The sequence below is a fragment of the Coregonus clupeaformis genome, chromosome 21, assembly GCF_020615455.1.
Source record: "Coregonus clupeaformis isolate EN_2021a chromosome 21, ASM2061545v1, whole genome shotgun sequence".
Classification (NCBI taxonomy): Eukaryota; Metazoa; Chordata; class Actinopteri; order Salmoniformes; family Salmonidae; genus Coregonus; species Coregonus clupeaformis.
In genome coordinates this window covers 20283751-20344698 of record NC_059212.1, presented here as the reverse complement: position 1 = coordinate 20344698, position 60948 = coordinate 20283751, and the positions used below count along the sequence as shown (strand labels likewise).

Genomic DNA, 60948 nt, shown 5'->3' with positions numbered 1-60948 from the left:
ATTTATGTATCTATTTACAGTATGTGTGCAAAGTCATTGTAGCATATAATTTCACTTCCCCTGTGAAAACCATGAGCATGGTCTGGCTTGGCTTTGCTGTACCGTGCCCATACAATGTAGAAAAACGCCTCTCTATCCCAAATCGTTCAACATTGAAGATTACAATAGATGGCGAAGTCAAATTACTGGTTTCCCCCATCCATCTGTGGTGAAGTTTTTCCTAAATGCTTATGACAAATCCATCTCCACAACCAGCCATAGCCTAGCCAGTTGGCTAATCTTTTGAATATGGTGTAGTTAAAAAAAACAGCAACAACAGATAACAAGGTTAGCAAGATAGCTAGCTAAGTAGCTAGGTAAGGTTAGCATGCTAGCTAGCTAGATAAGGTGTGCATGCTAGCTAGCTACACTGACAGCTGGCAGTGCCCTATTTGGGGTTTTTTCTCCACTCCACGTGAAAATCACCACGACATTCCTACACCCAATTCGAGAATATGTATTAGGAGCATACACCATTCTTCGGAGGTGGAACCTAAACGAGTATTTCCGACAGGAAATACCTCAAAATAGAGGCGGCAACTTCCTCTGGAGGGTGCCTTTAACCATTTACAGGATTGAACCATTTACAGGATATAACCATTTAAAAGCTTCCTCTTGTTACTTTTCTTTATAGGCCTGCAGTTTGTTAGTTGGGCAAATTATTATTGTGTTTTTAATGTGGTCTGTAGACCTATTTTTTTGTATTTTATGCAAAACAATTATAATTAGTTTTCACTAATAGTAATAATTTAACACAGGATATGGACAGTGTCCATCGAATATAGCAGTAACGTGTATTTTGGGTGACTGAAGCCTTGAACTTGCTTGCTTTGATGTGTGTCAGTCTTTCATGAGTCTGCCCAGTTCCACTCTTGAATTATTTACTGTATCCTGCCTGTCAGAGAGAGAACACAGCTGTGTTTGTTTGTGTGTGCTTGTGTGTGTGTACACGCATGCGTGTGTATGTATGTGTGTGTGCGCAAGTGTAGGACTATACATAGTCATTCAGGTTAGAGTGGTGACAGGGGTAACCGTAAGGGCACAGACACTATCATCATTCATTACATTGCTTATGTCATAGCTTTACCTGTATACTCATCACATGGTCTGTGGACAGGACACATGACACCTGGACGACAAGTAAGCAGCTGAGAGGTAGAGAACACAGTGGAGCACCTTGTGGAAAACACCACACAGCAAAATCAATGGTGTACATGTAACTCGGAAAGTGTTAAATGTACACTAGTTTCTGTGAACATATGAGTCCCACTGAACTGGTGTTAAAATAACACTTTTGAAACTGTTAAAGAGTTGATCTCTGTTGCAGTGTTCCCCATTCAACTCTTAAAGTGTTCAGATTAACTTGATTGTGGTGTTTGCATAGCTCTACTGTAGCGTAATACGCAACACCTACAGTGTAAAACATAACACTTGATTTAGATAAATTGGACTCACTTTGCTTAGTGTTGAAGCTGTTACACTTTCTGAGTGTAAGAAATTAGCACCTGTAGTGTTACAGTAAATCATTTTTGGGTGGTGTTAGGGAACTCCTGGTTTACAGGCCACATCAGGCCTGTAAGTCACATTATGCTGATATGCAAAGTGATGTGAAATTCCTATTGGAATTCAGCCAGCGATGACCAACAATTGGGATTTTTATTCACCCGCAACCTGCATTCAGAGTGACTGTCAGGGTTAGGAAAGTTGATAAAGGAGACTACCTAAACCATTTCAACTGGAATAACCATTTCAGGAATGGGTGCAATAAATCTAACTAACTGATTGGAATAGTTGAGAAAAATTTATGTTATTTATCTTTGTGTAGCATAAGATTAATCAATCAATCAATCAATGTACATGCAAAAACAGATATTAAAAACAATCCTAAAAAAGCTACCTGCAGTAGGGCATGCTGGGAAATATGATAATGATGGGCGTGGTTTTGATGGGAACGTTTTACTCTCCACAGTGTAACACCAACACTGGGGGTTCTTTTACACCACTGAGTTTTAATTTCACTCTTACAGAGTGAATTTAACTCCTGAATCAACACTAGAAATGTTACACTGAAAATTCAACACTGGCCAATTGGCTGTGCATGCATGACTGCACCTGCTGCAGCTGCCTTCTGATGTCTGTCTGAATTATTGAGGTCCACTGAGTTGAGTTGCAGTGGACTGATAAGTTCTGTGGTTCACTGAGGGAGAGGGAGCATTGTTGGCAACAAACCTAAAGAGAATATTATAGGTTGGGCAAACACATGGAGAGAAGAGAGACATTCCAGATCTAGCCTATGTGTCATTCCAATTGGTTGTAATAGTAAGTGATGTCATTTTATATTATGATATGATTTATATAATTTGTGATAAGATGTGATTTATAATGATAGTATATTAGGATGGCATGATATGGTGTATTTCTCTTGTTTTGCAAGCCTCACTTTTCTCTGAATCATGAATGAGCCGCGGCATTATGACAGCCCACCCATCTGTAGCCCTCCCTACACTACTACCTCCAATCGATTATACACCCACAGGAGCATGCACTCCCCAAATAGCAACTTCTATATGGAGGAGATGCCCCAGCACTTTTACAAATGGTTCTCTGCTCCTGGGCTTGTCAAAACCATGGAGGGAGCCACAGTCATCATGCGTTTCCTAATTTTTGCCTGTGTAGCCTCCATGTTGGTCTGGGACATGCACAGAGCAGGAATAGGAATGGGCTTTATAGGGGCTGGCAGTGGCTCTGGTGGATTCTACGGAAACAGCTACAGCTATTCCAGCTCCTACATGACCCGCTACTCGTCTAAGTCAGCCATGATATCCATTGAGGCCATTAACTTCCTGGTTTCTCTGGGGTTCCATGTGGGGAGTTTCTCTCGGTCGCTTGCCAGAGGTTTTACCTGACCATGTTAATCTGTGATGTGGTCCTGGCAGTGCTGCAGGGCATCATTGACATTGTATTTGGGATCGGGGTCAACCCCATGTCACAGAGCTCTCAAAGCATGCTCTATAACCCTATACTGATGATGTGCCAGAACATGAAGGGAAGCCCCGGTCTGAGTGGGAGTGTGGGAGCGGGGTTCCCCGGGGTTTTCCCCATGTACAACCAGTATCTCCAACACTACTGCTACATGGACCCTGAAGAGGTGGGTCTAAGCTAGGGCTGACACGGTAATTGTATAATTGTGCAACCGACGATTATGGATGAAGACATTAAAATATCCCACTGGGCAAAAACTGATTGAATCAACATTGTTTCCACGTCATTTCAACCCAAAAAATCTATGTGATGACATTGAATCAATGTAGAAAACTGATTGGATTTACAAAAAGTCATCAACGTAAGGGCATTAAAACGTTTTTTTACCCAACTTTGAACATAAATCCAATGACATGATTACATTTTTTGTTGATTTCACGTTGAATTCACGTTAGTTGAAAACTCAACCAAATGTAAATCAAAACTAGATGTTGAACTGACTTATGTGCCCAGTGGGATATATATATATGTTTTTTATGAACTTCATTTTCAAGTCAACAAACTTTACCTAAAAGCAGTAAAGTAAAAGTAAGTCTGGTTCACATCTAACATTCGATATAAGGAGAGATGAGAGGAGACAAAACTAGCCAGTTTTAGAAGTTTGTGTTGTGGAACATGCAGCTGATTGAAGACGGCTGGTTGAGTCCGTTTCCATGGTAACTTAATAAAACGTTGTTGCTCCTTGTTTCAGCAAGGTTTTATAGGAAACAAGTATCATAAAATACCTTCAACCAATGGCTTACAAAAACAGGGCACACTCTGTGACGGTCAGGAACGGAGGAGAGGAACAAATGTGTGACTCCGTCACAACCCTAGTCAAAGCTTTACTTCAATATACAGTACATCTTGACTTTGTAAACCTTCATAGTTTACTATTACATGCTATACAAATACTGTTGACCCCTTTTTGTGTTTTATAAAGTTAATAAATGTAAATCAGTGTGGCTAATTATTATATTGAATTTCTTTATAGATACTCTTTCATCACCTAAATAAATGAATAATCTGTAGTGATAAGAACACATCTAATCTATCCTTTGTTTCAGGCTGTGACATTGGTGCTTGGGTTCTTTGTAGTGGAGGCACTGTGTGTAGCTGCATATTATGCCTACAAAACCCACAGTAAGATAATGCGCCACGTCAAACCCAACATGATCTGGGACCGGTCACTGCTCAGGCCACCAGAGGAACATGATGTGCAGGACTGGGTAAGTGGAGAATTCAATTTATTGTGGTAAATAGGGCCTGAAATTCCCTGCAATAGTCTCTTCCTACTCATGTTGCCCAAGGAAATCCTTAATGTGGTTGGTTGGTATAACTTTACTGAGCAAAAATATAAATGCAACATTCAACAATTTCAATGATTTTACTGAGTTACAGTTCATATAATCAGTCAATTGAAATAAATAAATTAGGCCCTAACCTATAGATTTCACATGACTGGGCAGGGGCATAAGCCCACCCACTGGGGAGCCAGGCCCAGTCAATCATAATACGTTTTTCCCCACAAAAGGGCTTTATAGAGCCCCACAGTAGAGGTGTCATAATACCCATAAAAACTAGCGGCCAAACAGGGAAATGTAGGCTTACCGTGGCGTCTCATTTTTAACCATCTAAATCTCTCTTGGACATGGTGACTTTTATCGATATATTCGACTCTATTTACTCTCAGATTCAAAAATGCAAATTAGCATCAAAGTAGACATCATGCAAGACCACAAATCCCTGCAAACTCCTGCACGTCATCTCTAGCTGACACCTTTGCTAACAGGTATTGTGTCCATTTCAAACTTGCACAAGACAGTTCACAGAATTGTCTATTTAAAGAAATGCAGACAATTTATGTATTACTAAATTGAGCTAACATTAGATATTTAATCCAGAGATTTTTACCTTTGCCTCAGTTCGGAAGTCTCGTCCAGATCATGGCATTTGTAGTTCTTTATGATAGCCACATTAGCAGCTAATTAGCGTTGGTACCCTTACCCATTTTTGGGGGGTAAATACAGGTGAATATATTGATAAAAGTCCCCTTGTCCTAGAGAGATTTACACAGTTATCAAAACATCACGCCAGGGAAAGCCTACACGAAACACAGCCCTTATTTTAAGCGTTTCTAAAATACCCTATGATAAGAACGAATGGTGGAAAAACAATTGGAACCATTTCAATTTATTACATTTTGATGACGGTAGTATGATAAACTAACAAAATATACATTTTCATCAACTTTTTGACATTTGTATTTTTACTTTTACTGGACCAAAATACCCCAAAATCACAAAATGTATAAGTACATGCAAAAATGTCATTTTAGCCTGTGGTGCCTGGCCTTCATTCCTTTTAGGTCCCAACCTATCACCTGGACAGCTAAATAGATAGCAAAGGTGGATGGTCACCATTGGGGGATAACTTAAAGGTGATATCAGCTCTCAAGATAGTGGTTGGAAGAATAAACATAGCCTTGTGTTGTGATCATTGAGTGGCTGTAGTTTATGGAGAGTCACATTACCTCTTTTCACTGTCTCTCGGGTGTTTGTCTATGGCACACCTGGTTTCACTCGGATTGATCATTAACCAGCCAGCGGATAACAGGCATTTTTAGGACCCATATAAGGTCCTGGAGTCCTATTGTGGCACTGAGTTGTTTGAACAGTTATATGGCACACATTGACCATATGGAAATATTTGTTGTGCATTAAATTGAAAGAGCCATTTACAGTTTGTAAAACATGATCCCAAACAGAAAGCTGAAAACAGAGCAATGAAAACATTTTACTATTCCCTCATTCAGACATTCTATTTCTAATGGCTAACAATTCACAGAGATACTATAACCTCATAGTTGTGGATATGGTAGCAATAGCTCCTTGTGAGGAGCTGGTTTCATAAGTGACCTGGGTAACACTTCATTTTAAGGGGTCCTTATAAATATTGAAGTTAATTGTAATAACTCAAAGTTACCAAGTAGCGAATCTTGTTACCATGCTTGTTACAAATGTGCAAGTTTCCACCAATTTAGTGTTTTTTTTTCTTCTCAGCTGCATTCGATTCAGTAACAACTGTCACAAGGTTGTCATCTCTCGTGGACAGATGTGCTGGGTGTCCGAGATTACAAAGGTTGGAGTCTCAATAGACTCTAATTACCGCCAGTGAATGCACTCTTTAAAATCTCCACTCAATGTTGTTGCTAGCACTTGACTCCAAAAAGTGTACCATCTGGCTTAATTAGTTGAGTTTACAGAAACAGATCAGATATAGGTCAACCTCATATGGGTGTCGTCCCAGATTATAATTACCAAATTAACTCATAATGAATGTGTATGTTACCCATTATGACAACCTGAACCTCCTTGCCATCCAAGTGGGACAATAAACACACACCGTTTTACATTACACACAGCGTACTGTAATATGTAATATCATATTAAATGTAATATTTACCTAAGAAAATTGAATTACTATTACTATAGTAATTACTATGTAATGACTATTTAGCTAGTTAAAATTAAGTGTATCTTGAGAGGTAATTACTTGTAATTACTGTGTACTTATATATAGTACATTACCCATGCTCATTTGAAGGTTTCCGGAAGTACCATCCAAGTGGAAGGATGAACACACTAGTACAACACAGAGTACATGTAATATCTGCCTAAGTACAATGTAATTACTAGGTACACAGGATTTAGCTAGTTACAATAAAGTGTATCTTGAGGGCTACTTGTAATTATTGTGAACCTACAGTGCATTCGGAACGTATTCAGACCCCTTGACTTTTTCCACATTTTGTGACATTACAGCCTTATTCTAAAATGTAGTACATTCTTTTTTTCATCATCAATCTACACAATCTACACATAATGACAAAGCGGAAACAGGTTTTTAGACATTTTTGCAAATGTATTACAAATAAAAAACGGAAATACCTTATTTACATAAGTATTCAGACCCTTTGCTATGAGACTCGAAATTGAGTTCAGGTGCATCCTGTTTCCATTGATCATAATAATAATAATAATAATAATAATAATAATAATAATAATATGCCATTTAGCAGACGCTTTTATCCAAAGCGACTTACAGTCATGTGTGCATACATTTTTTTTTTTTTGTGTATGGGTGGTCCCGGGGATCGAACCCACTACCTATCATCCTTGAGATGTTTCTACAACTTGATTGGAGTCCACCTGTGGTAAATTAAATTGATTGGACATGATTTGGAAAGGCACCCACCTGTCTATATAAGGTCCCACAGTTGACAGTGCATGTCAGAGCAACAACCAAGCCATGAGGTCGAAGGAATTGTCTGTAGAGCTCTGAGACAGGATTGTATCGAGGCACAGATCTTGGGAAGGGTACCAAAACAACGTTACAATGTGGTTAGACTAATAATAGCCTGTTTAGCAGATGCCAGCTTGATATAGCTAGCTTTCTTGTGTGTCATCTTTTAGCTAACAGGAAATGTATTACTGTCTAATATTTCTTCAAAGGTTAAGAGGTGGGTTGTCAGATAGCTAGGCCTACTTGTTAGCAGAGATTATTAAGTTACATCTCGGCGATATGCATATCACTGAGATGTAATATACTTTCTGTTGTAGCCTGGTCCTAGGAGGTAACTTACTATAAAACGAGAGTTCAAAGCATGCAACTTCTTGGACATTTCTGCTGAAAAATCCCATAGACCATATATATTTGTTTGTGTCCTTGTACTTCCATCTCAAGTCAACAACAAATATCCATCATGTTGTTCATCTGCAGGTTCACAGAAGTCTGCAAAGCAAAGGTGGCCAGTGCAGGGACAGAAGGACAGAGCAGCATTGACTCATTCTTGACCACCACAGGTGTCCATGTGTACAGCCAGGGCCACCCCAGGCAGAATGCCATAACAGAGGCTATACTGCAAGACCTGATCATTTCCTGCAACCTGTCTATGTCCTTAGTGGACAACCCTCACTTTAGGCATTTCATATCAGTGGTAGATGACAAATATAGACCAGAAAGTAGGCCCACGTTGACCAGGCACCTGCATGACTTAACACAGAACAAAAAGGCTACAATCAAAAGTGCCCTAGAGAAGACAGAATCAATGTCTGTCACTGTAGATATATAGACTGACAGGACCATGAGGGCCTTCATGGGAGTAACGGCCCATTACATGGCCATGGAAGAGAAAAAACTCCCAGACTGGAGTCAGTTCTGTTGAGCTATGATAGATTCACAGGGTCACACACTTGGGAAAGAATCAGTGATACATTTGAAGTAATATGTGATAATTTTGGCATAAAACATAAATTAGATGATATCATATGTGATAACGCTGCAAATATGAAAAAGGCGTTCAAAGTTTGTTTCCCCAAAGCAAGTAATGATCATGATGATGATGATGATGATGTGGATAACACCAGCCTATGGGAAGAATCTTGTGAAGAGTACAATGCTGATGTTGAAGCTATCCAAACCAACTGCAGGAAACAGCGCTTACAGTGCTTTGCCCATTCATTACATATGGTGATTAGAGATGGACTAAAGGAAACAAAAATCATAAACAGTCTGATTGCTAAGGTAACTAAACTTTGCAACTTAGTATATACTACCTGTGGTCTGAACGAAGCATTTGAAGCTGAGTTCGGAGCCAATCGTAGTATCCCTGCTGCTGTGTCTACCAGATGGAATTCCATCCTCTGCCTTGTTAAAGCAGTCACCAATCTGAATCAACAAAGCCTCAATACTCTACTTGAGGCCCAAGGACACAAGGAGCTCTGCTTATCACCAAGGGAATGGAGCCAGCTATTGAAGCTATTGGACATTTTGGACTGCAGCAGTCACTCAAACGCCGATTCCAGGGGGTGTTTGTGAATGTCAAAATGGAGCACTCGGATGAACAGTCAACAGAACTTCCATTTGGTGACAATGTATACATAATGGCTACACTGCTGGACCCATCTTTCTGCCTGTTCTGGCTTGATCATGGTGTCCTTATACCACATGAAGATAAAGCTGAATTGAAGGAGAGTCTGATTGGTAGGTACAATGCATTGCAACATGCAATGTTTTCTATGTTACTTGCATTCAAATAATAATGATTTGTTTTCATGTATAATGTATACTGTTATATTCTTGATTATTTACATAATTGTAAGATTTTTTTTTGGACCTTGTTTTGGCTGAGGCACGGAAAGTCACCGTTACGGAGAGCAGTAGTGGAGAAGAAGAAGAACAACCACCTGCCAAAACCTCCAGACTGTTCTCTGGCTACCGCAACAAGATCAGCAAGATCAGCAAGATAAAATCATCTGTCAGTGCAGAGATTATTTGCTACATTCAAGTAACTTCTGATGAAAATGAAGTTGATTGCTTGGATTTTTGGAGAATCCATGCCAAATACTTTCCAAAGCTCAAGCATATTTTAGGGATAAAGGTCATTACGTTTGATATATTGGACACTTTAGTAGTGCAGTTATTGAACAGATGTCATTCAATCAATCAATCAATCAATTTTATTTTATATAGCCCTTCTTACATCAGCTAATATCTCGAAGTGCTGTACAGAAACCCAGCCTAAAACCCCAAACAGCTAGTAATGCAGGTGTAGAAGCACGGTGGCTAGGGAAAAACTCCCTAGAAAGGCAAAACCTAGGAAGAAACCTAGAGAGGAACCAGGCTATGAGGGGTGGCCAGTCCTCTTCTGGCTGTGCCGGGTGGAGATTATAACAGAACCATGCCAAGATGTTCAAAAATGTTCATAAGTGACAAGCATGGTCAAATAATAATCAGGAATAAATCTCAGTTGGCTTTTCTAGCCGATCATTTAGAGTTGAAAACAGCAGGTCTGGGACAGGTAGGGGTTTCGTAGCCGCAGGCAGAACAGTTGAAACTGGAATAGCAGCAAGGCCAGGCGGACTGGGGACAGCAAGGTGTCATCATGCCCGGTAGTCCTGACGTATGGTCCTAGGGGCTCAGGTTCTCAGAGAAAGAGAGAACGAGAGAATTAAGAGAGAGCATACTTAAATTCACACAGGACACTGGATAAGACAGGAGAAGTACTCCAGGTATAACCAACTCCAGGTATAACCAACATTTTAGTTTACATTGATACTTGTCATTTATCTTCCCTCACCTACAGATGTTCTGTTTGTGTAACAGAATGAAGTGAAATATAGACAATGGCTGCCACAAAATACCATGCACTTTAAAATGTTATGTTTGCTTTTTTTTCATATCCGGTACAGTTACTTTTATTAATGTAAACTGTCTACATTTATTTGTATTTAAATAGTGCCTGATGTGCTGTCTTTCATACCAGTGTGGACTAATGAACAAGGGAGTCTCTTCAAATAATTTACAAGGTTTATAGACCTAACCACAGCAGGCAGAAAGCCATTGCCAAAAGGGACTTGAGACTTGACTTAGACTTAGACTTGGCCCTAAAAGACTTGAGACTTGACTTAGACTTGGCCCTGAAAGGCTAAAGCAGGAAGCACCAGTGACTCGGTTAATAAGGAAGTGGTCAGATGATGCAGATGCTAAGCTCCAGGACTGTTTTGCTAGCACAGACTGGAATATGTTCCGGGATTCTTCCGATAGCATTGAGGAGTACACCACATCAGTCACTGGCTTCATCAAGTGCATCGATGCCGTCGTCCCCACAGTGACCGTATGTACATACCCCAACCAGAAGCCATGGATTACAGGCAACATCCGCACTGAGCTAAAGGGTAGAGCTGCCGCTTTCAAGGAGTGGGACTCTAACCCGGACGCTTATGAGAAATCCTTCTATACCCTCCGACGAACCATCAAACAGGCAAAGAGTCAATACAGGACTATGATTGAATCGTACTACACCGGCTCTGACGCTCATCGGATGTGGCAGGGCTTGAAAACTATTACAGACTACAAAGGGAAGCACAGCCGTGAGATGGCCAGTAACACAAGCCTACTAGACGAGCTGAATCTCTTCTATGCTCGCTTCGAGGCAAGCAACACTGAAGCATGCATGAGAGCATCAGCTGTTCCGGATGACTACGTGATCACGCTCTCCGTAGCCAATGTAAGTAAGACTTTTAAGCAGGTCAACATTCACAAGGCCGCAGGGCCAGACGGATTACCAGGACGTGTACTCCGAGCATGCGCTGACCAACTGGCAAGTGTCTTCACTGACATTTTCAACATGTCCCTGACTGAGTCTGTAATACCAACATGTTTCAAGCAGACCACCATAGTCCCTGTGCCTAAGAACACTAAGATAACCTGCCTAAATGACTACCGACCGGTAGCACTCAAGTCTATAGCCATGAAGTGCTTTGAAAGGCTGGTCATGGCTCACATCAACACCATTATCCCAGAAACCCTAGACCCACTCCAATTTGCATACCGCCCCAACAGATCCACAGATGATGCAATCTCTATTGCACTCCACACCGCCCTTTCCCTCCTGGAACACCTACGTGAGAATGCTACTCATTGACTACAGCTCAGCGTTCAACACCATAGTGCCCTCAAAGCTCAGTCCCCTCCTGTACTCCCTGTTCACCCATGACTGCATGGCCAGGCACGACTCCAACACCATCATTAAGTTTGCCGACGACACAACAGTGGTAGGCCTGATCACCAACAACGATGACACAGCCTATAGGGAGGAGGTCAAAGACCTGGCCGTGGGGTGCCAGGATAACAACCTCTCCCTCAACGTGATCAAGACAAAGGAGATGATTGTGGACTACAGAAAAAAAAAGAGGACTGAGCACGCCCCCATTCTTATCGACGGGGCTGTAGTGGAACAGGTTGAGAGCTTCAAGTTCCTTGGTGTCCACATGACCAACAAACTATCATGGTCCAAACACACCAAGACAGTCATGAAGAGGTCACGACAAAGCCTATTCCCCCTCAGGAGACTGAAAAGATTTGGCATGGGTCCTCAGATCCTCAAAAAAATATACAGCTGCACCATCGAGAGCATCCTGAATGGTTGCATCACCTTCCGGTATGGCAACTGCTCGGCCTCCGACCGTAAGGCGCTACAGAGGGTAGTGCATACGCCCAGTATATCACTGGGGCCAAGTTTCCTGCCATCCAGGACCTCTATACCAGGCGGTGTCAGAGGAAGGCCCTAAAAATTCTCAAAGACTCCAGCCACCCTAGTCATAGACTGTTCTCTCTGCTACCGCACGGCAAGCGGTACCGGAGCGCCAAGTCTAGGTCCAAAAGGCTTCTTAACAGCTTCTTCCCCCAAGCCATAAGACTCCTGAACAGCTAATCATGGCTACCCGGACTATTTGCATTGCAAATTAAAGTAGTGAAACATTACAAAAGTTATCATTTTTAGATAAAGTATACTAAATATTTTCACGTTAGCAAATAATTGATTAAAACACACTGTTTTGCAATGAAGGTCTACAGTAGCCTCAACAGCGCTCTGTAGGTTATCACCATGGGGTAGCCGGAGGTCAGCTAGTTTCCGTCCTCCTCTGGGTACATTGACTTCAATACAAAACCTAGGAAGCTCATGGTTCTCACCCCCTTTCATAGACTTGCACAGTAATTATAGGCCCTGTGTAGCTCAGTTTGTAGAGCATGGCGCTTGCAACGCCAGGGTTGTGGGTTCGATTCTCATGAAGGGCCAGTATGAAAAAAATGTATGTACTGAAATCTAGTACTGAAAGCATAAGCTACAGCTAGATAGCACTGCAGTGCATAAAATGTGGTTAGTAGTTGACTCAAAGAGAGAGAAAGACAATAGTTGAACAGTTTTGAACACATTTATTTATTTTAAGATGAAGGAGACGCAAGAGAGAGAGAGAGAGATATTTTGTTGTATTCTTTTCACTTTCAGTTTCACTTAGCTAGCGATTGCAGCTAGCTAATTTAGCCTACTCAAACACCCGGCTCAAACAGAGAGGGATGCTATGTTAGCTAGCTGGCTATGGCTATCCAACATTGGAACTCTTCCAAGTCAAGGTAAGCTTTTGGTTTTATTAATTTATTGCCACCGGTGCCCGCTGGTTTAACTGCTAAACTGCTTGCTGACTGTACACTGTACTGCATGATTGTAGGGGGTTTACTAACATGTTAGTTCTAGTAGCTATGTTGACTATGACGTTGGCTACTATGGTGACAACGATGTAGGCTGTGTGTAGCGGTTAGAGGTTATGATATGAAGGTTTGGCTTGGAAAGATTTTTTCGCCTGGTCACAGACAACTGATTTGTATTGTGCTCTGAAGTCCACAAGCTAAGGGAAAAGGTGAGAGGAGGAGATCGCGTAGATGCCTGAGGGAATTATACAACAAGCAAAAGGATCATGCTGTTTGTATGTGGTTTGAATTGATTTATTTCACTAGACAGTGCCTTTGAGGTTTTAAACATACTCCAGTTGGGAACAGTAATGGCGCGCAGCCCATCTGATCCATGCCATAGACTCCTAGTCTCACCAGACTCTGTTGTCTATCTGCTCCCAGTGATGATGTTTTAGAGAAGTAGGTCGTTGCTAGAAGTGCTTGATGTTGGGTTGTGGCATACAAGGACAACTTTGGTGTGTATTATGAATCTACTTACAGCCTTTATGAATTTATTAAAGGTTCCTATAAGGAGCCTTGACCTTCAGTTCTTATGACTGCTTATTGCAAGTCTTAGAAGGTACTGTCTATAATGCATGATACACAGGCGTTTCAAAAAAGTGTTATCAGAAAATCCTGTTGTATTTGTTCATTTTATCAGATAAATTGGGTTGATGCTCTGCCGTGCTTACTCAGAGGTTCTGGGGAACTCCAAAAATAGTTTCAACTTCACTTCTCTCTGCCCCTGGTGATGCAGAAAGACACTCTGCCTTCATCGCTCACACGACCCTTCCATCCATGCAGAAAGCAGTTCAGGGAATTTCCAATCCAGGTTTCTGTGCATCGCCTTCCACCTGAGTGACTGTGACTTCCCTTCTAAGAATAGAAGGAAAGAAAGGCTGCCAGGCAAGACACTGATCATCCCAGACACCTGGAGGAAGAGACTTTTGGCCCCTGAGTTTGATGGATGTTGGAGTTCATTTTCAGTCAGAATGTCTCACTTTGACTTGGGCTGTTTTGGGAAGTTGTGTGGGCGTGTCTGTGTGTGTGTTTTCATTGAAAAGGGCTTGTGTTGTGTGTTCAGTGTACTGTTGAACATCTATAAAAAATATAAAAAAGTTCCCTGGCATACCCTACTCTGCAGTTCTACTCTCTACTGCTCTTATGGTGTATAAGTGGTGCACAGGCTTAGACCTGAGACAAAAGACCTAATGAGAATGCTCTTGACATTCTGGTCAAGATGCATTTAAGTGTCTACTGAGACGTTCTGTTTCATAGCGTTTGTGTTGAACAACATGGCATTTTATTTTGAGGCAATACACCCTCACAAGCACAAAAACAAATATGTATGAAATATTTAAACAATTACCAATGTTATTATGTTCTTTCAGGTGGACTATGTTGCAGAGTACTACTGTAGTCCTATCAGAGAAGGCCGTCCCTGACCTCAGGACAGAGAACCGTGTTGTCTCCAATGGAGCCGGAAATGTCCGCATCTACAGTGAGGAGACCTACAATGACAATGCGTGAGTCAAAAGGCTTGATACTGTTCATACTGAACAAAAATATAAACGCAACATGTAAAGTGTTGATCCCAGAAATTTTCCAAATTTGTTTACAGTCCTGTTAGTGAGCATTTCTCCTTTGCCAAGATAATCCATCCACCTGACAGGTGTGGCATATCAAGAAGATCATTAAACAGCATGATCATGAAACAGGTGCACCTTATGCTGGGGACAATAAACGGCCACTCTAAAATGTGCAGTTTTGTCACACAACACAATGCCATAGATGTCTCAAGTTTTGAGGGAACATGGAATTGGTAGGCTAACTGCAGGAATGTCCACCAGAGCTGTTTCCGGAGAATGTAATGTTCATTTCTCTACCATAAGCCACCTCCAATGTCATTTTAGAGAATTTGGCAAGCCTCACAACCGCAGATCACGTGTAACCACGCCAGCCCAGGACCTCCATATCTGGCTTATTCACCTGCGGGATCGTCTGAGACCAGCCACCTGGACAGCTGATGAAACTGAGAAGTATTTCATTCTGTAATGAAGCCCTTTTGTGGGTAAAAACTCATTCTGATTAGCTGGGCCTGGCTCCCCAGTTGGTGCGCCCTTGCCCAGTCATTGAAATCCATAGATTAGGGCCTAATTTATTTATTTCAATTGATTGATTTCCTTATATTGATAGAATAATTTTTAATGACTAATTATTACACCCTGAAACTGTGTGAAATGTGTTAGAATGTGTGAGTGTAGGACCAGTAAAGACTATGACATTGAGCTACTATTTAGCAATGTGAGTAAGAGTTAGACCAGACAACAAAGGACAAGGAGAACTGTCTACAGACAACTGAGAAACCAAGATAACTGTGGAATTTAGGGAGGAGAGAAACTATTAGGCTTGGAAGAGTGCATGTGTGTGTGTGTGTGTGTGTGTGTGTGTGTGTGTGTGTGTGTGTGTGTGTACTGATGGTCAGGAGAGCAGTTTTAAAGTGGAAAACTACAGCCCGCCTACAGAGAGGAGGGATTTTTGTATGACGTGTGAGTATAAAAGATGGACTCTGAAATTGTGATGGCAGAATTCTCAATGAATAAATCTCTGACTATGCAGAATGGGACTCCGTCCGTTTCTTAAATCCAAAAGACTTACAACCTTTTGGGAGACGCACAGAGACACTGAAATAGTTTGTTAAATAATTCACGTAACAGCTTGGTCCTTCTGAGCCGGAATCCAATACCTGCCTCTGTCATTCCAGGTAACTCTGAAAACCATCGACGGGCGAATGATACATTCGTAAATAGAAAGTCCTGCCCTTTGACATTAAGGGTTAAGACAGGCCAGAAGACACCTGATTAATGACAGAGACGGTGACGGAATCCAAACCTACATTGAATCTCGGCTGCAAGGATAAAGTCAGTATTCTTTATTCATTACTTGGTGAAATTGATTTGAGAACTTGCTAAAATATTGACTGAGGGTAACGTCATAATTTAAAGTAGCAAATTGATCAATGCGTAGCCATTTTAAGGTAGCCAATTTAAGATTGTAGCCGGTAGCCGATTTAAGGTTGTAGCCAATTTAAGGTTGGTGGGTCCGTAACGATTCATGGTAATAGGCCAATTACCAAAAGAAACTACCCGGTGTTGAAATAGAAGGAACTATTAAAAGTACACCTAAGGGATGTAACCTGTAAGAGATTATAGAACAGTCAACAAATAATCTGGGTTAAACAAATACAAAAAGTACACCAGAAGGAATTAAAATAGCATGTGTGAGAAATAGAATATTAGTAAAGTCAAAAGTCACAAACAACTGTAGATTTTGCTGTAACTCTATCCGTTTCATGAAACTGGAGCCTTACAAACTCTGGGTTACCGATGGTGTTAACCAATAATCATGTAAGGTTGTATACGTATGAGACCTAATATTTGCTCAAAAGTGACATCTATGAATAATTCCATGTGGTTGTATAGAGAGGAGGGAGAACCCATTCCTGTTGTATGGGACTGTCAGGAATGATCAAGATTACATTGTGGGGATAAATTCCTCCGTAGAGTTGGAGATAATTCTGGGGGACTAGTCAACCTGTTGTACCTATACAGGAAGGGGTGATTCCAGGTGTGGTGTGAAACTGTTTTGAATAACTTGTTATATAGAAGAGGTGGCTAAGGGATTTTTAACAGTACCAACCATGGGAGGCAAATCCTCACAAGAGGTCCCAGAATTTACTGGGGACGAGAAATACATGGAAATTGGAGACAAACGAAATGTGTATTATGGACCTAATTGGGGAAAAAAAAGGCTTTACTGGGCGACTTTATGTAATTAAACTGGAATCCATGATTAAACAAATGCATGTAAATTGTGGTACTGATCTAAATTAAACAGAAAAGAGAGTAATTAAACTAGAGTCCATGATTAAACAAATGCATGTAAATTGTGGTAATGATCTAAAGAAACAGAAAAGAGAGGAACAGGAGGATTCAGAGCTAAGCTCAGGAGGGAGTCAGTATGAGTCAGGAGATGAGAGAGTAGGAGGGGGCCAGTACCCACTGATAGCCGTACCTAATCTATTGGCAGGGAATGAAGGGGCCCCAGCAACCTTAGATGTATACAGTAATAATAATAATATTATGCCATTTAGCAGACAGGCCATGAACACAGAGGACGTGGCCAGAGCGGTAGAAGGAATGACGTACCCCAAAACAGGAATAGTAAGGTTTGGGCTGCCATTAGAGGACAGTGGGTTTCAGGGGATGCCCAGAGGGCAATTTTGCCATGGGCCGATCACGGAGAGTATGTTGGGAAAATAACTGAATTGTGTAATAGCCTCAGAGAACATTACCATCGTCATGCAGACTTCTTTAAAGTACATGAGTGTAAACAAGAGGATAGTGAGACTGTCAGCCAGTACTTAGAGAGGGTTAAAGATGTGTTTAACGCAAACAGTGGCATACCCGAGCCAGACCAGAGACAGGGGAATGATACACCCTACCATCAGCAATTAAAAATATAGTGTTCCTCAGTGGAATGAGACCAGAGATAAGCAGGACCATTAAAAATACTTTGATAGGGTGGAGAACGGCACAGCAACACTGATTGAGGTTAAAAAAGTATGCAGTTTACCAAGAGCAGATTGGGAGAGAAAAAGAGGAATAAGAGAGACCTTAAGGGAGTGCCAACTCTCGGGGAGATAGTGAGGCCAGAAACAAAGGGGCAGTGTCCTGGAAATCACAGTCTGTTATTCCCAGTTCTGCTGGGAGTATATTTGATGATGGGGATTTGTGTTGAATGAGAGGCTAGAGACTTCATAAAATAATAATTGGAATAATAATTATATATTAACTTGCTTACCCAAACGTAGACATGCATCATGGGTGAGACATAATTATTATAATATTGTACAAAACCAATTTAGGGTTTCCATTAAGGAACGTCAATCACTACATTGGATATTAATACTATGGAGATAAATGTAATATATGCTGGTCAACTACGGCATGTGTTTGGTGTTTGGTGTTATTTGTAGCCTACTACTACAGTTACCTATATCTGCTGTATTCTAAACAATGACAGATTGGGGTTTCATAAGAGGTGGCTATAATTTTAGTTGATAACAGAGGTAATTAGATTTGAGAAATGTTGAAAAGTAATGTTAGATGGAAAGTCAGCAATAGAGGATAGAGATTGTACAGGGTTTCCTGTGTGAAAAAAGTAATAGAAATTGGGTGATGAGAAATGTTTAATTGCATTGTTTAAGCAAGAATGGCATTAAATTCATGTTTTCTAGTTATGTGTATGCAAAAATGTTATTCGTTTTTGGTGGTGTGTGGATAGAATTTACTAATGCCAGGATTTAGTTAACGAAGCAGAGAGATATAGTGAGAGCAGTGGAAGGGAAACCCCACCCTAAGACGGGGGTACACCAGTTCAGAAGAGATATGGAAGGGCTGACCGCCAGCTTTAAGCTGAATACAGGGGAACTAGAGAGGGCAGTCAGACAGATAGTGTTAAAGGACTGGGCGGCAGTGAGAGGAAACTGGGTTTCTGGAGATGGGAATGCGCTGGTTCTAGAGTGGGCAGAAGGAGGGGCTTATGGAGATAAATTGGCACAACTCTGTGATAATCTGAGAGAATATTGTCACAGACATGCCGACTTCTCCAAAGTCCACGAGTGTAAGCAGGGAGACAGTGAGACTATTAGTCAATACCTAGAGAGACTGAGAGATGTGTTCAATGCAAACAGTGGATTTATTAAACAATAGGTTTATATTTAAAAAACATCAATGCAACAGGTTGCGATGATTAAATTAATAGAAAGGGGATATAGGTTTATATTAGAAGGTGTAGTGAACTTAATGAAACGTGGTATTATGTAGTGTCTTCCAGGATTGATGGAAGTCTCCTATAGCATTATGTTAAGGGCATGCCTGGGATAAAATATAATGTCTTACTTACACAGAGTATGTGATTGTATTGGCTAATGAATGAAATATGACATTTACAGGGGTGACAGGAACAATAGAAGGGGAGACAGATTGTTGATCAAATAATTGATAATGGATCATTTGAGATGAGATCACATGGAGCAGATTTAGGGGTTCAATAATCATTGTGAGATTTAAAGAGGATATGATCTGAAGGGTAATCAAATAAACATAATCATTGTATACTCGAGGAATTTTGAGTGGTTTTATGGATTAGTTATGAGAAATTAGATTGATACAAACGATTATTGATGAATTAGGACTGGGGATATCTGTATCATGTTTTGTGTGTACTTACCATCTTTAGATTACTGATGGCAATTGAAGGTTAACAAAATGCATAATTTCTCTTCCAGGAGAAAGAGATTCGCTTATCTCATTGGAATGTTGCCCAGGGCTAGGGGGAGCAGTTTAGTGGAGTTAGGCAGTATTTAGGTCATAAAAGTGAGCTACCAAATTAAGTGGGGCCTGGCTATTTTTGTTGTTGTTTTTCAATTGGGTTTTTCAAATAAAAAACAACACACCTTGTATGATGTTTATAAAGGGTTGTTATTTCAATTTTAGGGGGATTTCAACAGGTCAAAGGTGATAAATCTTAAAGGAGCACACACAGTGACTTTTATGGAAAAAAATCTGTTTTTACTGAGTTTAGAGTATATATGATTTCTTATGAGAATAAATGTCATGAGGACTTAATGAACACTTGGGATAAGTAACATTTATGAAATATTTAGGATGATGGTAATGTTTAGTATACTATGGGATGGAACAGTTCGTTGAATGATTTCAATGGCCTCTGAACTCTGTTTTGACTTTCTGGTGTTAATTGATCATCCACACTGGTAAATTCTAAAGGCATGAGAGGAGGACTTTAAGATAGTTTATTTTACCAAGTTGAGGGTCATTTATAGTACTGTGAAAAGTGTGAAGAAATTTATAATTTGGTAATAATATATATGATTCTAACCATAAAATAACAGAAGAGAGAGAGAGAGCTTTCCCTGAATGAGGGATACCTGTTGCTAGTCAATTGTACTAAACTTGGATTACTTTTACGGGATAGAAGTAAGTTGAGGTATTATCAAATGTTGTCAGCAGGGTTAAAACACTTCTCTGGTCCCAGTCAGCTGTCAAAAGAGGAAGTTTCGATAGATAGAGATCTACTTATAGAGAGCTACAGTAGGGCCCCAATTAAGGAAGTTCACAGATGGGTGAAGCAAGGTGCAGTAAATAAGGAAGGAATATGGGTCAAAGACAGCTTACCAATTCTCTCAAAATTACTGTTTAGATATGCTGCAATATTGACACACGGGCAGAGCCATGTGTCAACGGGAGGGATGGATGGTAGAGCAGGTTAGGAAACACTTTGTGGCCTATGGTATAACGAATTACTAAAAAAATATATATATATATATATACAGTGAGGGAAAAAAGTATTTGATCCCCTGCTGATTTTGTACGTTTGCCCACTGACAAAGAAATGATCAGTCTATATATATTAAGCTGATCCATCCCCCAAAAAAAAAAAAAAAAAAAAATAAGGAAATGATCAGTCTATACTTTTTATGGTAGGTTTATTTGAACAGTGAGATACAGAATAACAACAACAAAAATCCAGAAAAACGCATGTCAAAAATGTTATAAATTGATTTGCATTTTAATGAGGGAAATAAGTATTTCACCCCCTCTCAATCAGAAAGATTTCTGGCTCCCAGGTGTCTTTTATACAGGTAACGAGCTGCGATTAGGAGCCCACTCTTAAAGGGAGTGCTCCTAATCTCAGTTTGTTACCTGTATAAAAGACACCTGTCCACAGAAGCAATCAATCAATCAGATTCCAAACTCTCCACAATGGCCAAGACCAAAGAGCTCTCCTAGGATGTCAGGGACAAGATTGTAGACCTACACAAGGCTGGAATGGGCTCCAAGACCATCGCCAAGCAGCTTGGTGAGAAGGTGACAACAGTTGGTGCGATTATTCGCTAATGGAAGAAACACAAAATAACTGTCAATCTCCCTCGGCCTGGGGCTCCATGCAAGATCTCACCTCGTGGAGTTGCAATGATCATGAGAACGGTGAGGAATCAGCCCAGAACTACACGGGAGGATCTTGTCAATGATCTCAAGGCAGCTGGGACCATAGTCACCAAATAAACAATTGGTAACACACTACGCCGTGAAGGACTGAAATCCTGCAGCGCCCGCAAGGTCCCCCTGCTCAAGAAAGCACATATACAGGGCCGTCTGAAGTTTGCCAATGAACATCTGAATGATTCAGAGGAGAACTGGGTGAAAGTGTTGTGGTCAGATGAGACCAAAATCGAGCTCTTTGGCATCAACTCAACTCGCCGTGTTTGGAGGAGGAGGAATGCTGCCTATGACCCCAAGAACACCATCCCCACTGTCAAACATGAAGGTGGAAACATTATGCTTTAGGGGTGTTTTTCTGCTAAGGAGACAGGACAACTTCACCGCATCAAAGGGACGATGGACGGGGCCATGTACCATCAAATCTTGGGTGAGAACCTCCTTCCCTCAGCCAGGGCATTGAAAATGGGTCGTGGATGGGTATTCCAGCTTGACAATGAACCAAAACACACGGCCAAGGCAACAAAGGAGTGGCACAAGAAGAATCTGTGGAGGGAGCTGAAGGTTCGAGTTGCCAAACGTCAGCCTCGAAACCTTAATGACTTGGAGAAGATCTGCAAAGAGGAGTGGATAAAAATCCCTCCTGAGATGTGTGAAAACTTGGTGGCCAACTACAAGAAATGTCTGACCTCTGTGATTGCCAACAAGGGTTTTGCCACCAAGTACTAAGTCATGTTTTGCAGAGGGGTCAAATACTTATTTCCCTCATTAAAATGAAAATCAATTTTTAACATTTTTGACATGCGTTTTTCTGGATTTTTTTGTTGTTATTCTGTCTCTCACTGTTCAAATAAACCTACCATTACAATTATAGCCTGATCATGTCTTTGTCAGTGGGCAAACGTACAAAATCAGCAGGGGATCAAATACTTTTCTTCCCTCACTGGGGAAAAAAAGTATTTAGTCAGACACCAATTGTGCAAGTTCTCCCACTTAAAAAGATGAGAGAGGCCTGTAATTTTCATCATAGGTACACGTCAACTATGACAGATATAATGAGAAAAAAAAATCCAGAAAATCACATTGTAGGATTTTTAATGAATTTATTTGCAAATTATGGTGGAAAATAAGTATTTGGTCAATAACAAAAGTTTCTCAATACATTGTTATATACCCTTTGTTGGCAATGACACAGGTCAAACGTTTTCTGTAAGTCTTCACAAGGTTTTCACACACTGTTGCTGGTATTTTGGCCCATTCCTCCATGCAGATCTCCTCTAGAGCAGTGATGTTTTGGGGCTGTCGCTGGGCAACACGGACTTTCAACTCCCTCCAAAGATTTTCTATGGGGTTGAGATCTGGAGACTGGCTAGGCCACTCCAGGACCTTGAAATGCTTCTTACGAAGCCACTCCTTCGTTGCCCGGGCGGTTTGTTTGGGATCATTGTCATGCTGAAAGACCCAGCCACGTTTCATCTTCAATGCCCTTGCTGATGGAAGGAGGTTTTCACTCAAAATCTCACGATACATGGCCCCATTCATTCTTTCCTTTACACTGATCAGTCGTCCTGGTCCCTTTGCAGAAAAACAGCCCCAAAGCATGATGTTTCCACCTCCATGCTTCACAGTAGGTATGGTGCTCTTTGGATGCAACTCAGCATTCTTTGTCCTCCAAACACGACGAGTTGAGTTTTTACCAAAAAGTTATATTTTGGTTTCATCTGACCATATGACATTCTCCCAATCCTCTTCTGGATCATCCAAATGCACTCTAGCAAACTTCAGACGGGCCTGGACATGTACTGGCTTAAGCAGGGGGACACGTCTGGCACTGCAGGATTTGAGTCCCTGGCGGCGTAGTGTGTTACTGATGGTAGGTTTTGTTACTTTGGTCCCAGCTCTCTGCAGGTCATTCACTAGGTCCCCCCGTGTGGTTCTGGGATTTTTGCTCACCGTTCTTGTGATCATTTTGACCCCATGGGGTGAGATCTTGCGTGGAGCCCCAGATCGAGGGAGATTATCAGTGGTCTTGTATGTCTTCCATTTCCTAATAATTGCTCCCACAGTTGATTTCTTCAAACCAAGCTGCTTACCTATTGCAGATTCAGTCTTCCCAGCCTGGTGCAGGTCTACAATTTTGTTTCTGGTGTCCTTTGACAGCTCTTTGGTCTTGGCCATAGTGGAGTTTGGAGTGTGACTGTTTGAGGTTGTGGACAGGTGTCTTTTATACTGATAACAAGTTCAAACAGGTGCCATTAATACAGGTAACGAGTGGAGGACAGAGGAGCCTCTTAAGGAAGAAGTTACAGGTCTGTGAGAGCCAGAAATCTTGCTTGTTTGTAGGTGACCAAATACTTATTTTCCACCATAATTTGCAAATAAATTCATTAAAAATCCTACAATGTGATTTTCTGGAGAAAGAAATTCTCAATTTGTCTGTCATAGTTGACGTGTACCTATGATGAAAATTACAGGCCTCTCTCATCTTTTTAAGTGGGAGAACTTGCACAATTGGTGGCTGACTAAACACTTTTCCCCCCCGCTGTGTATATATATTTTAAAGTGTTTGGAAGACCTTACAGAATGCCACAGTTGGCAGGACCAGAACAGGCAGACATAGAACTAGAGAATACACTAGCAGAACACATGAGAAAATTGTTCGTTAACCATACCCGTATGTGTAAGAATTTGTTTCCTACAGGATAATTAAAGGAGAAGTTGATTCATAGTATATAACCTGGAGACTGGGTGTGGATCCAATCGTTGAGGAAAAAGGATTGAAAGCAGTCACGCTGGGAGGGACCATACCAAGTCCTTTTGGTAACTGCCTTCGCTATAAGAATAGCTGAGAGAGCCACTTGGGTCCACGTTACCAACTGCAAAAAGGTAGACCCACATACCAACACCGTTGAACACACACAGAGTTAAAGAGAAGAACTGCCCCACAAGGGTTCGGGGGTAAACTCTGTTAACGAAGAAACCCTACCCCGACCTTTCATCACTGTGGGGTGTTTATAGAGCTGTGGGTATGGGGAAGTACCAGGCAGGTGGGTCAGGGACAGGATTGGGATGGCGGTTTTGGGGATTTTGGGGGACTCTGAGCTGCATCATCATTTTAACCATATTATGGATTATCCAGGTCAACCTAAACAGGGAAATGATGCACTGATTCGATCTCATAGAAATACTGAAACCAAGAAAGACTATTGGGGGAATGATTATTTTAATAGTTAAAGTCAGTTTAGGACAAGATGGGGGATTCAAGATACCATTCGACTTCTCCCATGAAGAGATAGGAGGTTTTGGAGGCTTTGGTAAGAACGGGGCGTGTACAACAAAGTTAGGTCCTAGAAGGTATGGTAAATACATTTGCACTGGGGAACGCTCATGTCCTTGGGCAAGGGTGTTTAAACATACCTGGGGAACATACTATGAGAATGGAATGGACGCATTACACCGATGGGGAATTAAACAAACCCATGATAAATGTAAAACGGAACTGGTGATAACGGTAAAGTCAATTATGCAAGATGACATAGCAAGGAACTATTGGGCCTGTGTTGATGATTTCGGGGCAGATATATGTTTGAGGTTCATTTTTCAGGAGAGAAATGAATCTTCCACCTCCGAGACAGATCAGCAGGTAGATCCAATGTTATCACCAGAGGTATCAACAAATAGTCTAATACCCCTTGGAAGGCCCTCAGAAGGAATCCTAAATAGCACTAAACCACCAAGGGTAGAATATTTCCTCTTGCAGGAAATGAACCAAGGAGAAGTAGAAGGAATTTCAAATGAGAACTTCTGGGTAAGGTGGATGAACTACACAGCTAGGGCGTTGGGTCAAACTAATTGTTATGCCTGTTCAACAGGTAGGCCAACCTTTGAACTGCACCTATGCCTCAGACCATGTTCTCTTGTGTGATAGATTTGGGATCAAACCAAACCCCACCTAATTGTTCTGATATTAAAATAACCACTCTTAAAAAGGATAATACTAAGGCACCCCAATTCACCATGAACCCCAGAGATTATCAATGTTATAGACACCAAAGTAATGTGAATCACAGATCAAATTGGAGAAGGGTTTACAACAACGTTTTTCTGGTGGGTTACAATTGATAAAAATGTTGACTGGATTAATTACATCTACAAATGTTCGTTAATTAGACAGGGGATGCAGTGAAGAGAATCTCAGGCCAACTATCCGCCACCTCACTCATGACCTGCAGAATAGTTTGGTTCTCGAAATGCGTTTAGCAGAGAAGGGTGGATTTGCAAGATGGTGGGAGGTCATTGTTGTATGTTTATCCCCAACAATACAGCCCCAGATGGTACAGTAACTAGAGCACTGGCAGGTCTCACTACATTAAGTAAAGAATGGGCTGAGAACTGGGGGGTGAATACATCAATGACTGGTTGGTTTGATCAAATGTTTGGTAAATGGAAAACTATTGTTGTAACTATTCTGGGTGCAGCTATAGCTTCTATGGGTATACTTGTTCTTTGTGGATGTTGTCTTATTCCCTGTGTCCGAGGGTTGGTGAGCAAGGCGTTGGAGCATGCAGTATCACAGCAGATGGTGAGATACGGCCCAATCCTGGACTCCGACCAACCGAATGAAGAATATGACCCACCAGGCTTGGTGGAAGATGACGACTATTCAGATAGTTTGAGACTGGATGAAACTTTTCTTAGTTCTAATGTGTGAAGGTTGCAGTGAAAATCTAACGAAGAACTGTGACTGGATGTTTACCTAGAACTACAAATCTCTAGTTTCAAAGTTATTGTAATGATCTTTTGTGTATTAAAGTCTTGTTTTAAGTATGATGTACTAGTTAACCAATGATGCAGGATGTGATGAAGCAAATGTTCTTCACTATAGGCTTAGACTGTTGTTTCCAGATAGTGGGTAAACAGGTTAGGTACCATTGCTAAAGAGTAACGTTACGCTTTTAATCATGGGGTAACCCTGATTAACCTGTATTGAATGAGACAATTTTTAATGTTTTTATATGCAAATCAACTTATATGCTTCAATGTGTGTGATTCATTTCTATAACAACATATATTTTGTGAGTATGTGTGTAATATTTAGTCAAAGGGTGGATTGATAGAATAATTATTAAAGACTAATTATTACACCCTGAAACTGTGTGAAATGTGTTAGAATGTGTGAGTGTAGGACCAGTAAAGACTATGACATTGAGCTACTATTTAGCAATGTGAGTAAGAGTTAGACCAGACAACAAAGGACAAGGAGAACTGTCTACAGACAACTGAGAAACCAAGATAACTGAGGAATTTAGGGAGGAGAGAAACTGTTAGGCTTGGAAGAGTGCATGTGTGTGTGTGTGTGTGTGTGTGTGTGTGTGTGTGTGTGTGTGTGTGTGTGTGTGTGTGTGTGTGTGTGTGTGTGTGTAGTGATGGTCAGGAGAGCAGTTTTAAAGTGGAAAACTACAGCCCGCCTAAAGAGAGGAGGGATTTTTGTATGACGTGTGAGTATAAAAGATGGACTCTGAAATTGTGATGACAGAATTCTCAATGATTAAATCTCTGACTATGCAGACTGGGACTCTGTCCGTTTCTTAAATCCAAAAGACTTACAACCTTTTGGGAGACGCACAGAGACACTGAAATAGTTTGTTAAATAATTCACGTAACAATATGAACTGTAACTCAGTCAAATTGTTGAAATTGTGCATGTTGCGTTTAGATTTTTGTTTGAGTATAGTTTAATTATAGTGACCTATAGAACAGAAACAAATAGTCCAGTCCAGGTAAATAGGCTAGTCTGGAGAGGATAGTCTCGACCCAAAGTTCCTATAGTCTTGATGTAGAGTGGATAGCCTCTAATGGGGGTGAGTTACCATAGTGTCTACCTATAGTGGATAGCCTCAACCCAGGGTGAATTGCCTTGGCTTAGCATGAATAGTCTTGGCCTAGACAAATAGACCAAAGTTGTATAGTCAATAGTCACAATATTTTTATTGGTAACAATAATATTACCCCAACCCTAGTGCTCATCCACAGCTGTAAAGTCTGATTAGAAACAGGAAAACAATACAAAAACAGCTCATAACAGTTTGAAAATGAATTCATTATTTTTAGATGTTCTCTGCCTAGTGGTTATCAACTTGTCACCTTCCACCTCTGCTTTGTTGTCAATCCAAATAAATGATTTTCCCATATCAACGTTCATGCAGTATTGACTGAATGCTCTAAAGAATAACACCATCATGTTTTCATGTTGTTTTAAAGGTTGTAAAGCTGTGAACATTATTCCATAATCCAGTCTGTGTATTTGTAAAGAAATATTGCAGTTCCATGTTTTACACAGGACCAATAGTTGTGCTTGGAAGCCCTGTGAATAACCATATAATGCCAGCATACTCAAAGTAAAGTTCAACTAAACTATATTAAACGCCCAACCTCTTATAAGCATAAACAATCAAACATAAAGAGGGACGTTACAAAGGTTAACAACTTTAGTGACAGTTTGATATTATCTCCAGTTACTATGACAACACCAATGGACGTGTGCCTATGGAGGCAGAGAGGAAGACCCCATTCACAGGGAGAGGGAACGGGAACCTACCCCCCCCTTCACAGGAGGAGACCCAATGTGAGACCGGCTACACCACTGGTGGGGATACTGGTAATGAACTGGACCAAGACCAAAGTGACCACTTGCATAGGTGGGCCATATTTGTTGGTTGGATGGATGGATGGATGGAACAAGAGATTGAGCGATAGATTAAACATTAAAACAGACAGACAGCATCCAACCATTATCTGCTGTGTGTGCTGTTTCAGCCATGTCATATGCTAGTGGGAAAGCATGACAGAAAGCGCTACATTCAAGATGCCATTCAAGAAAATTTTAGTATTGATCAAAATGTGTCTCCTTTTTTCCTGTGTAATGTGTCTCTTCAGCATGTACCCTGAGATAACATCAGACAGACAGACAGTATAAGAAAGTGTTTGACTCCTACCTGGTGAGCTACAAGAGCCTGTGTGCCGAGATCCATGACATCAGCGACCAAATGCAAAAACTGAGCCGAGAGCTGGACACCCTGGACATCTGCTATTAGACTTTTGGGCAAAAACAATATGGATATATTTTGTTTTACAGTCCACTATTCTGATATTTGTGTAGAAATGTGAAAAGTAACTTTTTGGTAATTCATTTAAACAAGCCCCACTACAAGCACCATTACAGCACACACACACACACACACAAACACACACGCACACAGGCTTACTTTTTAATAAAATATTTGTAACTAATTTTTTAGAACAAAATCAGATTATTAGAAAAAGAAAAAAAACTGTAAAAGGAGTCAAGTTTTCAATATTTTCACCTAGAATTTGTACTACTAAGGAGTAGGTGGTATTTTAACCTTTGCTCTTTCGCTTTCTGAATCAGCTTAAGGATACGCAAATAATAAAAAGCCCCGGGTAACCAGCCTTATGTGTTGGAAAATTGATTTGTGTGACGTTTCCTCTTAAATTGTGGAAAAACTGACAGTGCCTGTAACTTTTATGAATAACCTTGTTTGAGTACACTCTTAGGAAAAAAAGTGCTATCTAGAACCTAAAAGTGTTCTTCAGCTGTAGGAGAACCCTTTGAAGAATCGTTTTTGGTTCCTAGTAGAACCTTTTTGGTTCCAGGTAGAACCCTTTTGGGTTCCATGTAGAACCCTTTCCCCAGAGGGTTCTACATGGAACCCAAAAGAGTTCTACCTGGAACCAAAAAGGGTTCTACCTGGAACCAAAAAGGGTTCTCCTATGGGGACAGCCGAAGAACCCTTTTGGAACCCTTTTTTCTAAGAGTGTAGTAGTATTTTTTAGCATTCTCCTCTATATCTCAGAGAGTGGCTGATGAATACAACCGGCTAAAGGACCTGAAGTGGGTGAGTGAAAACTGCCCCAGGCGGGCATACCTCATGTTACTGTACATCAAGGATTAAGCACTATCCTATATTTTCCAGCAGTTCTCGACAAAAGACACCAACTCATGCTCTCATGGAATATCGTATGATGGTGACAACAGGTAAAGAGCATGAACAACAGGAACTTTGTCTGATGTCGCCTCACACTGGTTCAAGATGCAACACTGTAATGGTTCTTTCTTGGAAAATGATTTACAATAGGTAGATTGAAATTATGAGGCTGTTTTCACCTATTCCAGATTACAAAAGCTATGCATTACCTTTTGCATGTTATTGTGCTGTCTAATATTCTATCTTTAATGTTTTTAATGAAGAATAACAATTAACATATTTTTATAATGAAATATTGTAAATCATTCTAGAATATAATGTTTTGCAATGTGATCCTGCAACACATTCCTTCCCGACATTTGTAAAAAAATATGTTTACAGTAGTTTTTCTTTGACGAAAGCCGTATACAATTCAGTAGGTTTGTTGATCAATTAGTCTTCCAATGGTTTGTACATTGTTTTCAGACATTAATAAACTATTTCATGGCAAGTATTACATCTATTGATGTACAGTTGAAGTTGGAAGTTTACATACACCTTAGCCAAATACATTTAAACTCTGTTTTTCACAATTCCTGACATTTGACTAGTAAAAATTCCCTGTCTTAGGTCAGTTAGGATATTCTTATTTTAAGAATGTGAAATGACAGAATAATAGTAGAGAGAATGATTTATTTCAGCTTTTATTTCTTTCATCACATTCCCAGTGGGTTAGACGTTTACATACAATCAATTAGTATTTGGTAGCATTGCCTTTAAATTGTTTAACTTCGGTCAAACATTTCAGGTAGCCTTCCACAAGCTTCCCACAATAAGTTGGGTGAATTTTGGCCCATTCCTCCTGACAGAGCTGGTGTAACTGAGTCAGGTTTGTAGGCCTCCTTGCTCGCACACGCTTTTTCAGTTCTGCCCACAAATGTTCTATAGGATTGAGGTCAGGGCTTTGTGATGGCCACTCCAATACCTTGACTTTGTTGTCCTTAAGCCATTTTGCCACTACTTTGGAAGTATGCTTGGGGTCATTGTCCATTTGGAAGACCCATTTGCGACCAAGCTTTAACTTCCTGACTGATGTCTTGAGATGTTGCTTCAATATATCCACATAATTTTCCTTCCTCATGATGCCATCTATTTTGTGATGTGCACCAGTCCCTCCTGCAGCAAAGCACCCCCACAGCATGATGCTGCCACCCCTGTGCTTCATGGTTGGGATGGTGTTCTTCATCTTGCAAGCATCCCCCTTTTTCCTTCAAACATAACGATGGTTATTATGGCCAAACAGTTCTATTTTTGTTTCATCAGACCAGAGGACATTTCTCCAAAAGGTACGATCTTTGTCCCCATGTGCAGTTGCAAACCGTAGTCTGGCTTTTTATGGCGGTTTTGGAGCAGTGGCTTCTTCATTGCTGAGCGGCCTTTCAGGTTATGTCGATATAGGACTCATTTTTTTCTGTATCTCGTGGAGTGGGAGGAGTACGGTGCGGAGGAACGGTGCTGGGTCCCAAGGAGGGACATCCTCGATCCCTCCCTGTTGAGGGATTTCCACCGTCGCCATCCGACTCGCTCTGCTCCGAGTCCTCCTGGCTGTCCCCGAGGCCGGGGTCGGCGCTATGCTGGAGCCGCGCGTCAAGGGGGGGGTACTGTCACGACTTCCGCCGAGGCTGCCACCAGTTCTTGTTCGGGCAGGTTTCGGCGTTCGTCGTCACCGGCTTACTAGCTACTGCCGATCCCATTCTCATCACTCCACTTGTCATGTCTTGTCTTGTCAATCACACACACCTGGTGCTCATTCCCCTTAGTAGTATGTGTATAAGTGTTCCCTCTGTTCCCCTTGTCTTTGTGAGTGATTGTTTCTTTGTGAGAGCGAGTAGCTCGGTTGAGCTACTCTTCCATTTGTTATTGCCAAGGTGGAATATTTCCCTTGTGATAGTTTCGTTTTAATGCTTGGTGCGTTTTATTTATGTAAACTGAATAAATTCTGGACTTCGGTGTTTTACCTCCTGCCCCTGACTCCTTCATTCACACCTCATCACACTCCTACATGACCCCCTACTCGTCCAAGTCAGCCATGATATCCATTGAGGCCATTAACTTCCTGGTTTCTCTGGGGTTCCATGTGGGGAGTTTCTCTCGGTCGCTTGCCATATGCGGTAGGAGGTTTTACCTGACCATGTTAATCTGTGATGTGGTCCTGGCAATGCTGCAGGGCATCATTGACATTGTATTTGGGATCGGGGTCAACCCCATGTCACAGAGCTCTCAAAGCATGCTCTATAACCCTATACTGATGATGTGCCAGAACATGAAGGGAAGCCCCGGTCTGAGTGGGAGTGTGGGAGCGGGGTTCCCCAGGGTTTTCCCCATGTACAACCAGTATCTCCAACACTACTGCTACATGGACCCTGAAGAGGTGGGTCTAAGCTAGGGCTGACACGGTAATTGTATAATTGTGTAACCGACGATTATGGATGAAGACATTAAAATATCCCACTGGGCAAAAACTGATTGAATCAACATTGTTTCCACGTCATTTCAACCCAAAGAATCTATGTGATGACATTGAATCAATGTAGAAAACTGATTGGATTTACAAAAAATCATCAACGTAAGGGCATTAAAACGTTTTTTTACCCAACTTTGAACATAAATCCAATGACATGATAAAATGTTTTATTGATTTCACGTTGAAATCACGTTAGTTGAAAACTCAACCAAATGTAAATCAAAACTAGATGTTGAACTGACTTCTGTGCCCAGTGGGATATATATATATGTTTTTTATGAACTTCATTTTCAAGTCAACAAACTTTACCTAAAAGCAGTAAAGTAAAAGTAAGTCTGGTTCACATCTAACATTCGATATAAGGAGAGATGAGAGGAGACAAAACTAGCCAGTTTTAGAAGTTTGTGTTGTGGAACATGCAGCTGATTGAAGACGGCTGGTTGAGTCCGTTTCCGTGGTAACTTAATAAAACTTTGTTGCTCCTTGTTTCAGCAAGGTTTTATAGGAAACTAGTATCATAAAATACCTTCAACCAATGGCTTACAAAAACAGGGCACACTCTGTGACGGTCAGGAATGTAGGAGAGGAACAAATGTGTGACTCCGTCACAACCCTAGTCAAAGCTTTACTTCAATATACAGTACATCTTTACTTTGTAAACCTTCATAGTTTACTATTACATGCTATACAAATACTGTTGTCCCCTTTTTGTGTTTTATAAAGTTAATACATGTAAATCAGTGTGGCTAATTATTATATTGAATTTCTTTATAGATACTCTTTCATCACCTAAATAAATGAATAATCTGTAGTGATAAGAACACATCTAATCTATCCTTTGTTTCAGGCTGTGACATTGGTGCTTGGGTTCTTTGTAGTGGAGGCACTGTGTGTAGCTGCATATTATGCCTATAAAACCCACAGTAAGATAATGCGCCATGTCAAACCCAACATGATCTGGGACCGGTCACTGCTCAGGCCACCAGAGGAACATGATGTGCAGGACTGGGTAAGTGGAGAATTCAATTTATTGTGGTAAATAGGGCCTGAAATTCCCTGCAATAGTCTCTTCCTACTCATGTTGGCCAAGGAAATCCTTAATGTGGTTGGTTGGTATAACTCTACTGAGCATACATATAAATGCAACATTCAAAAATGTCAATGATTTTACTGAGTTACAGTTCATATAATCAGTCAATTTAAATAAATTCATTAGGCCCTAATCTAAAGATTTCACATGACTGGGCAGGGGCATAAGCCCACCCACTGGGGAGCCAGGCCCAGTCAATCAGAGTAAGTTTTTCTCCACAAAAGGGCTTTAAAGAGCCCCACAGTGGAGGTGTCATAATACCCATAAAAACTAGCGGCCAAACAGGGAAATGTAGGCTTACCCTGGCGTGACATTTAACCATCTAAATCTCTCTTGGACATGGTGACTTTTATCAATATATTCGACTCTATTTACTCTCAGATTCAAAAATGCAAATTAGCATCAAAGTAGACATCATGCAAGACCACAAATCCCTGCAAACTCCTGCACGTCATCTCTAGCTGACACCTTTGCTAACAGGTATTGTGTCAATTTCAAACTTGCACAAGACAGTTCACAGAATTGTCTATTTAAAGAAATGCAGACAATTTATTTATTACTAAATGTAGCTAACATTAGATATTTAATCCAGAGATTCTTACCTTTGCCTCAATTCGGAAGTCTCGTCGGTACCCTTCCCCATTTTTGGGGGGTAAATACAGGCGAATATATTGATAAAAGTCTCCTTATCCTAGATAGATTTACACACTTATCAAAACATCACGCCAGGGTAAGCCTACACAAAACACAGCCCTTATTTTAAGTGTTTCTAAAATCCCCTATGATAAGAACTAATGGTGGAAAAACAATTGGAACCATTTCCTTGTTTGACCGCAAGGTTTACGGGTATTATGAATGGTTACACGTGGTCTGTGGTTGTGAGGCCAGTTGGACGTACTGCCAAATTCTCTAAAACGACGTTGGAGGCGGTTTACAGTGCATTCGGAAAGTATTCAGACTCTTTTTCCACATTTTGTTACATTACAGCCTTATTCTAAAATTGATTAAATCGTTTTCCCCCCTCATCAATCTACACACAGTACCCCATAATGACAAAGCAAAAACAGTTTTATAGACATTTTTGCAAATGTATAAAAAATAAAAAATGGAAATATCACATTTACATAAGTCTTCAGACCCTTTACTCAGTACTTAGTTGAAGCACCTTTGGCAGCGATTACAGCCTTGAGTCTTCTTGGGTATGACGCTACAAGCTTGGCACACCTGTATTTGGGGAGTTTCTCCCATTCTTCTCAGCAGATCATCTCAAGCTCTGTCAGGTTGGATGGGGAGCGTTGCTGCACAGCTATTTTCAGGTCTCTCCAGAGATGTTCGATCGGGTTCAAGTCCGGGCTCTGGCTGGGCCACTCAAGGACATTCAGAGACTTGTCCCGAAGCCACTCCCGCGTTCTCTTGGCTGTGTGCTTAGGGTCGTTGTCCTGTTGGAAGGTGAACCTTCGCCCCAGTCTGAGATCCTGAGCGCTCTGGAGCAGGTTTTCATCAAGAATCTCTCTGTACTTTGCTCCATTTATCTTTCCCTCGATCATGACTAGTCTCCCAGTCTCTCCCAGTTGAAAAGCATCCCCACAGCATGATGCTGCCACCACCATGCTTCACCGTACGGATGGTGCCAGGTTTCCTCCATACGTGACGCTTGGCATTCAGGCCAAAGAGTTCCATCTTGGTTTCATCAGACCAGAGAATCTTGTTTGTCATGGTCAGAGTCCTTTAGGTGCCTTTTGGCAAACTCCAAGCAGGCTGTCATGTGCCTTTTACTAAGGAGTGCCTTCCGTCTGGCCACTACCATAAAGGCCTGATTGGTGGAGTGCTGCAGAGATGGTTGTCCTTCTGGAAGATTCTCCCATCTCCACAGAGGAGCTCTGGAGCTCTGTCAGAGTGACCATCAGGTTCTTGGTCACCCCCATGACCAAGGCTCTTCTCCCCAAATTGCTCAGTTTGGCCGGGGCAGCCAGCTCTACGAAGAGTCTTGGTGGTTCCAAAGTTCTTCCATTTAAGAATGATGGAGGCAACTGTGTTCTTGGGGACCTTCAATGCTGCAGAAATTTGTTGGTACCCTTCCCCAGATCTGTGCCTCGACACAATCCTGTCTCAGAGCTCTACGATTAATTCCTTTGACCTCATGGCTTGGTTTTTGCTCATTTCCAAATCATGTCCAACAAATTGAATTTACCACAGGTGGACCCCAATCAAGTTGTAGAAGCATCTGAAGGATGATCAATGGAAACAGCATGCACCTGAGCTCAATTTCGAGTCTCATAGCAAAGGGTCTGAATACTTGCGTAAACAAGGTATTTCTGTTTTCTATTTTTTATAAATGTGCAAACTTTTATAAAAACCTGTTTTTGCTTTGTCAATATGGGTTATTGTGTGTAGATTGATGAGATTCTTTTTTTATTTAATCCATTTTAGAATAAGGCTGTAACATAACAAAATGTGGAAAAGGGGAAGGGGTCTGAATACTTTCCGAATGCACTGTATGGTACAGAAATTAACATTAAATTCTCTGTCAACAGCTCCGGTGGACATTCCTGCAGTCAGCATGTCAATTGCACATTTGAGACATCTGTGGCATTGTGTTGTGTGACAAAACTGCACATTTTAGATTGACCTTTTATTGTCCCCAGCACAAGGTGCACCTGTATAATGATCATGCTGTTTAATCAGCTTCTTGATTTGCCACACCTGTTAGGTGGATGGATTATTTTGGCAAAGGAGAAATGCTCACTAACAGGTATAGGTATATAAACAAGTTTGTGCACAAAATCAGAGAGAAATAGGTTTTTTGTGCATGTGGACATTTTCTGGGATCTTTTTTTTCAGCTCATGAAACATGGGACCAACACTTTAGATGTTGCGTTTATATTTTTGTTCAGTATATGTAACTAATTTATTTAATCACCCCCTACATCACAAAAATGTTATATTTGACCCAGTGCTCTACAATTAAAGGGTAGGAAGCATAAACGCAACCACATGTAACATATGGATTTGCAATACTGCAATAGTTACACCTCATTTTTCTATTTTTGGAGTTATTACAATCAGAATTCCGAAGAATGCCGAAGTCATGTCAGAAAATGTTTTTCCGGGGTGTGATGTAATATGGAGGACCTGGCAATTCTGCCTATTCCCTATAATGTAAACTCCAACAGAAATAACTTAATGTATAAATTAAACCAAATTGTTTGCACTCGTGACTACTGGTTTGAATTAAATTTTTAGCCAACTTACAAGTAAATATGTATTGTTACAAATCAACATGCAAAGTTGCTAGCCAACTGGCCCTACTAGCCTGGTAACGTTAGCCCTACCAGCCTGCTAACGTTAGCACTGAATTAGTCAGCCAGTTGCTATCAACACCTAGCTTACAGCTACATTTAAGTAAACCAAAGTTTTGGAAATACATCATGCCATCTAACCAGTTATCAAGGAATGTTACTTGCATATACAGTGGGGCAAAAAAGTATTTAGTCAGCCACCAATTGTGCAAGTTCTCCCACTTAAAAAGATGAGAGAGGCCTGTAATTTTCATCATAGGTACACGTCAACTATGACAGACAAATTGAGGGAAAAAAAATCCAGAAAATCCCATTGTAGGATTTTTAATGAATTTATTTGCAAATTATGGTGGAAAATAAGTATTTGGTCACCTACAAAAAAGCAAGATTTCTGGCTCTCACAGACCTGTAACTTCTTCTTTAAGAGGCTCCTCTGTCCTCCACTCGTTACCTGTATTAATGGCACCTGTTTGAACTTGTTATCAGTATAAAAGACACCTGTCCACAACCTCAAACAGTCACACTCCAAACTTCACAATGGCCAAGACCAAAGAGCTGTCAAAGGACACCAAAAACAAAATTGTAGACCTGCACCAGGCTGGGAAGACTGAAACTGCAACAGGTAAGCAGCTTGGTTTGAAGAAATCAACTGTGGGAGCAATTATTAGGAAATGGAAGACATACAAGACCACTGATAATCTCCCTCGATCTGGGGCTCCATGCAAGATCTCACCCCGTGGGGTCAAAATGATCACAAGAACGGTGAGCAAAAATCCCAGAACCACACGGGGGGGACCTAGTGAATGACCTGCTGAGAGCTGGGACCAAAGTAACAAAGCCAACCATCAGTAACACACTACGCCGCCAGGGACTCAAATCCTGCAGTGCGAGACGTGTCCCCCTGCTTAAGCCAGTACATGTCCAGGCCCGTCTGAAGTGCATTTGGATGATCCAGAAGAGGATTGGGAGAATGTCATATGGTCAGATGAAACCAAAATATAACTTTTTGGTAAAAACTCAACTCGTCATGTTTGGAGGACAAAGAATGCTGAGTTGCATCCAAAGAACACCATACCTACTGTGAAGCATGGGGTTGGAAACATCATGCTTTGGGGCTGTTTTTCTGCAAAGGGACCAGGACGACTGATCCGTGTAAAGGAAAGAATGAATGGGGCCATGTATCGTGAGATTTTGAGTGAAACCCTCCTTCCATCAGCAAGGGCATTGAAGATGAAACGTGGCTGGGTCTTTCAGCATGACAATGATCCCAAACACACCGCCCGGGCAACGAAGGAGTGGCTTCGTAAGAAGCATTTCAAGGTCCTGGAGTGGCCTAGCCAGTCTCCAGATCTCAACCCCATAGAAAATATTTGGAGGGGAGTTGAAAGTCTTTGTTGCCCAGCGACAGCCCCAAAACATCACTGCTCTAGAGGAGATCTGCATGGAGGAATGGGCCAAAATACCAGCAACAGTGTGTGAAAACCTTGTGAAGACTTACAGAAAACGTTTGACCTGTGTCATTGCCAACAAAGGGTATATAACAAAGTATTGAGAAACTTTTGTTATTGACCAAATACTTATTTTCCACCATCATATGCCAATAAATTCATAAAAAATCCTACAATGTGATTTTCTGGATTTTTTTTCTAATTTTGTCTGTCATAGTTGACGTGTACCTATGATGAAAATTACAGGCCTCTCTTATCTTATTAAGTGGGAGAACTTGCACAATTGGTGGCTGACTAAATACTTTTTTTCCCCACTGTAGCTATCTTAGCCAGCAAGCTAGCCAGCCAGCTAACGTTAGCTATTTAGCCAACAAGCTATTAGCCTAGCCAGCTTAGCCAACTACCACGGTTATGGTCAGCAAGCTAGAGCCCAACTACTGGAGACCAGCTACAACACAACTAACACAACACAACTAAAACATAACCGCAGAGAACATACTGAAACGTTTACAAAAGAAAAAGGAGAACAGACGAGGTACTACATAATTAGAGCAAGCAGGTATGATTTTCTCTTTAATTTTGAGCTGACGGCAAGAAAGCACCGTGCTAACGGGTTCTCGCTAGATAAAAGAGCCACAAAGTCAGTGAATAGCATGAGGTGTGGCTAATGTTAGCAAGCTTGAGCTACCTACCGAGCTAGCATACGAAATCGGTAGCACAGAGTACATCCTCCATATGACGTTGAGAAATAGTGCAATGTGGGTAGTTTAGAAGTTATCCGGAAATAATTTAATAAATATGTAATAACCAAAAACATAACTATGTTCGTAGTTATAGGTAACCAGACTACAACTAAATAGCCTTGGTTTCTCAAATGACTGCCTCGCCTGGTTCACCAACTACTTCTCAGATAGAGTTCAATGTGTCAAATCGGAGGGCCTGTTGTCTGGACCTATGGCAGTCTCTATGGGGTGCCACAGGGTTCAATTCTCGGGCCGACTCTTTTCTCTGTGTATATCAATGATGTTGCTCTTGCTGCTGGTGACTCTCAGATCCACCTCTACGCAGACGACACCATTTTGTATACATCTGGCCCTTCATTGGACACTGTGTTAACAAACCTCCAAACGAGCTTCAATGCCAACACTCCTTCCGTAGCCTACAACTGCTCTTAAACACTAGTAAAACTAAATGCATGCTTTTCAATCGAACGCTGCTGGCACCCTCCCACCCGACTAGAATCACTACTCTCGGCGGGTCTGACCTAGAGCATGTGGACAACTACAAATATCTAGGTGTCTGGTTAGACTGTAAACTCTCCTTCCAGACTCACATTAAGCATCTCCAATCCAAAGTTAAATCTAGAATCTATTTCGCAAGAAAGCCTCCTTCACTCATGCTGCCAAACATGCCCTCGTAAAACTGACTATCCTACTGATCCTTGACTTCGGCGATGTCATTTACAAAATAGCCTCCAACACTCTACTCAGCAAATTAGATGTAGTCTATCACAGTGCCATCCGTTTTGTCACCAAAGCCCCATATAGTACCCATCACTGTGACCTGTACGCTCTTGTTGGCTGGTCCTCACTACATATTCGTCGCCAAACCCACTGGCACCAGGTCATCTATAAATTACTGCTAGGCAAATCCCCGCCTTATCTTAGCTCATTGGTCACCATAGCAACACCTACCCATAGTATGCGCTCCAGCAGGTATATCTCACTGGTCATCCCCAAAGCCAACACCTCCTTTGGCCGCCATTCCTTCCAGTTCTCTGCTGCCAATGACTGGAACGAACTGCAAAAATCTATCTTAACTCCCTCACTAACTTTAAGCATCAGTTGTCAGAGCACCTTACTGATCATTGCACCTGTACCCATCTGAAATTAGCCCACCCACCCAACTACCTCATCCCCATACAGTTATTTATTTTGCTCATTTGCACCCCAGTATCTCTATTTGCACATCATCTCTTGCACATCTATCATTCCAGTGTTAATACTAAATTGTAATTATTTTGCACTATGGCCTATTTATTGCCTTACCTCCATAACTTGCTACATTTGCACACACTGTATATATATTTTCTGTTGTATTTTTGACTTTATGTTTTGTTTTACCCCATATGTAACTCTGTGTTGTTGTTTTTATCGCACTGCTTTGCTTTATCTTGGCCAGATCGCAGTTGTAAATGAGAACTTGTTCTCAACTGGCTTACCTGGTTAAATAAAGGTGAAAAAATATATATATATATATTGAATGGTTGAATGTGGACATTCTACATTCTATAAATATAATAGTTAAAAAATGTTTTATATATTTACTGTATTTACAGTCCCAGTCAAAAGTTTGGACACACCTACTCATTCCAGGGTTTTTCTTTATTTTTACTATTTTCTACATTGTAGAATAATAGTGAAGACAACAAAACTATTAAATAACACATATGGAATCATGTAGTAACCAAAAAAGTGTTAAACCAATCAAAATATATTTTATATTTTGGATTCTTCAAAGTAGCCACCCTTTGCCTTGATGACAGCTTTGCACACTCTTGGCATTCTCTCAACCAGCTTCACCTGAAATGCTTTTCCAACAGTCTTGAAGGAGTTCCCACATATGCTGAGCACTTGTTGGCTGCTTTTTCTTCACTCTGCGGTCCAACTCATCCCAAACCTTCTCAATTGGGTTGAGGTCAGGGGATTGTGGAGGCCAGGTCATCTGATATGCACTCCATCACTCTCCTTCTTGGTCAAATAGCCCTTTCATAGCCTGGAGGTGTGTTTGGTCATTGTCCTGTTGAAAAATAAATGATAGTCCCAAAAGCACAAACCAGATGGGATGGTGTATCGCTGCAGAATGGTGTGGTAGCCATGCTGGTTAAGTGTGCCTTGAATTCTAAATAGATCATCGACAGTGTCACTAGCAAAGCACCCCCACACCATCACACCTCCTCCTCCATGCTTCACGGTGGGAACCACACATGCGGAGATCATCCGTTCACCTACTCTGCGTCTCACAAAGATCAGTATACAGAAGATAGCCCTATTTGGTAAAATACCAAGTCAATTTAATGTCAAGAACAGCTCAAATAAGCAAAGAGAAATGACAGTCCATCATTACTTTAAGACATGAAGGTCAGTCAATATGGAAAGTTTCAAGAACTTTGAAAGTTTCTTCAAGTGCAGTTGCAAAAACCATCAAGCGCTATGATGAAACTGGCTCTCTTGAGGACCACCACAGGAATGGAAGACCCGGAGTTACCTCTGCTGCAGAGGATAGGTTCATTAGAGTTACCAGCCTCAGAAATTGCAGGCCAAATAAATGCTATACAGAGTTCAAGTCACAGACACATCTCAACATCAACTGTTCAGAGGGGACTGTGTGAATCAGACCTTCATGGTCGAATTGCCGCAAAGAAACCACTACTAAAGGACACCAATAAGAAGAAGTGACCTGCTTGGACCAAGAAACATTAGCAATGGACATTAGACTGGTGGAAATGTGTCCTTTGGTCTGGAGTCCAAATTTGAGATTTTTGGTTCCAACCGCCATGTCTTTGTGAGACGCGGTGTGGTTGAACGGATGATCTCCGCATGTGTAGTTCCCACCGTAAAGCATGGAGGAGAAGGCGTTATGGTGTGGGGGTGCTTTGCTGGTGACACTGTCTGTGATTTATTTAGAATTCAAGGCACACTTAACCTGCATGGCTACCACATCATTCCCATCTGGTTTGGGCTTAGTGGGACTCTCATTTGTTTTTCAACAGGACAATGACCTAGTACACCGCCAGGCTGTGTAAGGGCTGTTTTACCAAGAAGGAGTGTGATGGAGTGCTGCATCAGATGACCTGGCCTCCACAATCCCCCGACCTCAACCCAATTGAGATGGTTTGGGATGAGTCGGACGGCAGAGTGAAGGAAAAGCAGCCAACAAGTGCTAAGCATATGTGGGAAAAGCATTCCAGGTGAAGCTGGTTGAGAGAATGCCAAGAGTGTGCAAAGCTGTCGTCAAGGCAAAGGGCTGCTACTTTGAAGAATCTCAAATATAAAATATATTTTGATTTGTTTAACACTTTTTTGGTTACTACATGATTCCAAATGTGTTATTTCATAGTTTTGATGTCTTCACTATTATTCTACAATGTAGAAAATAGTAAAAAATAAAGAAAAACCATTGAATGAGTAGTTGTGTCCAAACTTTTGACTGGTACTGTATATTGTTTGAAAATATACAAATTAGGTGATTTCTCATTAAATATGTTCATATTTGCATATCACGCAAATAGATTTTTCTGGACATTGGATGAATTCAGCCTAGATATTTTGGTTTCATTTTGTTAAGACATTCCAAACTTACAAATAGTCGATTGTGGATAAATACTTTTTTCATCTTTCTATCTGTAAAATACTAAAGAAAGGTACATAAAATGCATTTTTGGCCCTTTTTTTAACAGAAGAAAATGTAATCTAGAAAATAACCACACGCAATTTGGTTAATGCAGATGCTTCTGAGGCTGAGAAAAATTAGTTTATGTGTGGAAAAGAGTCTGACTTTCAGGTAATTGCAGTTAAAGACAAGGACACTGAATTTAGACTACCAAACGCCATACACCTATTTAGACTCAATCACCATCTCTTCAAAGTAAGTCACTACATATAGTCCAGTTTGTAACATTCTCTATGAAATGTGTGATTCAATGTAGTGAGTATTGAAATGATGGATGTATGTCCATTTAAAAGTGGTTACAATTTCTTACATTTTGATGACGGTAGTATGATAAACTAACGAAAATATACATTTTCATCAACTTTTTGACATTTGTATTTTTACTTTTACTAGACCAAAATACCCCAAATCACAAAACGTATAAGTACATGCAAAAATGTCATTTTAGCCTGTGGTGCCTGGCCTTCATTCCTTTTAGGTCCCAACCTATCACCTGGACAGCTAAATAGATAGCAAAGGTGGATGGTCACAATTGGGGGATAACTTAAAGGTGATATCAGCTCTCAAGATAGTGGTTGGAAGAAGAAACATAGCCTTGTGTTGTGATCATTGAGTGGTTGTAGTTTATGGAGTCACATTACCTCTTTTCACTGTCTCTCGGGTGTTTGTCTATGGCACACCTGGTTTCACTCGGATTGATCATCAACCAGCCAGCGGATAACAGGCATTTTTAGGACCCATATAAGGACCTGGGGTCCTCAATCCCCTGACCTCAACCCAATTGATGTGGTTTGGGATAAGTCGGACGGCAGAGTGAAGGAAAGCAGCCAACAAGTGCTCAGCATATGTGGGAACTCCTTTAAGACTGTTGGAAAAGCATTCCAGGTGAAACTGGTTGAGAGAATGCCAAGCGTGTGCAAAGCTGTCATCAAGGCAAAGGGCTGCTACTTTGAAGAATCTCAAATATAAAATATATTTTGATTTGTTTAACACTTTTTTGGTTACTACATTATTCCAAATGTGTTATTTCATAGTTTTGATGTCTTCACTATTATTCTACAATGTAGAAAATAGTAAACAATAAAGAAAAACCATTGAATGAGTAGTTGTGTCCAAACTTTTGACTGGTACTGTATATTGTTTGAAAATATACAAATTAGGTGATGTCTCATTAAATATGTTCATATTTGCATATCACGCAAATAAATTTTTCTGGACATTGGATGAATTCAGCATAGATATTTTGGTTTCATTTTGTTAAGACATTCCAAACTTACAAATAGTCGATTGTGGATAAATACTTTTTTCATCTTTCTATCTGTAAAATACTAAAGAAAGGTACATAAAATGCATTTTTGGCCCTTTTTTTAACAGAAGAAAATGTAATCTAGAAAATAACCACACGCAATTTGGTTAATGCAGATGCTTCTGAGGCTGAGAAAAATGAGTTGATGTGTGGAAAAGAGTCTGACTTTCAGGAAATTGCAGTTAAAGACAAGGACACTGAATTTAGACTACCAAACGCCATACACCTATTTAGACTCAATCACCATCTCTTCAAAGTAAGTCACTACATATAGTCCAGTTTGTAACATTCTCTATGAAATGTGTGATTCAATGTAGTGAGTATTGAAATGATGGATGTATGTCCATTTAAAAGTGGTTACAATTTATTACATTTTGATGACGGTAGTATGATAAACTAACGAAAATATACATTTTCATCAACTTTTTGACATTTGTATTTTTACTTTTACTAGACCAAAATACCCCAAATCACAAAATGTATAAGTACATGCAAAAATGTCATTTTAGCCTGTGGTGCCTGGCCTTCATTCCTTTTAGGTCCCAACCTATCACCTGGACAGCTAAATAGATAGCAAAGGTGGATGGTCACAATTGGGGGATAACTTAAAGGTGATATCAGCTCTCAAGATAGTGGTTGGAAGAAGAAACATAGCCTTGTGTTGTGATCATTGAGTGGTTGTAGTTTATGGAGTCACATTACCTCTTTTCACTGTCTCTCGGGTGTTTGTCTATGGCACACCTGGTTTCACTCGGATTGATCATCAACCAGCCAGCGGATAACAGGCATTTTTAGGACCCATATAAGGACCTGGGGTCCTCAATCCCCCGACCTCAACCCAATTGATGTGGTTTGGGATGAGTCGGACGGCAGAGTGAAGGAAAGCAGCCAAAAAGTGCTCAGCATATGTGGGAACTCCTTTAAGACTGTTGGAAAAGCATTCCAGGTGAAACTGGTTGAGAGAATGCCAAGCGTGTGCAAAGCTGTCATCAAGGCAAAGGGCTGCTACTTTGAAGAATCTCAAATATAAAATATATTTTGATTTGTTTAACACTTTTTTGGTTACTACATTATTCCAAATGTGTTATTTCATAGTTTTGATGTCTTCACTATTATTCTACAATGTAGAAAATAGTAAACAATAAAGAAAAACCATTGAATGAGTAGTTGTGTCCAAACTTTTGACTGGTACTGTATATTGTTTGAAAATATACAAATTAGGTGATGTCTCATTAAATATGTTCATATTTGCATATCACGCAAATAGATTTTTCTGGACATTGGATGAATTCAACCTAGATATTTTGGTTTCATTTTGTTAAGACATTCCAAACTTACAAATAGTCGATTGTGGATAAATACTTTTTTCATCTTTCTATCTGTAAAATACTAAAGAAAGGTACATAAAATGCATTTTTGGCCCTTTTTTTAACAGAAGAAAATGTAATCTAGAAAATAACCACACGCAATTTGGTTAATGCAGATGCTTCTGAGGCTGAGAAAAATGAGTTGATGTGTGGAAAAGAGTCTGACTTTCAGGAAATTGCAGTTAAAGACAAGGACACTGAATTTAGACTACCAAACGCCATACACCTATTTAGACTCAATCACCATCTCTTCAAAGTAAGTCACTACATATAGTCCAGTTTGTAACATTCTCTATGAAATGTGTGATTCAATGTAGTGAGTATTGAAATGATGGATGTATGTCCATTTAAAAGTGGTTACAATTTATTACATTTTGATGACGGTAGTATGATAAACTAACGAAAATATACATTTTCATCAACTTTTTGACATTTGTATTTTTACTTTTACTGGACCAAAATACCCGAAAATCACAAAATGTATAAGTACATGCAAAAATGTCATTTTAGCCTGTGGTGCCTGGCCTTCATTCCTTTTAGGTCCCAACCTATCACCTGGACAGCTAAATAGATAGCAAAGGTGGATGGTCACCTTAGGGGGATAACTTAAAGGTGATATCAGCTCTCAAGATAGTGGTTGGAAGAATAAACATAGCCTTGTGTTGTGATCATTGAGTGGCTGTAGTTTATGGAGTCACATTACCTCTTTTCCCAGTCTCTCGGGTGTTTGTCTATGGCACACCTGGTTTCACTCGGATTGATCATTAACCAGCCAGCGGATAACAGGCATTTTTAGGACCCATATAAGGACCTGGGGTCCTCAATCCCCCGACCTCAACCCAATTGATGTGGTTTGGGATGAGTCGGGCGGCAGAGTGAAGGAAAGCAGCCAACAAGTGCTAAGCATATGTGGGAACTCCTTTAAGACTGTTGGAAAAGCATTCCAGGTGAAACTGGTTGAGAGAATGCCAAGCGTGTGCAAAGCTGTCATCAAGGCAAAGGGCTGCTACTTTGAATAATCTCAAATATAAAATATATTTTGATTTGTTTAACACTTTCTTGGTTACTACATGATTCCAAATGTGTTATTTCATAGTTTTGATGTCTTCACTATTATTCTACAATGTAGAAAATAGTAAAAAATAAAGAAAAACCATTGAATGAGTAGTTGTGTCCAAACTTTTGACTGGTACTGTATATTGTTTGAAAATATACAAATTAGGTGATGTCTCATTAAATATGTTCATATTTGCATATCACGCAAATACATTTTTCTGGACATTGGATGAATTCAGCCTAGATATTTTGGTTTCATTTTGTTAAGACATTCCAAACTTACAAATAGTCGATTGTGGATAAATACTTTTTTCATCTTTCTATCTGTAAAATACTAAAGAAAGGTACATAAAATGCATTTTTGGCCCTTTTTTTAACAGAAGAAAATGTAATCTAGAAAATAACCACACGCAATTTGGTTAATGCAGATGCTTCTGAGGCTGAGAAAAATTAGTTGATGTGTGGAAAAGAGTCTGACTTTCAAGAAATTGCAGTTAAAGACAAGGACACTGAATTTAGACTACCAAACGCCATACACCTATTTAGACTCAATCACCATCTCTTCAAAGTAAGTCACTACATATAGTCCAGTTTGTAACATTCTCTATGAAATGTGTGATTCAATGTAGTGAGTATTGAAATGATGGATGTATGTCCATTTAAAAGTGGTTACAATTTATTACATTTTGATGACGGTAGTATGATAAACTAACGAAAATATACATTTTCATCAACTTTTTGACATTTGTATTTTTACTTTTACTGGACCAAAATACCCCAAAATCACAAAATGTATAAGTACATGCAAAAATGTCATTTTAGCCTGTGGTGCCTGGCCTTCATTCCTTTTAGGTCCCAACCTATCACCTGGACAGCTAAATAGATAGCAAAGGTGGATGGTCACCATTGGGGAATAACTTAAAGGTGATATCAGCTCTCAAGATAGTGGTTGGAAGAATAAACATAGCCTTATGTTGTGATCATTGAGTGGTTGTAGTTTATGGAGTCACATTACCTCTTTTCACTGTCTCTCGGGTGTTTGTCTATGGCACACCTGGTTTCACTCGGATTGATCATTAACCAGCCAGCGGATAACAGGCATTTTTAGGACCCATATAAGGTCCTGGAGTCCTATTGTGACGTGAGATGTATCATTCATAAAGTCCATTAGTCATTTCATGGCTGTGTAGTCACTAAATGGTTTCGGCCAATCCTGGCACTGAGTTGTTTGAACAGTTATATGGCACACATTGACTATATGGAAATATTTGTTGTGCATTAAATTGAAAGAGCCATTTACAGTTTGTAAAACATGATCCCAAACAGAAAGCTGAAAACAGAGCAATGAAAAAAATAAACTATTCCCTCATTCAGACATTCTATTTTTAACGGCTAACAATTCACAGAGGTACTATAACCTCATATTTGAGGATATGGTAGCAATAGCTCCTTGTGAGGAGCTGGTTTCATAAGTGACCTGGGTAACACTTCATTTTAAGGGGTCCTTATAAATATTGAAGTTAATTGTAATAACTCAAAGTTACCAAGTAGCGAAACTTGTTACCATGCTTGTTACAAATGTGCAAGTTTCCACCAATTTAGTGTTTTGTTTCTTCTCAGCTGCATTCGATTCAGTAACAACTGTCACAAGGTTGTCATCTCTCGTGGACAGATGTGCTGGGTGTCCGAGATTACAAAGGTTGGAGTCTCAATAGACTCTAATTACCGCCAGTGAATGCACTCTTCAAAATCTCCACTCAATGTTGTTGCTAGCACTTGCCTCCAAAAAGTGTACCATCTGGCTTAATTAGTTGAGTTTACAGAAACAGATCAGATATAGGTCAACCTCATATGGGTGTCGTCCCAGATTATAATTACAAAATTAACTCATAATTAATGTGTATGTTACCCATTATGACAACCTGAACCTCCTTGCCATCCAAGTGGGACAATAAACACACACCGTTTTACATTACACACAGCGTACTGTAATATGTAATATCATATTAAATGTAATATTTACCTAAGAAAATTGAATTACTATTACTATTGTAATTACTATGTAATGACTATTTAGCTAGTTAAAATTAAGTGTATCTTGAGAGGTAATTACTTGTAATTACTGTGTACTTATATATAGTACATTACCCATGCTGACAAACTGGTCCTCATTTGAAGGTTTCCGGAAGTACCATCCAAGTGGAAGGATGAACACACTAGTACAACACAGAGTACATGTAATATCTGCCTAAGTACAATGTAATTACTAGGTACACAGGATTTAGCTAGTTACAATAAAGTGTATCTTGAGGGCTACTTGTAATTATTGTGAACCTACAGTGCATTCGGAACGTATTCAGACCCCTTGACTTTTTCCACATTTTGTGACATTACAGCCTTATTCTAAAATATATTACATTACTTTTTTTCATCATCAATCTACACAATCTACACATAATGACAAAAAGGAAACAGGTTTTTAGACATTTTTGCAAATGTATTACAAATAAAAAACTGAAATACCTTATTTACATAAGTATTCAGACCCTTTGCTATGAGACTTGAAATTGAGTTCAGGTGCATCCTGTTTCCATTGATCATCCTTGAGATGTTTCTACAACTTGATTGGAGTCCACCTGTGGTAAATTAAATTGATTGGACATGATTTGGAAAGGCACCCACCTGTCTATATAAGGTCCCACAGTTGACAGTGCATGTCAGAGCAACAACCAAGCCATGAGGTCGAAGGAATTGTCTGTAGAGCTCTGAGACAGGATTGTATCGAGGCACAGATCTTGGGAAGGGTACCAAAACATTTCTGCAGCATTGAAGGTCCCCAAGAACACAGTGGCCTCCATCATTCTTAAATGGGAAAAGTTTGGAACCAACAAGACTCTTACAAGAGCTGGCCACCCGGCCAAACTGAGCAATCGGGGGAGAAGGGCCTTAGTCAATGGCGCCGGAGAAGATGGCTGCCATTTTACAGCCCTCTAACCAATTGTACAATTATGTGTGTTTGTCCGCGTTATTTGTAATTTATTCTGTACATAAGGTTTCTGCCACCGTCTCTTATGACCAAAAAGAGCTTCTGGATATTAGGACAGTGATTACTCACCTCGTATTGGACGAAGATGTTTTCTTCAACGAATCGGACGCGAAGGATATTCTACAGGCACCCGACAAGGATCAAATCCCTGTCATTCGCATGAGAAAGAGACAGAGATATCGTGGACGTAGGTCGGGGTGCCTAGTAAGAATCCGACGGCGAGCGAGTAAACTGCCTCGTCCATCAATCCTATTAGCCAATATTCAATCATTTGAAAATAAATTGGACGACCTAAGATTAAGGTTATCCTACCAACGGGACATTAAAAACTGTAATATCTTATGTTTCACCGAGTCGTGACTGAACGACGACATGGATAACATACAGCTGGCAGGATATACGCTACATCGGCAGGATAGAACGGCTGACTCCGGTAAGACAAGTGGTGGCGGTCTGTGTATATTTGTAAACAACAGCTGGTGCATAAAATGTAATACTAAGGAAGTCTCGAGGTTTTTGCTCACCTGAGGTAGAGTATCTCACAGAGATGGAAACTCAAGCCTGAGACTCGGACTCGAGTCGCACTTAAGTCGCAAAGAAAATGACTTGCGACTTGACTTAGACTCGTGATCAATTGACTTGAGACTTGACTTGGACTCTAAATGAGAGAGTCGTGAACAATGCAAGTCAGTACTGGGATACGTTTTTGTTGTGCATTCTGTCAGATAACATGGAACAGGCATTGTAACACAGAGAAAGTAGTTTAATACAGAGGGCTGAAAATCGTTCTAGAACGTCTGTGTCATTTGTACGTCACTGTAGTACTACAGCTAAACAATTGTAATCAGCAACAATGTCATCAGGTGGTGAGGCTTTCGTTATTCAATTTGGTTACAAGAACCTGCAGTATAATGCCAGTGGCAAAAAACGAATTGCTGTTTGCTAAACGTGTGGAATTAACATTAAAGATGCTGGCGCATCCACCACGAAAGGTCAGTTAGGCTAGCTAGCTAACAACGTTATAATGTGGTTAGACTAATAATAGCCTGTTTAGCAGATGCCAGCTTGATATAGCTAGCTTTCTTGTGTGTCATCTTTTAGCTAACAGGAAATGTATTACTGTCTAATATTTCTTGAAAGGTTAAGAGGTGGGTTGTCAGATAGCTAGGCCTACTTGTTAGCAGAGATTATTAAGTTACATCTCGGTGATATGCATATCACTCTGAGATGTAATATACTTTCTGTTGTAGCCTGGTCCTAGGAGGTAACTTAGTATAAAACAAGAGTTCAAAGCATGTAACTTCTTGGACATTTCTGCTGAAAAATCCCATAGACCATATATATTTGTTTGTGTCCTTGTCCTTCCATCTCAAGTAAACAACAACTATCCATCATGTTGTTCATCTGCAGGTTCACTGAATTCTGCAAAGCAAATGTGGCCAGTGCAGGGACAGAAGGACAGAGCAGCATTGACTCATTCTTTACCACCACAGGTGTCCATGTGTACAGCCAGGGCCACCCCAGGCAGAATGCCATAACAGAGGCTATACTGCAAGACCTGATCATTTCCTGCAACCTGTCTATGTCCTTAGTGGACAACCCTCACGTTAGGCATTTCATATCAGTGGTAGATGACAAATATAGACCAGTAAGTAGGCCCACGTTGACCAGGCACCTGCATGACTTAACACTGAACAAAAAGGCTACAATCAAAAGTGCCCTAGAGAAGACAGAATCAATGTCTGTCACTGTAGATATATAGACTGACAGGACCATGAGGGCCTTCATGGGAGTAACGGCCCATTACATGGCCATGGAAGAGAAAAAACTCCCAGACTGGAGTCAGTTCTGTTGAGCTATGAGAGATTCACAGGGTCACACACTTGGGAAAGAATCAGTGATACATTTGAAGTAATATGTGATAATTTTGGCGTAAAACCTAAATTAGATGATATCATATGTGATAAAGCTGCAATATGAAAAAGGCGTTCAAAGTTTGTTTCCCCAAAGCAAGTAATGATCATGATGATGATGATGATGATGTGGTATCGAGGCACAGACCAGCCTATGGGAATAATTTTGTGAAGAGTACAATGCTGATGTTGAAGCTATCCAAACCAACTGCAGGAAACAGCGCTTACAGTGCTTTGCCCATTCATTACATATGGTGATTAGAGATGGACTAAAGGAAACAAAAATCACAAACAGTCTGATTGCTAAGATAACTAAACTTTGCAACTTACTACATACTACCTGTGGTCTGAAAGAAGCATTTGAAGCTGAGTTCGGAGCCAATCGTAGTATCCCTGCTGCTGTGTCTACCAGATGGAATTCCATCCTCTGCCTTGTTAAAGCAGTCACCAATCTGAATCAACAAAGCCTCAATACTCTACTTGAGGCCCAAGGACGCAAGGAGCTCTGCTTATCAACAAGGGAATGGAGCCAGCTATTGGAGCTATTGGACATTTTGGACCCTTTTGTCCAGGCCACTGACCTTACTCAGGGGGAGAAAGTGGTGACTCTCAGTGCTGCCCTTCCTTGTGTACTGTCACTCAACTATCATCTGCAAAGTATACTGAGCAAGTCGTCACCTAGTCAGTCTAGTAAAAGCACTGCAGCAGTCACTCAAACGCCGATTCCAGGGGGTGTTTGTGAATGTCAGAATGGAGCACTCGGATGAACAGTCAACAGAACTTCCATTTGGTGACAATGTATACATAATGGCTACACTGCTGGACCCATCTTTCTGCCTGTTCTGGCTTGATCATGATGTCCTCATACCACATGAAGATAAAGCTGAATTGAAGGAGAGTCTGATTGGTAGGTACAATGCATTGCAACATGCAATGTTTTCTATGTTACTTGCATTCAAATAATAATGATTTGTTTTCATGTATAATATATACTGTTATATTCTTGATTATTTACATAATTGTAGGACTTTTTTTTAGACCTTGTTTTGGCTGAGGCACGGAAAGTCACCGTTACGGAGAGCAGTAGTGGAGAAGAAGAAGAACAACCACCTGCCAAAACCTCCAGACTGTTCTCTGGCTACCGCAACAAGATCAGCAAGATCAGCAAGATAAAGTCATCTGTCAGTGCAGAGATTATTTGCTACATTCAAGTAACTTCTGATGAAAATGAAGTTGATTGCTTGGATTTTTGGAGAATCCATGCAAAATACTTTCCAAAGCTCAAGCATATTTTAGGGATAAAGGTCATTACGTTTGATATATTGGACACTTTAGTAGTGCAGTTATTGAACAGATGTCATTCATTTTAGTTTACATTGATACTTGTCATTTATCTTCCCTCACCTACAGATGTTCTGTTTGTGTGACAGAATGAAGTGAAATATAGACAATGGCTGCCACAAAATACCATGCACTTTAAAATGTTATGTTTGCTTTTTTTTCATATCCGGTACAGTTACTTTTATTAATGTAAACTGTCTACATTTATTTGTATTTAAATAGTGCCTGATGTGCTTTCTTTCATACAAGTGTGGACTAATGAACAAGGGAGTCTCTTCAAATAATTTACAAGGTTTATAGACCTAACCACAGCATGCAGAAAGCCATTGCCAAAAGGGACTTGAGACTTGACTTAGACTTGGCCCTAAAAGACTTGAGACTTGACTTAGACTTGGCCCTGAAAGGCTAAAGCAGGAAGCACCAGTGACTCGGTTAATAAGGAAGTGGTCAGATGATGCAGATGCTAAGCTCCAGGACTGTTTTGCTAGCACAGACTGGAATATGTTCCGGGATTCTTCCGATAGCATTGAGGAGTACACCACATCAGTCACTGGCTTCATCAAGTGCATCGATGCCGTCATCCCCACAGTGACCGTATGTACATACCCCAACCAGAAGCCATGGATTACAGGCAACATCCGCACTGAGCTAAAGGGTAGAGCTGCCGCTTTGAAGGAGTGTGACTCTAACCCGAACGCTTATAAGAAATCCCGCTATGCCCTCCGACGAACCATCAAACAGGCAAAGAGTCAATACAGGACTATGATTGAATCGTACTACACCGGCTCTGACGCTCGTCGGATGTGGCAGTGCTTGAAAACTATTACAGACTACAAAGGGAAGCACAGCCGTGAGATGCCCAGTGACACAAGCCTACCAGACGAGCTGAATCAATTCTATGCTCGCTTCGAGGCAAGCAACACTGAAGCATGCATGAGAGCATCAGCTGTTCCGGATGACTACGTGATCACGCTCTCCGTAGCCAATGTGAGTAAGACTTTTAAGCAAGTCAACATTCACAAGGCCGCAGGGCCAGACGGATTACCAGGACGTGTACTCCGAGCATGCTCTGACCAACTGGCAAGTGTCTTCACTGACATTTTCAACATGTCCCTGACTGAGTCTGTAATACCAACATGTTTCAAGCAGACCACCATAGTCCCTGTGCCTAAGAACACTAAGATAACCTGCCAAAATGACTACTGATCGGTGGCACTCAAGTCTGTAGCCATGAAGTGCTTTGAAAGGCTGGTCATGGCTCACATCAACACCATTATCCCAGAAACCCTAGACCCACTCCAATTTGCATACCGCCCCAACAGATCCACAGATGATGCAATCTCTATTGCACTCCACACCGCCCTTTCCCACCTGGAACACCTACGTGAGAATGCTATTCATTGACTACAGCTCAGCGTTCAACACCATAGTGCCCTCAAAGCTCAGTCCCCTCCTGTACTCCCTGTTCACCCATGACTGCATGGCCAGGCACGACTCCAACACCATCATTAAGTTTGCCGACGACACAACAGTGGTAGGCCTGATCACCAACAACGATGACACAGCCTATAGGGAGGAGGTCAGAAACCTGGCCGTGGGGTGCCAGGATAACAACCTCTCCCTCAACGTGATCAAGACAAAGGAGATGATTGTGGACTACAGGAAAAAAAAGAGGACTGAGCACGCCCCCATTCTTATCGACGGGGCTGTAGTGGAACAGGTTGAGAGCTTCAAGTTCCTTGGTGTCCACATCACCAACAAACTATCATGGTCCAAACACACCAAGACAGTCATGAAGAGTGCACGACAAAGCCTATTCCCCATCAGGAGACTGAAAAGATTTGGCATGGGTCCTCAGATCCTCAAAAAAATATACAGCTGCACCATCGAGAGCATCCTGAATGGTTGCATCACCGCCAGGTATGGCAACTGCTCGTCCTCCGACCACAAGGCACTACAGAGGGTAGTGCATACGCCCAGTATATCACTGGGGCCAAGTTTCCTGCCATCCAGGACCTCTATACCAGGCGGTGTCAGAGGAAGGCCCTAAAGATTCTCAAAGACTCCAGCCACCCTAGTCATAGACTGTTCTCTCTGCTACCGCACGGCAAGCGGTACCGGAGTGCCAAGTCTAGGTCCAAAAGGCTTCTTTACAGCTTCTTCCCCCAAGCCATAAGACTCCTGAACAGCTAATCATGGCTACCTGGACTATTTGCATTGCAAATTAAAGTAGTGAAACATTACAAAAGTTATCATTTTTAGATAAAGTATACTAAATATATTCACGTTAGCAAATAATTGATTAAAACACACTGTTTTGCAATGAAGGTCTACAGTAGCCTCAACAGCGTTCTGTAGGTTATCACCATGGGGTAGCTGGAGGTCAGCTAGTTTCCGTCCTCCTCTGGGTACATTGACTTCAATACAAAACCTAGGAAGCTCATGGTTCTCACCCCCTTTCATAGACTTGCACCGTAGTTATAGGCCCCGTGTAGCTCAGTTGGTAGAGCATGGCGCTTGCAACGCCAAGGTTGTGGGTTCGATTCCCACGAAGGGCCAGTATGAAAAAAATGCATGCACTCACTAACTGTAAGTCGCTCTGGATAAGAGCGTCTGCTAAATGACTGTGCATGTAATTATGACAACTTTCGGAGGACGTCCTCCAACCTATCAGAGCTCTTGCAGCATGAACTGACATGTTGTCCACCCAATCAAAAGATAGGAGAATGAATCTAGTACTGAAAGCATAAGCTACAGCTAGCTAGCACTGCAGTGCATAAAATGTGGTTAGTAGTTGACTCAAAGAGAGAGAAAGACAATTTTTGAACACATTTATTTATTTTAAGATGAAGGAGACGCAAGAGAGAGAGAGAGAGAGAGAGAGATATTTTGTTGTATTCTTTTCACTTTCAGTTTCACTTAGCTAGCGATTGTAGCTAGCTAATTTAGCCTACTCAAACACCCGGCTCAAACAGAGAGGGATGCTATGTTAGCTAGCTGGCTATGGCTATCCAACATTGGAACTCTTCCAAGTCAAGGTAAGCTTTTGGTTTTATTAATTTATTGCCACCGGTGCCCGCTGGTTTAACTGCTAAACTGCTTGCTGACTGTACACTGTACTGCACGATTGTAGGGGGTTTACTAATATGTTAGATCTAGTAGCTATGTTGACTATGACGTTGGCTACTATGGTGACAACGATGTAGGCTGTGTGTAGCGGTTAGAGGTTATGATATGAAGGTTTGGCTTGGAAAGGTTTTTTCGCCTGGTCACAGACAACTGATTTGTATTGTGCTCTGAAGTCCACAAGCTAAGGGAAAAGGTGAGAGGAGGAGATCGCGTAGATGCCTGAAGGAATTATACAACAGGCAAAAGGATCATGCTGTTTGTATGTGGTTTGAATTGATTTCTTTCACTAGACAGTGCCTTTGAGGTTTTAAACATACTCCAGTTGGGAACAGTAATGGCGCGCAGCCCATCTGATCCATGCCATAGACTCCTAGTCTCACCAGACTCTGTTGTCTATCTGCTCCCAGTGATTATGTTTTAGAGAAGTAGGTCGTTGCTGGAAGTGCTTGATGTTGGGTTGTGGCATACAAGGACAACTTTGGTGTGTATTATGAATCTACTTACAGCCTTTATGAATTTATTAAAGGTTCCTATAAGGAGCCTTGACCTTCAGTTCTTATGACTGCTTGTAGCAAGTCTTAGAAGGTACTGTCTATAATGCATGATACACAGGCGTTTCAAAAAAGTGTTATCAGAAAGTCCTGTTGTATTTGTTCATTTTATCAGATACATTTGGTTGATTCTCTTCCGTGCTTACTCAGAGGTTCTGGGGAACTCCAAAAATAGTTTCAACTTCACTTCTCTCTGCCCCTGGTGATGCAGAAAGACACTCTGCCTTCATCGCTCACATGACCCTTCCTTCCATGCAGAAAGTAGTTCAGTGAATTTCCAATCCAGGTTTCTGTGCACCGCCTCCCCCCTGAGTGACTGTGACTTCCCTTCTAAGAATAGAAGGAAAGAAAGGCTGCCAGGCAAGACACTGATCATCCCAGACACCTGGAGGAAGAGACTTTTGGCCCCTGAGTTTGATGGATGTTGGAGTTCATTTTCAGTCAGAATGTCTCACTTTGACTTGGGCTGTTTTGGGAAGTTGTGTGTGCGTGTCTGTGTGTGTGTTTTCATTGAAAAGGGCTTGTGTTGTTTGTTCAGTGTACTGTTGAACATCTATAATAAAAAAAACTAGTTACCTGGCATGCCCTACTCTCCAGTTCTACTCTCTACTGCTCTTATGGTGTATAAGTGGTGCACAGGCTTAGACCTGAGACATAAGACCTAATGAGAATGCCCTTGACATTCTGGTCAAGATGCATTTAAGTGTCTACTGCGACGTTCTGTTTCATAGCATTCGTGTTGAACAACATGGCATTTTATTTTGAGGCAAAACACCCTCACAAGCACAAAAACAAATATGTATGAAATATTTAAACAATTACCAATGTTATTATGTTGTTTCAGGTGGACTATGTTGCAGAGTACTACTGTGGTCCTATCAGAGAAGGCTGTCCCTGACCTCAGGACAGAGAACAGTGTTGTCTCCAACGGAGCCGGAAAAGTCTGCATCTACAGTGAGGAGACCTACAATGGCAATGTGTGAGTCAAAAGGCGTGATACTGTTTATACTGAACAAAAATATAAATGCAACATGTAAAGTGTTGGTCCCAGAAATGTTCCATACGCATGGAAAGCTTATTTCTCTCAAATTTTGTGCACAAATTTGTTTACAGTCCTGTTAGTGAGCATTTCTCCTTTGCCAAGATAATCCATCCACCTGACAGGTGTGGCATATCAAGAAGATGATTAAACAGTTTCCAGAGAATGTAATGTTAATTTCTCTACCAATGTCATTTTAGAGAATTTGGCAGTACGTTCAACCGGCCTCACAACCGCAGACCACGTGTAACCACGCCAGCCCAGGACCTCCACATCCGGCTTATTCACCTGCGGGATCGTCTGAGACTAGCCACCTGAACAGCTGATGAAACTGAGAAGTATTTCTGTCTGTAATGAAGCCCTTTTGCGGGTAAAAACTAATTCTGATTAGCTGAGCCTGGCTCCCCAGTTGGTAGGCCTTGCTCCCAAGTGGGTGGGCCCCTGCCCAGTCATTGAAATCCATAGATTAGAGCCTAATTTATTTATTTCAATTGATTGATTTCCTTATATGAACTGTAACTCAGTCAAATCGTTGAAATTGTTGCATGTTGCGTTTAGATTTTTGTTCAGTATAGTTTAATTATAGTGACCTATAGAACAGAAATGAATAGTCCAGTCCAGGTAAATAGGCTAGTCTGGGGAGGATAGTCTCGACCCAAAGTTCCTATAGTCTCGATGTAGAGTAGATAGTCTCTAACGGGGGTGAGTTACCATAGTGTCTACCTATAGTGGATAGCCTCAACCCAGGGTGAATTGCCTTAGTCTTGGCCTAGTCAATTAGACCAAAGTTGTATAGTCAATAGTCACAATATTCTTATTGGTAACAATAATATTACCCCAATCCACAGCTGTAAAGTCTGATTAGAAACAGGAAAACGATACAAAAACAGCTCATAACAGTTTGAAAATGAATTCATTATTTTTAGATGTTCTCTGCCTAGTGGTTATCAACGTGTCACCTTCCACCTCTGCTTTGTTGTCAATCCAAAGAAATGATTTTCCCTTATCAACGTTCATGCAGTATTGACTGAATGCTCTAAAGAATAACACCATCATGTTTTCATGTTGTTTTAAAGGTTGTAAAGCTGTGAACATTATTCCATAATCCAGTCCGTGTATTTGTAAAGAAAGATTCCAGTTCCATGTTTTACACAGGACCAATAGTTGTGCTTGGAAGCCCTGTGAATAACCATATAATGCCAGCATACTCAAAGTAAAGTTCAACTAAACTATATCAAACGCCCAACCTCTTATAAGCATAAACAATCAAACATAAAGAGGGACGTTACAAAGGTTAACAACTTTAGTGACAGTTTGATATTATCTCCAGTTACTATGACAACACCAATGGACATGTGCCTATGGGGGCAGAGAGCCTGAGGAAGACCCCATTCACAGGGAGAGGGAACGGGAACCTACCTCCCCTTCACAGGAGGAGACCCAATGTGAGACCAGCTACACCACTGGTGGGGATACTGGTAATGAACTGGACCAAGACCAAAGTGACCACTTGCATAGGTGGGCCATATTTGTTGGTTGGATGGATGGATGGATGGAACAAGGGATTGAGCGATAGATTAAACATTAAAACAGACAGACAGCATCCAATCATTATCTGCTGTGTGTGCTGTTTCAGCCATGTCAAATGCTAGTGGGAAAGCATGACAGAAAGCGCTACATTCAAGATGCCATTCAAGAAAATTGCAGTATTGATCAGAATGTGTCTCCTTTTTTCCTGTGTAATGTGTCTCTTCAGCATGTACCCTGAGATAACATCAGACAGGCAGACAGTATAAGAAAGTGTTTGACTCCTACCTGGTGAGCTACAAGAGCCTGTGTGCCGAGATCCATGACATCAGCGACCAGATGCAAAAACTGAGCCGAGAGCTGGACACCCTGGACATCTGCTATTTTTTAGCATTCTCCTCTATATCTCAGAGAGTGGCTGATGAATACAACCGGCTAAAGGACCTGAAGTGGGTGAGTGAAAACTGCCCCAGGCGGGCATACCTCATGTTACTGTACATCAAGGATTAAGCACTATCCTATATTTTCCAGCAGTTCTCGACAAAAGACACCAACTCATGCTCTCATGGAATATCGTATGATGGTGACAACAGGTAAAGAGCATGAACAATAGGAACTTTGTCTGATGTCGCCTCACACTGGTTCAAGATGCAACACTGTAATGGTTCTTTCTTGGAAGATTATTTACAATAGGTAGATTGAAATGATGAGGCTGTTTTCACCTATTCCAGATTACAAAAGCTATGCACTACCTTTTGCATGTTATTGTGCTGTATAATATTATGTCTTTAATGTTTTTAATGAAGAATAACAATTAACATATTTTTATAAGGAAATATTGTAAATCATTCTAAAATATAATGTTTTGCAATGTGATCATGCAACACATTCATTCCCGACATTTGTAAAAAACGATATTTACAGTAGTTTTTCTTTGATGAAAGCCGTATACAATTCAGTAGGTTTGTTGATCAATTAGTCTTCCCATGGTTTGTACATTGTTTTCAGAGATTAATAAATGATTTCATGGCAAGTATTACATCTATTGATGTACAGTTGAAGTCGGAAGTTTACATACACCTTAGCCAAATACATTTAAACTCTGTTTTTCACAATTCCTGACATTTGACTAGTAAAAATTCCCTGTCTTAGGTCAGTTAGGATATTCTTATTTTAAGAATGTGAAATGACAGAATAATAGTAGAGAGAATGATTTATTTCAGCTTTTATTTCTTTCATCACATTCCCAGTGGGTTAGAAGTTTACATACACTCAATTAGTATTTGGTAGCATTGCCTTTAAATTGTTTAACTTCAGTCAAACATTTCAGGTAGCCTTCCACAAGCTTCCCACAATAAGTTGGGTGAATTTTGGCCCATTCCTCCTGACAGAGCTGGTGATACTGAGTCAGGTTTGTAGGCCTCCTTGCTCGCACACGCTTTTTCAGTTCTGCCGACAAATGTTCTATAGGATTGAGGTCAGGGCTTTGTGATGGCCACTCCAATACCTTGACTTCGTTGTCCTTAAGCCATTTTGCCACTACTTTGGAAGTATGCATGGGGTCATTGTCCATTTGGAAGACCAATTTGCGACCAAGCTTTAACTTCCTGACTGATGTCTTGAGATGTTGCTTCAATATATCCACATAATTTTCCATCCTCATGATGCCATCTATTTTGTGATGTGCACCAGTCCCTCCTGCAGCAAAGCACCCCCACAGCATGATGCTGCCACCCCCGTGCTTCATGATTGGGATGGTGTTCTTCGTCTTGCAAGCATCCCCCTTTTTCCTTCAAACATAACGATGGTTATTATGGCCAAACAGTTCTATTTTTGTTTAATTAGACCAGAGGATATTTCTCCAAAAGGTACGATCTTTGTCCCCACGTGCAGTTGCAAACCGTAGTCTGGCTTTTAATGGAGGTTTTGGAGCAGTGGCTTCTTCCTTGCTGAGCGGCCTTTCAGGTTATGTCGATATAGGACTCGTTTTACTGTGGATATAGATACTTTTGTACCTGTTTCCACCAGCATCTTCACAGAGTCCTTTGCTGTTGTTCTGGGATTGATTTGCACTTTTCGCACCAAAGTACATTCATCTCTAGGAGACAGAACATATTTCCTTCCTGAGCGGTATGACGGCTGCGTGGTCCCATGGTGTTTATACTTGCATACTATTGTTTGTACAGATGAACGTGGTACCTTCAGGCATTTGGAAATTGCTCCCAAGGATGAACCAGACTTGGCTGATTTTTTTTGATTTTCCCATGATTTCAAGCAAAGAGGCACTGAGTTTGAAGGTAGGCCTTGAAATACATCCACAGGTGCACCTCCAATCGACTCAAATTATGTCAATTAGCCTATCAGAAGCTGCTAAAGCCATGACATCATTTTCTGGAATTTTCCAAACTGTTTAAAGGCACCGTCAACTTAGTGTATGTAAACTTCTGACCCACTGGATACAGTGAATTATAAGTGAAATAATCTGTCTGTAAACAATTGTTGGAAACATTACTTGTGTCATGTATAAAGTAGATGTCCCAACCGACTTGCCAAAACTATAGTTTGTTAACAAGACATTTGTGGAGTGGTTGAAAAAACAAGTTTTAATGACTCCAACCTAAGTGTATGTAAACTTCCGACTTCAACTGTATATCAAT

At 40.8% G+C, this 60948-nt stretch overlaps 1 protein-coding gene and 1 pseudogene across 1 annotated transcript; both read left to right on the top strand.

Moving 5' to 3' along the window:
* Nucleotides 1-2492: 2492 nt before the first annotated feature.
* Nucleotides 2493-28312, top strand: LOC121534797 (annotated as a pseudogene).
* A 2944-nt stretch (nt 28313-31256) lies between these two features.
* LOC121534796 (occludin-like) lies at nt 31257-58801 on the top strand (the record flags this gene model as incomplete). The annotated part of the gene is made up of 5 exons (XM_045206125.1): nt 31257-31634; nt 32575-32736; nt 56586-56704; nt 58095-58242; nt 58544-58801. Coding segments are annotated over 5 exons (1065 nt in total), but the record flags the coding sequence as incomplete, so codon positions are not given.
* Nucleotides 58802-60948: the final 2147 nt, after the last annotated feature.